Consider the following 70,475-nt stretch of genomic DNA (forward strand, 5'->3'; position numbering starts at 1 on the left):
TATATATATATGAATTATTCATTTAACATGCTCTATTGAATTATTAAATTCAACCTACTCTAGTAATCAGTTCATGTTTAATGCTAAATATCATGTCATGTTATACTGAATACCAGTGCTAAATTATTAGTGCATTTTGGGATTGGTTTAACCCTTAACAGTGAAAACAGGGTGGATGTTTAGTGTGTGTATGCATCGTATGTGGATGTGTGGTGTGTGCATGGTCTGTGTGTGTGCATGGTGTGTGTGGTGTGTGTGTGTGAGTGTCGGCATCGAGTAATTGTCTCTGGCTCCCTCCTAGTTAAGGGGAGTGATGAGCTCTACAGCAGTCTCTCAACTCAATCGCTGGTTGAAAAACTGTTTTCTGCCCCTCCCAAAAGATAGAATTTGTAGATATTTGGCCCTCTTTCTGGGACTCACCCACAAACAGGACCAAGCCTGACCTGCTGAGGAGTGACGGACTCCATCCTAGCTGGAGGGGTGCTCTCATCTTATCTACCAACATAGACAGGGCTCTAACTCCTCTAGCTCCACAATGAAATAGGGTTCAGGCCAGGCAGCAGGCTGTTAGCCAGCCTGCCAGCTTAGTGGAGTCTGCCACAAGCACAGTCAGTGTAGTCAGCTATCCCCATTGAGACCGTGTCTGTGCCTCGACCTGGGTTGGGCAAAACTAAACATGTTCACCTCAGCAATCTCACATTTTTTCATTTTCTCCTTTCTTTCTTTCTTTCTTTCTTTCTTTCTCTCGGAGGACCTGAGCGTGTGGTGTGCGGGTGTGTGGGTGTGTAGTGTGTGGTGTGTGGGTGTGTGGTGTGTGGGTGTGTAGTGTGTGGTGTGTGGGTGTGTAGTGTGTGGGTGGTGTGTGGATGTGTGGGTGTGTAGTGTGTGGATGTGTGGATGTGTGGGTGTGTGGGTGTGTGGGTGTGGTGTGTGGGTGTGTGGGTGTGTAATGTGTGGGTGTGTGGGTGTGTAGTGTGTGGGTGGTGTGTGGGTGTGTAGGTGTGTGGGTGTGTGGATGTGTGGTTGTGTGTGGTGTGTGGGTGTGTGGTGTGTGGTGTGTGGTGTGTGGTGTGTGGTGTGTGGGTGTGTGGGTGTGTGGTTGTGTGTGGTGTGTGTGGTGTGTGGGTGTGTGGTGTGTGGGTGTGTGGTGTGTGGGTGTGTGGTGTGTGGGTGTGTACCTGAGGCTTTGCTCTGTTGTAGAGTGGTGATGACAGTCTGAACAGCCGAACTCAGGTTGGCAACAGTCTTTTCTATTGACGAGAACCTGCTGTCAGTATTCCTATCTACACACAAACACACACACACACACACAGGAGAGTATGGGTTAGACACAATAGTGTGAGTGTGCGAGTGTACATGTGTGTGTACTCACTGCTGACGGAGACAAAGATGATCAGAGCCAATAGGAAGAAAGCAGACAGAACAGGCCCCGCCCACATCCATCTCCCTCTGCCTGATTGGTGCGCTTGGCCTAACCCCGACTCCGGCTCTACACACAGACACAAACACACAGAGACACACACACACAAACACACAATCACACACACACACACGAACACACGAACACACTTCATATAGTAAGTTATACGTAGAGCCAGCACACTTCACACACTGTATGTGGCCTGTTGTTACACTATGCTCTAAGCACTGATCTAAAGCACTGAAACATCACACACACAACCACACCACATACACTACACAAACAACCACACACACACCCACACCATGCACACTACACACACACCACACACAACACACACAACCACCATACACACAACATACAACCACACACACACACAACCACACACAAACACCACACACACTACACACCATACACACTACACACCATACACACTACACACACACCTTTGGTCCAGAAGGCTCGGTTGTCGCTGGTGTCTGTATTTTGGAAGTCGTCATGATATTCTGTAGTCAGGACAACAGACCCCTGGACGGACCCAGGCTCCTTCATCACAACCTATTCTGTAGATATTCTAGTTCTATTCTATAGTGAGTGGATGGAAATCCAGAGTGTGTGTTCGCGACTAAGTCTCTTAGTGGTGTGTGTGTTTGGGACCCAAACTATCGGTCACTGCACCCCAACCTGCACTTTGAGCCACCTACTGAGTCTGTGTGAGTGTTGTGCTGTGTGTGTGTGTTTACCCTAACAGTAAAACTAACATTGGGACACGTGTCTCTCTCTCTCTGAGGTCAGTCAGGTCTCACGTTGTTGAAGAGCCCTTAATCAAATCAAATTGTCTTTGTCACATGTGTCGAATACAACAGGTCGAATACAACAGGTGTAGACCTTACAGTGAAATGCTGACTGACGAGCCCTTAATCAACAATGCAGTTTTAAGAAAAATACATGTTAAGTAAAACGTAGATAGGGAAAAAATAAGAAATAAAAGTAACAAATGTGAGGTTTATAGTTTTGGAACTCAGCCCTATCGAATACACAGTGGGATGTGGGATATGGGTCATGTTGCACTTCCTAAGGCTTCCACTAGATGTCAACCGTCTTTAGAACCTTGTTTCAGGCTTCGACTGTGAAGTGGGATGAGAGCTCTTTGAGTCAGTGGTCCAACAGAGAGCCAGGTCCTGGTTACGCGCATTTCACATGAGTGTGACCTGAACTGGACCTTAACGCGCTTTTGGATTTGAAAAAAGTTTTTTTTAAAAATCTGACACAGCGGTTGCATTAAGGAGAAGTGTATCTAAAGTTCCATGCATAACACTTGAATTTTCATCAACATTTATAATGAGTATTTCTGTGAATTCATGTGGCTCTCTGCACAATCACCGCATGTTTTAGAACTACTGAACCTAACGCGCCAATGTAAAATGAGATTTTTTTATATAAATATGCACTTTATCGAACAAAACATACATGTATTGTGTAACATGAAGTCCTATGAGTGTCATCTGATGAAGATCATCAAAGGATAGTGATTAATTTTATCTCTATTTCTGCTTTTTGTGACTCCTCTCTTTGGCTGTAAAAATGGCTGTGTTTTTCCGTGACTTGGTGGTGACCTAACATAATTGTTTGTGGAGCTTTCGCTGTAAAGTATTTTTGAATTCAGACACTGTGGATTAATGAGAATCTAATCTTTAAAATGCTGTAAAATACTTGTATGTTTGAGAAATTTGATTTGTGAGATTTCTGTTGATTTGTATTTGGTGCCCTGCAATTTCATTGGCTGTTGGCAAGGCGGAACCCCAGTCCTAGACAGGTTAAGTAGCCACGCCCCGAGTGAGGTCAGAAGAGCGTGTCGGTCTGATAGAACCGTCCTTTTCGACCAGAGTAATTAAAAGAACTGGCTAAGAATTAACATACTAGACCAGAACATTGCCAGGTTGCTACAGTGCGTGTAAAGTGGTCTGAATCCTGAATAATCAACATGAGGTGTAGGCTAGAAGTTCTCCTCCCAGACTGGTACGGCTGATTAGTCAGAAATGGAGGAAAGCGAAGAGGGGCCATCCCACTACGCTTCAGACCCTACTACGAGTCTTACATCACCATATTCTCCTACCATCATCACCAATGGGAATCGTCGACATGGCTGGCTGTCTTCCAGAGTGAACAACAGTAGAAGAGACAGGTCTGGACCCTTTCGGGTGCCGCTGAAAGGCTAACAAGGCTCCGACAGAGATAGATGGCGAGTAAGGGCACTCACAAGTAAATACATTCATGATTTCTTAATCCAAACGGGCGGCAGTTCGTGTGCAAAGTATATGATTAATGTGAGTTCTAGAATGTATCCACGATACCCTTTTTCTCTCTCTCTCCCTTTTACCCCTCTCCATCTCTGTGTAACAAATCATCATATTGTCAGTCCGCTAGGGACTTTCTTCTCATGTATTAAGTGTACATGTTATCCTGTTTACTCATTTTAGTAGCTAGTAAATAAATAATTAATTAAACCAATTGGTGTAGTACTGAATGAGTAAGGCTGGGTTTTTTGCAGATGCATAAGGTTACAACTGTTCAGAATGATGATATGGTAAGAGGTAATGATTAATCAGATGACTTTATTGATGTAATAGATACATACCTTATAGAGATAATTTCAGGAGATGGTAACTTTTGGGCTAGGGGGCAGTATTCGGATTTCTGATGATAGACGTGCCCAAAGTAAACTGCCTGCTACTCAGGCCCAGAAGCTAGGATATGCATATGCAGTGCCTTGCGAAAGTATTCAGCCCCCTTGAACTTTGCGACCTTTTGCCACATTTCAGGCTTCAAACATAAAGATATAAAACTGTATTTTTTTGTGAAGAATCAACAACAAGTGGGACACAATCATGAAGTGGAACGACATTTATTGGATATTTCAAACTTTTTTAACAAATCAAAAACTGAAAAATTGGGCGTGCAAAATTATTCAGCCCCCTTAAGTTAATACTTTGTAGCGCCACCTTTTGCTGCGATTACAGCTGTAAGTCGCTTGGGGTATGTCTCTATCAGTTTTGCACATTGAGAGACTGAAGTTTTTTCCCATTCCTCCTTGCAAAACAGCTCGAGCTCAGTGAGGTTGGATGGAAAGCATTTGTGAACAGCAGTTTTCAGTTCTTTCCACAGATTCTCGATTGGATTCAAGTCTAGACTTTGACTTGGCCATTGCAGTTCCTATGGCTTCCACTAGATGTCAACAGTCTTTAGACATGGTTTGAGGCTTGTTTTCTTAAATGTGCGTGCTCTTCGTTCTTTTTCCTTTCTATTGAATACCCTATCGTCCGGTTGAAGTATTATCGATTATTTAGATAATTGACAACCTGATGATTAATTATAAAGATCATTTGACATGTTTCGACGAACTTTACCGGTACTATTAGGATGTATTCGTCTGCATGTTTTGACCGCCTTTGAGCCAATGGATTACTGAACAAAACGCGACAACAAAACTTTTTTTTGTTTTGGGGATATAAAGAGGGACTTTTTCGAACAAAACAACCATTTATTGTGTAGCTGGGACCCTTTGGAATGCCAACAGAGGAAGATCTTCAAAGGTTTGTGATTTATTGTAGCGCTATTTCTGACTGGAAAATGTTTGTATGCTTTTGTAAGCAGGGCGTCCTCAGATAATTGCATGGTATGCTTCGCCATAAAGCCTTTTTGAAATCTGACAAAGCAGCTGGATTAACAAGAAGTTCATCTTTTAACTGTATAACACTTGTATTTTCATGAATGTTTATTATTACTATTTTTGTCATTTGAATTTGGTGCTCTGCAATTTCAACGGGTGTTGTCAAGGTGGGATGGGATTGGGCCTCCCAATGAGCTGAAATAACCTAACTTCTTATGGTAAATGACTTATGGTTATTAGGGAAAAAAACAGGGAAAATGCAGAGCGGCAAATTCAAATAATGATATTAAATCAAACATTCATTAAATCAAAATGTAAGATACTCAATTAAAGCCTGTTGTGAATCCAGCCAACATGTCAGATACTCAATTTAAGCCCGTTGTGAATCCAGCCAACATGTAAGATACTCAATTAAAGCCCGTTGTGAATCCAGCCAACATGTAAGATACTCAATTAAAGCCCGTTGTGAATCCAGCCAACATGTCAGATTTTAAAAAGCTTTTCGGCGAAAGCATTAAGAAGCTATTATCTGACGATAGCACAATGTCAATAAAGAGGGTAGCATATTTCAAACCTGCAGGCGCTAACACAAAACGCTGAAATAAAATATAAAACATGCATTACCTTTGACGAGCTTCTTTTGTTGGCACTCCAATATGTCCTATAAAACATCACAATTGGTCCTTTTTTTCCGATTAATTCCGTCCATATATACCCAAAATGTCCATTTATAAAGTGCGTTTGATCCAGAAAAAAACAGCTTACAAAAACAGAACGTCACTACAAAACATTTCAAAAGTTGCCTATAAACTTTGCCAAAATATTTCAAACTACTTTTGTAATACAACTTTAAACATTAATCATCGATTAAATTGAAGACGGGGCCATCTGTATTCAATACAGCAAGTAAACAAACCATGCTCCTTTTAACCTTGTTCCAGGATGTGCTTCTTCTTCTTTGCACAAATGAATAACATCAACCAAATTCTAAAGACTGGTGACATCCAGTGGAAGTGGTATTACATGTAAAATGGTCCCTATCAAATATCCCTTGGCAAAGACAACAGAGGGTGCAGTCAGAGGCAAAAAAGAAAAAAACATCTGAACAGTTAGTCCTCTGGGTTTTGCCTGCTACATAAGTTATGTTATAGTCACAGACATGATTGAAACAGTTTTATAAACTTCAGGGTGTTTTCTATCCACATCTACTAATCATATGCATATCATATATTCCTGGCATGAGTAGCAGGAAGTTGAAATTCGGCACGCTATTTATCCAAAAGTGAAAATGCAGCCCCCTATACCTTAAGAGGTTTTAAACAAACTCTTCCGTTGTACCCCGAATCCTAATTCGTTTATTGTTACATGATTAATTGAATTGGGTAATAATTTAACATAGTTAGCGGATTAAATAAATAACTATCATCAGATTAATGAAAGTCAAGTCAAGACATTGGCTATGATGCTACAAGCTTAGCATTATTATTTTTCCCCTTCTCTGTTGATTCTCTCAAACTCTAGCAGGTTGGATGAGGAGCCTCGCTGAACAGCTATTTTCAGGTCTCTCCAGAGATGTTAGATCGGGTTCAAGTCTGGCCTGTAGCTGGGCCACTCAAGGACATTCAGTGACTTGTCTCACTGATGCGCTGTCTTGGCTGTCTGTTTAGGGTTGTTCTCCTGTTGGAAGGTGAACCTTCATCCCAGTCTGAAGTCCTGAGCTCTCTGGTGAAAGTTTTCAACAGGGATCTCTCTGTACTTTGCTCCATTCATCTTTCCCTCGAACCTGACAAGTCTCCCAGTCCCTGCCGCCTAAAAATATCCCCACAGCATGATGCTGCCACCACCATGCTTCACCGTAGGGATGGTGCCAGATTTCTTCCAGACGTGACGTTTGGCATTCAGACCAAAGAGTTAAATCTTGGTTTCATCAGAACAGAGAATCTTGTTTCTCATGGTCTGAGAGTCCTTTAGGTGCCTTTTGGCAAACTCCAAGCTGGCTGTCATGTGCCTTTTACTGAGGAGTGGCTTCCGTCTGGCCACTCTACCATAATCACCTGATTGGTGGATTGCTGCAGAGATGGTTGTCCTTCTAGAAGGTTCTCCCATCTCCACAGAGGAGCTATGTCACAGTGACCATCAGGTTCTTGGTCACCTCCCTGACCAAGGCCCTTCACCCCCGATTTCTCAGTTTGGCCGGGCGGTGAACTCTAGGAAGAGTCTCGGTGGATCTCCTTCCATTTAATAATTGTCTCGTCTTTGGCATCATTAAACAGCACCAACCACTGGTAACTGCTTCTTACAGTTTTTTCCAACTGCACGTTTTCAAAACTGTCTCCTTTTTTTTCTCAAAACTCTACACACAATTCCCAAAACTACACTACAACTGAACACACAAAATGCAAAATGCCTCATCTCCTTCAAAATGTAACACTGCATTCAAAATGCCATAAACACACATCAGAATGAAGCATTTGCATCAAATGGCAAACACTGCTTTCATAATAGTACATTTTTGGATATTCCATGTAAACACTGTTGTTCTAAATCTAAAGCTCTTTGGTATTTCATAGGCTTATATCTACATTTCAATACAATGTTCTACAGTGAAAGTAATCGGCTGAGAGGGGTAACAAGTACACTGTAAACACCAATGCAATGTAGAAACAGAAAATATTTATTAGACCAAACATTACTGTTGTATACAGTAGCATACAACAAACCCATAAACATAGGTAAACCAAAAGTATATTCTTTAGAATACAGTAAGAACACAATTGTGTGTGGGGGGTCCTGGGGGGACAGTCCAGGAATTGGTAGGGGGGGGGGAGTCACCAGTGCTAAGCTACGCTTCATCTCTTCTCAGGCCTGGGTCTGGCCACAATACTTCGTCCACATCACAAGACACGTTTTCTCTTGCCAAACATGGAGGGAAGTATCTCCTAGCATGGTGTATCACACCTTGGACAGAGGCAACCTCTATGTCCCCACATGGAGGGAAGTATCTCCTAGCATGGTGTATCCAACCTTGGACAGAGGCAACCTCTATGTCCCCACATGGAGGGAAGTATCTCCTAGCATGGTGTATCCAACCTTGGACAGAGGCAACCTCTATGTCCCCACATGGAGGGAAGTATCTCCTAGCATGGTGTATCCAACCTTGGACAGAGGCAACCTCTATGTCCCCACATGGAGGAAGTATCTCCTAGCATGGTGTATCCAACCTTGGACAGAGGCAACCTCTATGTCCCCACATGGAGGAAGTATCTCCTAGCATGGTGTATCCAACCTTGGACAGAGGCAACCTCTATGTCCCCACATGGAGGGAAGTATCTCCTAGCATGGTGTATCCAACCTTGGACAGAGGCAACCTCTATGTCCCCACATGGAGGGAAGTATCTCCTAGCATGGTGTATCCAACCTTGGACAGAGGCAACCTCTATGTCCCCACATGGAGGGAAGTATCTCCTAGCATGGTGTATCCAACCTTGGACAGAGGCAACCTCTATGTCCCCACATGGAGGGAAGTATCTCCTAGCATGGTGTATCCAACCTTGGACAGAGGCAACCTCTATGTCCCCACATGCGTCCTCCATTGCCTGGAAAAGCGGCATGCGGGCATAGGGTTGGCGATCATACACTTTCCAGCGCCGGGCTGAGAAGAATTCCTCTATGGGATTTAGAAAAGGTGAATATGGGGGTAGGTACAAAACTACAAATTGTGGATGGGTGGCAAACCGGTTTTGGACCAGAACAGCCCGGTGAAAACTAACATGGTCCCATAAAACCACAAATCTAGCAGACTCCTGATCTGGATCAGGGACAAGCATTGTGTAAATTGCATCCAGAAAAGTGAGCATATGGCCGGTGTTGTACGGACCCAGTGTGGCATTGTGATGGAGGAACCCGTTTTGAGTGATGGCAGCACACATAGTTATATTACCCCCACGCTGTCCAGGGACAACACACAGTTATATTACCCCCACGCTGTCCAGGGACATACCCCCATGCTGTCCATAGTTATATTACCCCCAAGCTGTCCATAGTTATATTACCCCCATGCTGTCCAGGGACAACACATACCCCCATGCTGTCCATAGTTATATTACCCCCACGCTGTCCAGGGACAACACATAGTTATATTACCCCCACGCTGTCCAGGGACAACACATAGTTATATTACCCCCACGCTGTCCAGGGACAACACATAGTTATATTACCCCCATGCTGTCCATAGTTATATTACCCCATGCTGTCCAGGGACAACACATAGTTATATTACCCCCACGCTGTCCACAGGGACAACACATAGTTATATTACCCCATGCTGTCCATAGTTATATTACCCCCATGCTGTCCAGGGACAACACATAGTTATATTACCCCACGCTGTCCAGGGACAACACATAGTTATATTACCCCCATGCTGTCCGTTATATTACCCCCATGCTGTCCAGGGACAACACATAGTTATATTACCCCCACGCTGTCCATAGTTATATTACGCTGTCCATAGTTATATTACCCACATGCTGTCCATAGTTATATTACCCCCACGCTGTCCAGGGACAACACATAGTTATATTACCCCCACGCTGTCCAGGGACAACACATAGTTATATTACCCCCATGCTGTCCATAGTTATATTACCCCCACTCTGTCCAGGGACAACACATAGTTATATTACCCCCATGCTGTCCATAGTTATATTACCCCCACGCTGTCCATAGTTATATTACCCCCATGCTGTCCATAGTTATATTACCCCCATGCTGTCCATAGTTATATTACCCCCATGCTGTCCAGGGACAACACATAGTTATATTACCCCCATGCTGTCCATAGTTATATTACCCCATGCTGTCCATAGTTATATTACCCCCACGCTGTCCAGGGACAACACATAGTTATATTACCCCCACGCTGTCCAGGGACAACACATAGTTATATTACCCCATGCTGTCCATAGTTATATTACCCCATGCTGTCCATAGTTATATTACCCCCATGCTGTCCATAGTTATATTACCCCATGCTGTCCAGGGACAACACATAGTTATATTACCCCCACGCTGTCCAGGGACAACACATAGTTATATTACCCCACTCTGTCCAGGGACAACACATAGTTATATTACCCCCATGCTGTCCATAGTTATATTACCCCCATGCTGTCCATAGTTATATTACCCCCAAGCTGTCCAGGGACAACACATAGTTATATTACCCCATGCTGTCCATAGTTATATTACCCCCATGCTGTCCAGGGACAACACATAGTTATATTACCCCCACGCTGTCCATAGTTATATTACCCCCATGCTGTCCATAGTTATATTACCCCCATGCTGTCCATAGTTATATTACCCCCACGCTGTCCATAGTTATATTACCCCCATGCTGTCCATAGTTATATTACCCCATGCTGTCCATAGTTATATTACCCCCATGCTGTCCATAGTTATATTACCCCCATGCTGACCATAGTTATATTACCCCATGCTGTCCATAGTTATATTACCCCCATGCTGTCCATAGTTATATTACCCCCACGCTGTCCATAGTTATATTACCCCCACGCTGTCCAGGGACAACACATAGTTATATTACCCCCATGCTGTCCAGGGACAACACATAGTTATATTACCCCCATGCTGTCCATAGTTATATTACCCCCATGCTGTCCATAGTTATATTACCCCCATGCTGTCCATAGTTATATTACCCCCACGCTGTCCATAGTTATATTACCCCCATGCTGTCCATAGTTATATTACCCCCATGCTGTCCAGGGACAACACATAGTTATATTACCCCACGCTGTCCATAGTTATATTACCCCCATGCTGTCCATAGTTATATTACCCCCACGCTGTCCATAGTTATATTACCCCCACCCTGTCCAGGGACAACACATAGTTATATTACCCCCATGCTGTCCAGGGACAACACATAGTTATATTACCCCCATGCTGTCCATAGTTATATTACCCCCATGCTGTCCATAGTTATATTACCCCCATGCTGTCCATAGTTATATTACCCCCACGCTGTCCATAGTTATATTACCACCATGCTGTCCATAGTTATATTACCCCCACGCTGTCCATAGTTATATTACCCCCACGCTGTCCAGGGACAACACATAGTTATATTACCCCCACGCTGTCCAGGGGCAACACATAGTTATATTACCCCCACGCTGTCCAGGGACAACACATAGTTATATTACCCCCATGCTGTCCATAGTTATATTACCCCCATGCTGTCCAGGGACAACACATAGTTATATTACCCCCATGCTGTCCAGGGACAACACATAGTTATATTACCCCCACGCTGTCCAGGGACAACACATAGTTATATTACCCCCATGCTGTCCAGGGACAACACATAGTTAGTTATATTACAACAACGCTGTCCAGGGACCACACATAGTTATATTACCCCCACGCTGTCCAGGGACAACACATAGTTATATTACCCCCATGCTGTCCATAGTTATATTACCCCCATGCTGTCCAGGTTATATTACCCCCATGCTGTCCATAGTTATATTACCCCCACGCTGTCCATAGTTATATTACCCCCACGCTGTCCAGGGACAACACATAGTCATATTACCCCCATGCTGTCCAGGGACAACACATAGTTATATTACAACCACGCTGTCCAGGGATAACACATAGTTATATTACCCCCATGCTGTCCATAGTCATATTACCCCCATGCTGTCCAGGGACAACACATAGTTATATTACAACCACGCTGTCCAGGGACAACACATAGTTATATTACCCCCACGCTGTCCATAGTTATATTACCCCCACGCTGTCCATAGTTATATTACCCCCACGCCGTCCAGGGACAACACATAGTTATATTACCCCCACGCTGTCCAGGGACAACACATAGTTATATTACAACCACGCTGTCCAGGGACAACACATAGTTATATTACCCCCACGCTGTCCATAGTTATATTACCCCCATGCTGTCCATAGTTATATTACCCCCACGCTGTCCAGGGACAACACATAGTTATATTACCCCCACGCTGTCCATAGTTATATTACCCCCATGCTGTCCATAGTTATATTACCCCCATGCTGTCCATAGTTATATTACCCCCACGCTGTCCAGGGACAACACATAGTTATATTACCCCACGCTGTCCAGGGACAACACATAGTTATATTACCCCCATGCTGTCCATAGTTATATTACCCCCACGCTGTCCAGGGACAACACATAGTTATATTACCCCATGCTGTCCATAGTTATATTACCCCCACGCTGTCCATAGTTATATTACCCCCATGCTGTCCATAGTTATATTACCCCCATGCTGTCCATAGTTATATTACCCCCATGCTGTCCATAGTTATATTACCCCCATGCTGTCCATAGTTATATTACCCCCATGCTGTCCATAGTTATATTACCCCCATGCTGTCCATAGTTATATTAACCCCATGCTGTCCATAGTTATATTACCCCCACGCTGTCCATAGTTATATTACCCCACGCTGTCCAGGGACAACACATAGTTATATTACCCCCATGCTGTCCATAGTTATATTACCCCCATGCTGTCCATAGTTATATTACCCCCATGCTGTCCATAGTTATATTACCCCCACGCTGTCCATAGTTATATTACCCCCACGCTGTCCAGGGACAACACATAGTTATATTACCCCCACGCTGTCCAGGGACAACACACAGTTATATTACCCCCACGCTGTCCATAGTTATATTACCCCCACGCTGTCCAGGGACAACACACAGTTATATTACCCCCATGCTGTCCATAGTTATATTACCCCCATGCTGTCCATAGTTATATTACCCCCACGCTGTCCATAGTTATATTACCCCCATGCTGTCCATAGTTATATTACCCCCATGCTGTCCATAGTTATATTACCCCCATGCTGTCCATAGTTATATTACCCCATGCTGTCCAGGGACAACACATAGTTATATTACCCCCACGCTGTCCAGGGACAACACATAGTTATATTACCCCATGCTGTCCAGGGACAACACATAGTTATATTACCCCCACGCTGTCCAGGGACAACACATAGTTATATTACCCCCACGCTGTCCATAGTTATATTACCCCCACGCTGTCCAGGGACAACACATAGTTATATTACCCCCACGCTGTCCAGGGACAACACATAGTTATATTACCCCACGCTGTCCAGGGACAACACATAGTTATATTACCCCACGCTGTCCAGGGACAACACACAGTTATATTACCCCACGCTGTCCAGGGACAACACATAGTTATATTACCCCAAGCTGTCCATAGTTATATTACCCCCATGCTGTCCAGGGACAACACATACCCCCATGCTGTCCATAGTTATATTACCCCCACGCTGTCCAGGGACAACACATAGTTATATTACCCCACGCTGTCCAGGGACAACACATAGTTATATTTCCCCACGCTGTCCAGGGACAACACATAGTTATATTACCCCATGCTGTCCATAGTTATATTACCCCACGCTGTCCAGGGACAACACATAGTTATATTACCCCCACGCTGTCCAGGGACAACACATAGTTATATTACCCCCATGCTGTCCATAGTTATATTACCCCCATGCTGTCCAGGGACAACACATAGTTATATTACCCCACGCTGTCCAGGGACAACACATAGTTATATTACCCCCATGCTGTCCATAGTTATATTACCCCCATGCTGTCCAGGGACAACACATAGTTATATTACCCCCACGCTGTCCAGGGACAACACATAGTTATATTACCCCCACGCTGTCCAGGGACCACACATAGTTATATTACCCCCACGCTGTCCATAGTTATATTACCCCCATGCTGTCCATAGTTATATTACCCCCACGCTGTCCAGGGACAACACATAGTTATATTACCCCCACGCTGTCCAGGGACAACACATAGTTATATTACCCCCATGCTGTCCATAGTTATATTACCCCCACTCTGTCCAGGGACAACACATAGTTATATTACCCCCATGCTGTCCATAGTTATATTACCCCCACGCTGTCCATAGTTATATTACCCCCATGCTGTCCATAGTTATATTACCCCCATGCTGTCCATAGTTATATTACCCCCATGCTGTCCAGGGACAACACATAGTTATATTACCCCCATGCTGTCCATAGTTATATTACCCCCATGCTGTCCATAGTTATATTACCCCCACGCTGTCCAGGGACAACACATAGTTATATTACCCCCACGCTGTCCAGGGACAACACATAGTTATATTACCCCCATGCTGTCCATAGTTATATTACCCCCATGCTGTCCATAGTTATATTACCCCCATGCTGTCCATAGTTATATTACCCCCATGCTGTCCAGGGACAACACATAGTTATATTACCCCCACGCTGTCCAGGGACAACACATAGTTATATTACCCCCACTCTGTCCAGGGACAACACATAGTTATATTACCCCCATGCTGTCCATAGTTATATTACCCCCATGCTGTCCATAGTTATATTACCCCCAAGCTGTCCAGGGACAACACATAGTTATATTACCCCCATGCTGTCCATAGTTATATTACCCCCAAGCTGTCCAGGGACAACACATAGTTATATTACCCCCACGCTGTCCATAGTTATATTACCCCATGCTGTCCATAGTTATATTACCCCCATGCTGTCCATAGTTATATTACCCCCACGCTGTCCATAGTTATATTACCCCCATGCTGTCCATAGATATATTACCCCCACGCTGTCCATAGTTATATTACCCCCATGCTGTCCATAGTTATATTACCCCCATGCTGACCATAGTTATATTACCCCCATGCTGTCCATAGTTATATTACCCCCATGCTGTCCATAGTTATATTACCCCACGCTGTCCATAGTTATATTACCCCACGCTGTCCAGGGACAACACATAGTTATATTACCCCCATGCTGTCCAGGGACAACACATAGTTATATTACCCCCATGCTGTCCATAGTTATATTACCCCCATGCTGTCCATAGTTATATTACCCCCATGCTGTCCATAGTTATATTACCCCCACGCTGTCCATAGTTATATTACCCCCATGCTGTCCATAGTTATATTACCCCCATGCTGTCCAGGGACAACACATAGTTATATTACCCCCACGCTGTCCATAGTTATATTACCCCCATGCTGTCCATAGTTATATTACCCCACGCTGTCCATAGTTATATTACCCCCACCCTGTCCAGGGACAACACATAGTTATATTACCCCCATGCTGTCCAGGGACAACACATAGTTATATTACCCCCATGCTGTCCATAGTTATATTACCCCCATGCTGTCCATAGTTATATTACCCCATGCTGTCCATAGTTATATTACCCCCATGCTGTCCATAGTTATATTACCCCCATGCTGTCCAGGGACAACACATAGTTATATTACCCCCACGCTGTCCAGGGACAACACATAGTTATATTACCCCCACTCTGTCCAGGGACAACACATAGTTATATTACCCCCATGCTGTCCATAGTTATATTACCCCCATGCTGTCCATAGTTATATTACCCCCAAGCTGTCCAGGGACAACACATAGTTATATTACCCCCATGCTGTCCATAGTTATATTACCCCCAAGCTGTCCAGGGACAACACATAGTTATATTACCCCCACGCTGTCCATAGTTATATTACCCCCATGCTGTCCATAGTTATATTACCCCCATGCTGTCCATAGTTATATTACCCCCACGCTGTCCATAGTTATATTACCCCCATGCTGTCCATAGTTATATTACCCCCACGCTGTCCATAGTTATATTACCCCCATGCTGTCCATAGTTATATTACCCCCATGCTGACCATAGTTATATTACCCCCATGCTGTCCATAGTTATATTACCCCCATGCTGTCCATAGTTATATTACCCCCACGCTGTCCATAGTTATATTACCCCCACGCTGTCCAGGGACAACACATAGTTATATTACCCCATGCTGTCCAGGGACAACACATAGTTATATTACCCCCATGCTGTCCATAGTTATATTACCCCCATGCTGTCCATAGTTATATTACCCCCATGCTGTCCATAGTTATATTACCCCCACACTGTCCATAGTTATATTACCCCCATGCTGTCCATAGTTATATTACCCCCATGCTGTCCAGGGACAACACATAGTTATATTACCCCCACGCTGTCCATAGTTATATTACCCCCATGCTGTCCATAGTTATATTACCCCCACGCTGTCCATAGTTATATTACCCCCACCCTGTCCAGGGACAACACATAGTTATATTACCCCCATGCTGTCCAGGGACAACACATAGTTATATTACCCCCATGCTGTCCATAGTTATATTACCCCCATGCTGTCCATAGTTATATTACCCCCATGCTGTCCATAGTTATATTACCCCCACGCTGTCCATAGTTATATTACCCCCATGCTGTCCATAGTTATATTACCCCCACGCTGTCCATAGTTATATTACCCCCACGCTGTCCAGGGACAACACATAGTTATATTACCCCACGCTGTCCAGGGCAACACATAGTTATATTACCCCACGCTGTCCAGGGACAACACATAGTTATATTACCCCCATGCTGTCCATAGTTATATTACCCCCATGCTGTCCAGGGACAACACATAGTTATATTACCCCCATGCTGTCCAGGGACAACACATAGTTATATTACCCCCAAGCTGTCCAGGGACAACACATAGTTATATTACCCCCACGCTGTCCAGGGACAACACATAGTTATATTACCCCCATGCTGTCCAGGGACAACACATAGTTAGTTATATTACAACCACGCTGTCCAGGGACCACACATAGTTATATTACCCCCACGCTGTCCAGGGACAACACATAGTTATATTACCCCCACGCTGTCCATAGTTATATTACCCCCATGCTGTCCATAGTTATATTACCCCCATGCTGTCCATAGTTATATTACCCCCACGCTGTCCATAGTTATATTACCCCCACGCTGTCCAGGGACAACACATAGTCATATTACCCCCATGCTGTCCAGGGACAACACATAGTTATATTACAACCACGCTGTCCAGGGATAACACATAGTTATATTACCCCCATGCTGTCCATAGTCATATTACCCCCATGCTGTCCAGGGACAACACATAGTTATATTACAACCACGCTGTCCAGGGACAACACATAGTTATATTACCCCCACGCTGTCCAGGGACAACACATAGTTATATTACCCCCATGCTGTCCAGGGACAACACATAGTTATATTACCCCATGCTGTCCATAGTTATATTACCCCCATGCTGTCCATAGTTATATTACCCCCATGCTGTCCATAGTTATATTACCCCCACGCTGTCCATAGTTATATTACCCCCATGCTGTCCATAGTTATATTACCCCCATGCTGTCCAGGGACAACACATAGTTATATTACCCCCACGCTGTCCATAGTTATATTACCCCCATGCTGTCCATAGTTATATTACCCCCACGCTGTCCATAGTTATATTACCCCCACCCTGTCCAGGGACAACACATAGTTATATTACCCCCATGCTGTCCAGGGACAACACATAGTTATATTACCCCCATGCTGTCCATAGTTATATTACCCCATGCTGTCCATAGTTATATTACCCCCATGCTGTCCATAGTTATATTACCCCCACGCTGTCCATAGTTATATTACCCCCATGCTGTCCATAGTTATATTACCCCCACGCTGTCCATAGTTATATTACCCCCACGCTGTCCAGGGACAACACATAGTTATATTACCCCCACGCTGTCCAGGGGCAACACATAGTTATATTACCCCCACGCTGTCCAGGGACAACACATAGTTATATTACCCCCATGCTGTCCATAGTTATATTACCCCCATGCTGTCCAGGGACAACACATAGTTATATTACCCCCATGCTGTCCAGGGACAACACATAGTTATATTACCCCAAGCTGTCCAGGGACAACACATAGTTTTATTACCCCACGCTGTCCAGGGACAACACATAGTTATATTACCCCCACGCTGTCCATAGTTATATTACCCCCATGCTGTCCATAGTTATATTACCCCCATGCTGTCCATAGTTATATTACCCCCACGCTGTCCATAGTTATATTACCCCCACGCTGTCCAGGGACAACACATAGTTATATTACAACCACGCTGTCCAGGGATAACACATAGTTATATTACCCCCATGCTGTCCATAGTCATATTACCCCCATGCTGTCCAGGGACAACACATAGTTAGTTATATTACAACCACGCTGTCCAGGGACCACACATAGTTATATTACCCCCACGCTGTCCAGGGACAACACATAGTTATATTACCCCCACGCTGTCCATAGTTATATTACCCCCATGCTGTCCATAGTTATATTACCCCCATGCTGTCCATAGTTATATTACCCCCACGCTGTCCATAGTTATATTACCCCCACGCTGTCCAGGGACAACACATAGTCATATTACCCCCATGCTGTCCAGGGACAACACATAGTTATATTACAACCACGCTGTCCAGGGATAACACATAGTTATATTACCCCCATGCTGTCCATAGTCATATTACCCCATGCTGTCCAGGGACAACACATAGTTATATTACAACCACGCTGTCCAGGGACAACACATAGTTATATTACCCCCACGCTGTCCAGGGACAACACATAGTTATATTACCCCATGCTGTCCAGGGACAACACATAGTTATATTACCCCCATGCTGTCCATAGTTATATTACCCCCCATGCTGTCCATAGTTATATTACCCCCATGCTGTCCATAGTTATATTACCCCCACGCTGTCCATAGTTATATTACCCCATGCTGTCCATAGTTATATTACCCCATGCTGTCCAGGGACAACACATAGTTATATTACCCCCGCTGTCCATAGTTATATTACCCCCATGCTGTCCATAGTTATATTACCCCCACGCTGTCCATAGTTATATTACCCCACCCTGTCCAGGGACAACACATAGTTATATTACCCCATGCTGTCCAGGGACAACACATAGTTATATTACCCCCATGCTGTCCATAGTTATATTACCCCATGCTGTCCATAGTTATATTACCCCCATGCTGTCCATAGTTATATTACCCCCACGCTGTCCATAGTTATATTACCCCCATGCTGTCCATAGTTATATTACCCCCACGCTGTCCATAGTTATATTACCCCCACGCTGTCCAGGGACAACACATAGTTATATTACCCCCACGCTGTCCAGGGGCAACACATAGTTATATTACCCCCACGCTGTCCAGGGACAACACATAGTTATATTACCCCATGCTGTCCATAGTTATATTACCCCCATGCTGTCCAGGGACAACACATAGTTATATTACCCCCATGCTGTCCAGGGACAACACATAGTTATATTACCCCCAAGCTGTCCAGGGACAACACATAGTTTTATTACCCCACGCTGTCCAGGGACAACACATAGTTATATTACCCCCACGCTGTCCATAGTTATATTACCCCATGCTGTCCATAGTTATATTACCCCATGCTGTCCATAGTTATATTACCCCCACGCTGTCCATAGTTATATTACCCCCACGCTGTCCAGGGACAACACATAGTTATATTACAACCACGCTGTCCAGGGATAACACATAGTTATATTACCCCCATGCTGTCCATAGTCATATTACCCCCATGCTGTCCAGGGACAACACATAGTTATATTACAACCACGCTGTCCAGGGACAACACATAGTTATATTACCCCCCACGCTGTCCATAGTTATATTACCCCCACGCTGTCCATAGTTATATTACCCCCACGCCGTCCAGGGACAACACATAGTTATATTACCCCCACGCTGTCCAGGGACAACACATAGTTATATTACAACCACGCTGTCCAGGGACAACACATAGTTATATTACCCCCACGCTGTCCATAGTTATATTACCCCCATGCTGTCCATAGTTATATTACCCCCACGCTGTCCAGGGACAACACATAGTTATATTACCCCCACGCTGTCCATAGTTATATTACCCCCATGCTGTCCATAGTTATATTACCCCCATGCTGTCCATAGTTATATTACCCCCACGCTGTCCAGGGACAACACATAGTTATATTACCCCCACGCTGTCCAGGGACAACACATAGTTATATTACCCCATGCTGTCCATAGTTATATTACCCCCACGCTGTCCAGGGACAACACATAGTTATATTACCCCACGCTGTCCATAGTTATATTACCCCCCACGCTGTCCATAGTTATATTACCCCCATGCTGTCCATAGTTATATTACCCCCATGCTGTCCATAGTTATATTACCCCCATGCTGTCCATAGTTATATTACCCCCATGCTGTCCATAGTTATATTACCCCCATGCTGTCCATAGTTATATTACCCCCATGCTGTCCATAGTTATATTAACCCCATGCTGTCCATAGTTATATTACCCCCACGCTGTCCATAGTTATATTACCCCCACGCTGTCCAGGGACAACACATAGTTATATTACCCCCATGCTGTCCATAGTTATATTACCCCCATGCTGTCCATAGTTATATTACCCCATGCTGTCCATAGTTATATTACCCCACGCTGTCCATAGTTATATTACCCCACGCTGTCCAGGGACAACACATAGTTATATTACCCCCACGCTGTCCAGGGACAACACACAGTTATATTACCCCCACGCTGTCCATAGTTATATTACCCCCACGCTGTCCAGGGACAACACACAGTTATATTACCCCCATGCTGTCCATAGTTATATTACCCCATGCTGTCCATAGTTATATTACCCCCACGCTGTCCATAGTTATATTACCCCCATGCTGTCCATAGTTATATTACCCCCATGCTGTCCATAGTTATATTACCCCCATGCTGTCCATAGTTATATTACCCCCATGCTGTCCAGGGACAACACATAGTTATATTACCCCCATGCTGTCCAGGGACAACACATAGTTATATTACCCCCACGCTGTCCAGGGACAACACATAGTTATATTACCCCCATGCTGTCCAGGGACAACACATAGTTATATTACCCCCACGCTGTCCAGGGACAACACATAGTTATATTACCCCCACGCTGTCCATAGTTATATTACCCCCACGCTGTCCAGGGACAACACATAGTTATATTACCCCCACGCTGTCCAGGGACAACACATAGTTATATTACCCCCACGCTGTCCAGGGACAACACATAGTTATATTACCCCCACGCTGTCCATAGTTATATTACCCCCACGCTGTCCATAGTTATATTACCCCCATGCTGTCCATAGTTATATTACCCCCATGCTGTCCATAGTTATATTACCCCCATGCTGTCCAGGGACAACACATAGTTATATTACCCCCACGCTGTCCAGGGACAACACATAGTTATATTACCCCCATGCTGTCCATAGTTATATTACCCCCATGCTGTCCAGGGACAACACATAGTTATATTACCCCCATGCTGTCCAGGGACAACACATAGTTATATTACCCCCATGCTGTCCATAGTTATATTACCCCCATGCTGTCCATAGTTATATTACCCCCATGCTGTCCATAGTTATATTACCCCACGCTGTCCATAGTTATATTACCCCCATGCTGTCCATAGTTATATTACCCCCATGCTGTCCAGGGACAACACATAGTTATATTACCCCACGCTGTCCATAGTTATATTACCCCCATGCTGTCCATAGTTATATTACCCCCACGCTGTCCATAGTTATATTACCCCCACCCTGTCCAGGGACAACACATAGTTATATTACCCCCATGCTGTCCAGGGACAACACATAGTTATATTACCCCCATGCTGTCCATAGTTATATTACCCCCATGCTGTCCATAGTTATATTACCCCCATGCTGTCCATAGTTATATTACCCCCACGCTGTCCATAGTTATATTACCCCATGCTGTCCATAGTTATATTACCCCCACGCTGTCCATAGTTATATTACCCCCACGCTGTCCAGGGACAACACATAGTTATATTACCCCCACGCTGTCCAGGGGCAACACATAGTTATATTACCCCCACGCTGTCCAGGGACAACACATAGTTATATTACCCCCATGCTGTCCATAGTTATATTACCCCCATGCTGTCCAGGGACAACACATAGTTATATTACCCCCATGCTGTCCAGGGACAACACATAGTTTTATTACCCCCACGCTGTCCAGGGACAACACATAGTTATATTACCCCCACGCTGTCCATAGTTATATTACCCCCATGCTGTCCATAGTTATATTACCCCCATGCTGTCCATAGTTATATTACCCCCACGCTGTCCATAGTTATATTACCCCCACGCTGTCCAGGGACAACACATAGTTATATTACAACCACGCTGTCCAGGGATAACACATAGTTATATTACCCCCATGCTGTCCATAGTCATATTACCCCCATGCTGTCCAGGGACAACACATAGTTATATTACAACCACGCTGTCCAGGGACAACACATAGTTATATTACCCCCACGCTGTCCATAGTTATATTACCCCCACGCTGTCCATAGTTATATTACCCCCACGCCGTCCAGGGACAACACATAGTTATATTACCCCCACGCTGTCCAGGGACAACACATAGTTATATTACAACCACGCTGTCCAGGGACAACACATAGTTATATTACCCCCACGCTGTCCATAGTTATATTACCCCCATGCTGTCCATAGTTATATTACCCCCCACGCTGTCCAGGGACAACACATAGTTATATTACCCCACGCTGTCCATAGTTATATTACCCCCATGCTGTCCATAGTTATATTACCCCCATGCTGTCCATAGTTATATTACCCCCACGCTGTCCAGGGACAACACATAGTTATATTACCCCCACGCTGTCCAGGGACAACACATAGTTATATTACCCCCATGCTGTCCATAGTTATATTACCCCCACGCTGTCCAGGGACAACACATAGTTATATTACCCCCACGCTGTCCATAGTTATATTACCCCCACGCTGTCCATAGTTATATTACCCCCATGCTGTCCATAGTTATATTACCCCCATGCTGTCCATAGTTATATTACCCCCATGCTGTCCATAGTTATATTACCCCCATGCTGTCCATAGTTATATTACCCCCATGCTGTCCATAGTTATATTACCCCCATGCTGTCCATAGTTATATTAACCCCATGCTGTCCATAGTTATATTACCCCCACGCTGTCCATAGTTATATTACCCCCACGCTGTCCAGGGACAACACATAGTTATATTACCCCCATGCTGTCCATAGTTATATTACCCCCATGCTGTCCATAGTTATATTACCCCCATGCTGTCCATAGTTATATTACCCCACGCTGTCCATAGTTATATTACCCCCCACGCTGTCCAGGGACAACACATAGTTATATTACCCCACGCTGTCCAGGGACAACACACAGTTATATTACCCCCACGCTGTCCATAGTTATATTACCCCCACGCTGTCCAGGGACAACACACAGTTATATTACCCCCATGCTGTCCATAGTTATATTACCCCCATGCTGTCCATAGTTATATTACCCCCACGCTGTCCATAGTTATATTACCCCCATGCTGTCCATAGTTATATTACCCCCATGCTGTCCATAGTTATATTACCCCCATGCTGTCCATAGTTATATTACCCCCATGCTGTCCAGGGACAACACATAGTTATATTACCCCCATGCTGTCCAGGGACAACACATAGTTATATTACCCCACGCTGTCCAGGGACAACACATAGTTATATTACCCCCATGCTGTCCAGGGACAACACATAGTTATATTACCCCACGCTGTCCAGGGACAACTCAGTTATATTACCCCCACGCTGTCCATAGTTATATTACCCCCACGCTGTCCAGGGACAACACATAGTTATATTACCCCCACGCTGTCCAGGGACAACACATAGTTATATTACCCCCACGCTGTCCAGGGACAACACATAGTTATATTACCCCCACGCTGTCCATAGTTATATTACCCCCACGCTGTCCATAGTTATATTACCCCCATGCTGTCCATAGTTATATTACCCCCATGCTGTCCATAGTTATATTACCCCCATGCTGTCCAGGGACAACACATAGTTATATTACCCCCACGCTGTCCAGGGACAACACATAGTTATATTACCCCATGCTGTCCATAGTTATATTACCCCCCATGCTGTCCAGGGACAACACATAGTTATATTACCCCCATGCTGTCCAGGGACAACACATAGTTATATTACCCCCACGCTGTCCAGGGACAACACATAGTTATATTACCCCCATGCTGTCCAGGGACAACACATAGTTATATTACCCCCACGCTGTCCAGGGACAACACATAGTTATATTACCCCCACGCTGTCCATAGTTATATTACCCCCCACGCTGTCCAGGGACAACACATAGTTATATTACCCCCACGCTGTCCAGGGACAACACATAGTTATATTACCCCCACGCTGTCCAGGGACAACACATAGTTATATTACCCCCACGCTGTCCATAGTTATATTACCCCCCACGCTGTCCATAGTTATATTACCCCCATGCTGTCCATAGTTATATTACCCCCATGCTGTCCATAGTTATATTACCCCCACGCTGTCCAGGGACAACACATAGTTATATTACCCCCACGCTGTCCAGGGACAACACATAGTTATATTACCCCCATGCTGTCCATAGTTATATTACCCCACGCTGTCCATAGTTATATTACCCCACGCTGTCCATAGTTATATTACCCCATGCTGTCCATAGTCATATTACCCCCATGCTGTCCATAGTTATATTACCCCCATGCTGTCCATAGTTATATTACCCCCATGCCGTCCATAGTTATATTACCCCATGCTGTCCATAGTTATATTACCCCCATGCTGTCCATAGTTATTTTACCCCCATGCTGTCCATAGTTATATTACCCCCCACGCTGTCCAGGGACAACACACATAGTTATATTACCCCACGCTGTCCAGGGCAACACATAGTTATATTACCCCCACGCTGTCCAGGGACAACACATAGTTATATTACCCCCACGCTGTCCAGGGACAACACATAGTTATATTACCCCCATGCTGTCCAGGGACAACACATAGTTATATTACCCCCATGCTGTCCAGGGACAACACATAGTTATATTACCCCCATGCTGTCCAGGGACAACACATAGTTATATTACCCCACGCTGTCCAGGGACAACACATAGTTATATTACCCCCATGCTGTCCATAGTTATATTACCCCCCACGCTGTCCAGGGACAACACATAGTTATATTACCCCACGCTGTCCAGGGACAACACATAGTTATATTACCCCCACGCTGTCCATAGTTATATTACCCCACGCTGTCCAGGGACAACACATAGTTATATTACCCCATGCTGTCCATAGTTATATTACCCCCATGCTGTCCATAGTTATATTACCCCCATGCTGTCCATAGTTATATTACCCCCACGCTGTCCATAGTTATATTACCCCCATGCTGTCCATAGTTATATTACCCCCATGCTGTCCATAGTTATATTACCCCCATGCTGTCCATAGTTATATTACCCCCATGCTGTCCATAGTTATATTACCCCCACGCTGTCCAGGGACAACACATAGTTATATTACCCCCATGCTGTCCAGGGACAACACATAGTTATATTACCCCCATGCTGTCCAGGGACAACACATAGTTATATTACCCCCATGCTGTCCAGGGACCACACATAGTTATATTACCCCCACGCTGTCCATAGTTATATTACCCCCATGCTGTCCACAGTTATATTACCCCCATGCTGTCCATAGTTATATTACCCCCATGCTGTCCATAGTTATATTACCCCCATGCTGTCCATAGTTATATTACCCCCATGCTGTCCATAGTTATATTACCCCCATGCTGTCCATAGTTATATTACCCCCACGCTGTCCATACTTATATTACCCCCACGCTGTCCAGGGACAACACATAGTTATATTACCTCCATGCTGTCCATAGTTATATTACCCCCACGCTGTCCATAGTTATATTACCCCCATGCTGTCCATAGTTATATTACCCCCATGCTGTCCATAGTTATATTACCCCCATGCTGTCCATAGTTATATTACCCCCATGCTGTCCAGGGACAACACATAGTTATATTACCCCCATGCTGACCATAGTTATATTACCCCCATGCTGTCCATAGTTATATTACCCCCACGCTGTCCAGGGACAACACATAGTTATATTACCCCCACGCTGTCCAGGGACAACACATAGTTATATTACCCCCATGCTGTCCAGGGACAACACATAGTTATATTACCCCCATGCTGTCCAGGGACAACACATAGTTATATTACCCCCACGCTGTCCAGGGACAACACATAGTTATATTACCCCCATGCTGTCCATAGTTATATTACCCCCATGCTGTCCATAGTTATATTACCCCCATGCTGTCCAGGGACAACACATAGTTATATTACCCCCATGCTGTCCATAGTTATATTACCCCCATGCTGTCCATAGTTATATTACCCCCACGCTGTCCATAGTTATATTACCCCCATGCTGTCCATAGTTATATTACCCCCATGCTGTCCATAGTTATATTACCCCCATGCTGTCCATAGTTATATTACCCCCACGCTGTCCAGGGACAACACATAGTTATATTACCCCCATGCTGTCCAGGGACAACACATAGTTATATTACCCCCACGCTGTCCAGGGACAACACATAGTTATATTACCCCATGCTGTCCATAGTTATATTACCCCCCACGCTGTCCAGGGACAACACATAGTTATATTACCCCATGCTGTCCAGGGACAACACATAGTTATATTACCCCCACGCTGTCCAGGGACAACACATAGTTATATTACCCCCATGCTGTCCATAGTTATATTACCCCCATGCTGTCCATAGTTATATTACCACCACGCTGTCCATAGTTATATTACCCCCACGCTGTCCAGGGACAACACATAGTTATATTACCCCCATGCTGTCCATAGTTATATTACCCCCACGCTGTCCAGGGACAACACATAGTTATATTACCCCCATGCTGTCCATAGTTATATTACCCCCATGCTGTCCAGGGACAACACATAGTTATATTACCCCCATGCTGTCCATAGTTATATTACCCCCATGCTGTCCATAGTTATATTACCCCCATACTGTCCATAGTTATATTACCCCCATGCTGTCCATAGTTATATTACCCCCATGCTGTCCATAGTTATATTACCCCCACGCTGTCCATAGTTATATTACCCCCACGCTGTCCAGGGACAACACATAGTTTTATTACCCCCACGCTGTCCAGGGACAACACATAGTTATATTACCCCCATGCTGTCCATAGTTATATTACCCCCATGCTGTCCATAGTTATATTACCCTCACGCTGTCCAGGGACAACACATAGTTATATTACCCCCATGCTGTCCATAGTTATATTACCCCCATGCTGTCCATAGTTATATTACCCCCATGCTGTCCATAGTTATATTACCCCCATGCTGTCCAGGGACAACACATAGTTATATTACCCCCACGCTGTCCAGGGACAACACATAGTTATATTACCCCCACGCTGTCCAGGGACAACACATAGTTATATTACCCCCACGCTGTCCAGGGACAACACATAGTTATATTACCCCCACGCTGTCCAGGGACAACACATAGTTATATTACCCCCATGCTGTCCAGGGACAACACATAGTTATATTACCCCCATGCTGTCCAGGGACAACACATAGTTATATTACCCCCATGCTGTCCAGGGACAACACATAGTTATATTACCCCCACGCTGTCCATAGTTATATTACCCCCATGCTGTCCAGGGACAACACATAGTTATATTACCCCCACGCTGTCCAGGGACAACACATAGTTATATTACCCCCATGCTGTCCATAGTTATATTACCCCCACTCTGTCCAGGGACAACACATAGTTATATTACCCCCACGCTGTCCAGGGACAACACATAGTTATATTACCCCCACTCTGTCCAGGGACAACACATAGTTATATTACCCCCACGCTGTCCAGGGACATTGGTAAAGGCCCTCTGTCCTATTACATTTCTTCCGCGGTGCCTGGTTTTGGTGAGGTTGAAGCCAACCTCATCCACATAAATAAATTCATGGTGAATTACATGGGCATCCAGCTCCAATATTCTCTGTAACAGACAAAAGGATATACAGATGAGTAAATATGGTCTGAAGTACTGGAAGTAGTGTTGCATACATACCTCTACAAAGTCATGTTGCATATTCTTGACTCTGTCAGAGTTTCTCTCAAATGGCACCTTGTAAAGTTGTTTCTTCGCCACTCGGTGTCGTTGGAGGATGTGTTGTATGGTCGACAGTAAAGTTGTTTCATCGTCACTCGGTGTCGTTGGAGGATGTGTTGTATGGTCGACAGTAAAGTTGTTTCATCGTCACTCGGTGCCGTTGGAGGATGCGTTGTGTGGTCGACAGTAAAGTTGTTTCATCGTCACTCGGTGCCGTTGGAGGCTGCGTTGTGTGGTCGACAGTAAAGTTGTTTCATCGTCACTCGGTGCCGTTGGAGGATGCGTTGTGTGGTCGACAGTAAAGTTGTTTCATCGTCACTCGGTGCCATTGGAGGCTGCGTTGTGTGGTCGACAGTAAAGTTGTTTCATCGCCACTCGGTGTCGTTGGAGGATGTGTTGTATGGTCGACAGTAAAGTTGTTTCATCGTCACTCGGGGCCGTTGGAGGCTGCGTTGTGTGGTCGACAGTAAAGTTGTTTCATCGTTACTCGGTGCCGTTGGAGGCTGCGTTGTGTGGTCGACAGGCTTACAGCATTGATGTTGTTAAATATGGTGTCATTATTCAAGATATGCTCTCTTATCTCTCCAATCCTAATTGCATTGTTGGCCAAAACCATATTTATATAATTGCAGTCTCTTGTACATCTGTAAACAAGCGTCCTCGTCCTCCATGATGTCTTTGCCTTTCCACTCTGTACAGAATTCAAACATGTGTTCAGCATAGGAACTGAAAACAATATACAAAAAATGTAGTACAGCCTGATAACCAACCTCATTCATTCAATGCAGTGCAGTAAATGGATGGCTTAGAGTTACCAACCTCATTCATTCAATGCAGTGCAGTAAATGGATGGCTTAGAGTTACCAACCTCATTCATTCAAAGCAGTGCAGTAAATGGATGGCTTAGAGTTACCAACCTCATTCATTCAAAGCAGTGCAGTAAATGGATGGCTTAGAGTTACCAACCTCATTCATTCAAAGCAGTGCAGTAAATGGATGGCTTAGAGTTACCAACCTCATTCATTCAAAGCAGTGCAGTAAATGGATGGCTTAGAGTTACCAACCTCATTCATTCAAAGCAGTGCAGTAAATGGATGGCTTAGAGTTACCAACCTCATTCATTCAATGCAGTGCAGTAAATGGATGGCTTAGAGTTACCAACCTCATTCATTCAAAGCAGTGCAGTAAATGGATGGCTTAGAGTTACCAACCTCATTCATTCAATGCAGTGCAGTAAATGGATGGCTCAGAGTTACCAACCTCATTCATTCAAAGCAGTGCAGTAAATGGATGGCTTAGAGTTACCAACCTCATTCATTCAAAGCAGTGCAGTAAATGGATGGCTTAGAGTTACCAACCTCATTCATTCAAAGCAGTGCAGTAAATGGATGGCTTAGAGTTACAAATGTTTATGTAATACTATGAAGTCATACGTATTTTACAGTACATTACTGTAATACTATGAAGTCATACATATTTTACAGTACATTACTGTAATACTATGAAGTCATACGTATTTTACAGTACATTACTGTAATATTATGAAGTCATACGTATTTTACAGTACATTACTGTAATGCTAAAATAGTCATTAGATAATTGCATACCTGTTCTCATTTCTGAAGGGTCGAATTATGGACGCCACTGTAAATCAACTTAAGTTGACTAGTTAGCTCCAAAAAGGGGTTATAGAATTGACTTCATGCTGATTCAGTATAAATTTGACCAGGTTCCCGTGAACAAATTGTAATGACAACATACCCAAGAGTGTAGTCCGTATTAATGTTCACTGTGTATTAGAAACACAGGTTGAGATCATTGTGAGGGGATTTGGCCAGTGGGTTGAATAGGGAATCGGGCTTCCCGGGAAAAATGTTGTCCGAGGTTGTAACAATAACCAAAGGGAGTTGGGGCTTATTTTTATTTATTTTACCAGGCAAGTCAGTTAAGAACAAATTCTTATTTTCAATGACAGCCTAGTTAATCGACTTAAGTTGGGCTGGACTCTCAGTCCAGCCTCTCTCATGGTCAAACCGTGGTTGATCACATGATCAACAAGTGTTGCCCTAATCTCATCGGAGATGGCTCTCCTTCCTTCTCTTCTTTGCCCTTGTCCTCTTCTTCCTCTTCCTCTCACTCCTCTTGCTCTCTGTCCATTGTTGGCATCCATTGTTCAAAACAGGTAATCTGACCTTTGACATATTTATAGGCCTATACTACAGTAAAGCAGTGATTGGTTAGTGATCAGTTAAGCTATTAGTGTTTGCACATGTGATGAGTATGTGTGTGTGACCTGGTGAATAAGTGTAGCATTTTGATTGGTTGTGTTTGGAAAAGGAAAGCAAGTCACTTCCTGTTAGATTTTTGTGTTTTAAGGTAGAGAATTGTGTGTAGTGTCTTGAAAAAGTGTTTTATGCAATTGACAACTGAGTCAAAGGCTGGGAAATAGCTTATGGTTTTGGATATTTGGTGTGTAGTTTTGCACTTTGAGTGAGAGGTTTCAAAAATCATGTGACATTAAAAGATTTTGTGTGTAAGCAGTTGGAAAAAACTGTATTATTATTCTGTCTGAAGTAACTATAGCAGGAGTCAAATAAATGCTGTCCTCCCGACCTCTCCTCTGATTGGTTGATGCTTTCCACCTCTCCTCTACTTTGATAGGTTGATGTGGTTCCATTCAAGGAGGAGGGTGGTGACATGATAGGAGGGTCCACAAGGCAAGCTGTTCTGTTATTTCATCAAGTTTGTTTGCAGAGTTTAACTCCATTAGGAAGGTGAACTAGAGACCAGCAACAACTGAATAACAGAACTTCCACAGCGCTGCCCGAGCCCTTCAGTTTCAGAACTTTTAGTTGCATCAAATTAGGAACTTTCACTCAAAACAGCAACGCGTTTCCTCATACACACACACACACAGAAAGACAGAGACAGACAGAGAAGGGGACCAGACAGACTAACCTTGTAGCCGGTAAGACGCAGGAGATGAAGATCCAGTTCGCTCCGCTAAACATCCCACTGCGGAGGAGACTCAGACAGCTGCTGTGCTGCAGTGGGTTTTCTCTTTCCTGGCGCTAGGTAAGCCTCTCTCTCGCTCTCTGTGTGTGTGTGTTAGAGAGTGACTCAGTGTGTGTGTGTGTGTGTGTGTGTGTGTGTTAGAGAGTGACTCAGTGTGTGTGTGTGTGTGTCTGTATGTGTGTGTGTGTGTGTGTGTGTGTGTGTCTGTGTGTGTGTGTGTGTGTGTGTGTGTGTGTGTGTGTGTGTGTGTGTGTCTGTGTGTGTGTGTGTGTGTGTGTGTGTGTGTGTGTGTGTGTGTGTGTGTGTCTGTCTGTGTGTGTGTGTGTGTGTGTGTGTGTGTGTGTGTGTGTGTGTGTCTGTGTGTCTGTGTGTGTGTGTGTGTGTGTGTGTGTGTGTGTGTGTGTGTGTGTGTCTGTGTGTGTGTGTGTGTGTGTGTGTGTGTGTGTGTGTGTGTGTGTGTGTGTGTGAGAGAGAGGGGTTCATTACGCTGACGTTAGTGTGATGGTGCTGCTGTAATGTTTCGCTACACTCACATTAACATCTGCTAAACATGTGTATGTGACAAATAACATTTTGATTTGATTTGATTTGAAGGGAAAATCAATCCGTTTGTTGCTAAATAGAGTAAATAGTAACTCTGATTAGACTAGAGACTATTTCTCAGCAAAAGTAGGTAACACAAAGGCTTGCACAAATTAATCAATATCTTTATTGATTGTCTGGTCTAATGTCAGTTTAGTGTCTGTCCCCATGACGATTAGACTGGTCCTAGGTTAGTGTCTAATGGTTCAGGTTTGGGTAGTGTGATCTGGTCCTAGATCAGTGGTTAGGGTTGTATAGTATAACGGAGTGATATGGTTCTGGATCATCTAGGAACACCTGCTCCACAGTTTGACATGGCACTAATAGCGCCATGGAAGAGGTTCCTTTTTGGTGACGCTGCTGGTTAGTACGTTGTCAAGCGGGTGGTCACGTGTGTTTGTGAGCACAGGACTGCTGGTGTAAACGGGACAGTGGAAAAGCCAAGCAGTTAGCAGCATTCTTCTATCCATTGTAACAGCTGGAGGGAGTTCAGATTCTATAGAGAGGATTCTAGACTTTCTGTGTTTTCTGATTGGCTCTCTCTGGACTCCATGACCTCACAATGATCTGATCCATCTAACCCTTACCGTCTAACCCTTACCCTGACTCTGTCTCTGCTACGTCTCAACTGTGCAGCTGGGGTCACCTTGGTAGGAGTAAGGGACAGGCGTACTGTGTGTGTAGAGGGTAGTGGGTGAGAGTGCATGGCTGGCGTTCGCCCACTTGGCTCTGCTCACACACACACACACACGCTGCGCACGCAGACATTTACTCTATGTTCTCCTTTACCAACCATGTGAAATTATTCTCCTCCTGCCAACTCCCCTCCCCCAGAGAGTAACTGACCAGTGACATGTCTTCCCCCCTCCCCAGAGAGTAACTGACCAGTGACATGTCTCCCCCTCCCCCAGAGAGTAACTGACCAGTGACATGTCTTCCCCCTCCCCCAGAGAGTAACTGACCAGTGACATGTCTTCCCCCTCCCCCAGAGTAACTGACCAGTGACATGTCTTCCCCCTCCCCCAGAGAGTAACTGACCAGTGACATGTCTTCCCTCTCTCCCACCCAGAGTAACTGACCAGTGACATGTCTTCCCCCTCCCCAGAGAGTAACTGACCAGTGACATGTCTCCCCCCTCCCCAGAGAGTAACTGACCAGTGACATGTCCCCCTCCCCCAGAGAGTAACTGACCAGTGACATGCCCCCCCCTCCCCAGAGAGTAACTGACCAGTGACATGTCTTCCCCCTCCCCCAGAGAGTAACTGACCAGTGACATGTCTTCCCCCCTCCCCAGAGAGTAACTGACCAGTGACATGTCTTCCCCCCCTCCCCAGAGAGTAACTGACCAGTGACATGTCTTCCCCCCTCCCCCAGCCCAGTGCTGTCTAGCAGGCTATGTGTTGCTATGCGTCTCTGACTGGTGGGTTCTGGCTGCGCTGTATGCTGGTTGGCTGTATCTGGACAGGGACACACCCACCAGTGGGGGTCGGAGGTCAGAGTGGCTTCGGAACTGGAGCGTCTGGAAACACTTCAGAGACTACTTCCCTCTCAATGTAAGACTCTAAACTAACACTAACAGGTTTCCTACATGGGCCGTAACTCTTCAGAGACTACTTCCCTCTCAATGTAAGACTCTAAACTAACACTAACAGGTTTCCTACAAGGGCCGTAACTCTTCAGAGACTACTTCCCTCTCAATGTAAGACTCTAAACTAACACTAACAGGTTTCCTACATGGGCCGTAACTCTTCAGAGACTACTTCCCTCTCAATGTAAGACTCTAAACTAACACTAACAGGTTTCCTACATGGGCCGTAACTCTTTCATTGTGTACGATGCTCCCATTAATATCAATGAAACCTACTGGTCTACTGCACACACCAATTTAAACACACACCAATACACACAAATCAAATCAAATGTATTCATATTAAAGCCCTTCTTACATCAGCTGATGTCTCAAAGTGCTGTACAGAAACCCAGCCTAAAACCCCAAACAGCAAGCAATGCAGGTATAGAAGCACGGTGGCTAGGAAAATCTCCCTAGATAGGCCGAAACCTAGGAAGAAACCTAGAGAGGAACCAGGCTATGAGGGGTGGCCAGTCCTCTTCTGGCTGTGCCGGGTGGAGATTATAACAGAACATGGCCAATATGTTGAAATGTTCATAAATGACCAGCAGGGTCAAATGATAATAATCACAGTAGTTGTCGAGGGTGCAACAAGTCAGCACCTCAGGACTAAATGTCAGTTGACTTTTCATAGCTGATCATTGAGAGTATCTCTACCACTCCTGCTGTCTCTAGAGAGTTGAAAACAGCAGGTCTGGGACAGGTAGCACGTCCGGTGAACAGGTCAGGGTTCCATAGCCGCAGGCAGAACAGTTGAAACTGGAGCAGCAGCACGGCCAGGTGAACTGGCAAGGTGTCGTCAGGCCAGGTAGTCCTGAGGCATGGTTCCAGGGCTCAGGTCCTCCGAGAGAGAGAAAGAAAGAGAGAATTAGAGAGAGCATACTTAAATTCACACAGGACACCGGATAAGACAGAAGTACTCCAGATATAACAAACTGACACTAGCCCCACGACACAAACTACTGCAGCATAAATACTGGAGGTTGATACAGGAGGGTCAGGAGGCACTGTGGCCCCCGTCCGGACGATACCCCGGACAGGGCCAAACAGGCAGGATATAACCCCACCCACTTTGCCAAAGCACTCTCTATCTATCCCTCTCTCTAGCTACCTATCTATCGCTCAATATTAAATTAATTAAATTCAATGGGCTTTATTGGCATGGGAAACATATGTTAACATTGCCAAAGCAAGTGAAGGAGATAAACAAAAGTGAAATAAACAATTAAAATGGACAGTAAACATTACACTCACAAAGTTCCAAAATAATAAAGACATTACAAATGTATATATATTTATATAACTTCCGACTTCAACTGAACTGTATATGGTGAGTGAGCCTTCAACCCTGGTTCTTACCTGTTCCCCCTCCCCAGCTCATAAAGATGTTGGATCTGGACCCTGGTTCTAACTACAGTACCTGTTCCCCCCTCCCCAGCTCATAAAGATGGTGGATCTGGACCCTGGTTCTAACTACAGTACCTGTTCCCCCAGCTCATAAAGATGGTGGATCTGGACCCTGGTTCTAACTACAGTACCTGTTCCCCCCTCCCCAGCTCATAAAGATGGTGGATCTGGACCCTGGTTCTAACTACATCTTTGGGTTCCACCCCCATGGTGTTCTAGTGGCGGGGGGTTTGGGAACTTCTGCACGGAGCGTCAGGGTTCTCTCGCTGTTCCCGGGCTGACCCCCTACCTCCTGATGCTGCCATTCTGGTTCAGAGTACCCTTCTTCAGGGACTACATCATGTGTGGAGGTTAGTACCCTTCAGGGACTACATCATGTGTGGAGGTTAGTACCTAACCTCTAACCCCTGACCCTAGTACCCTTCTTTAGGTACTAGATCATGTTTGGAGGTTAGTAACTCTGACCTCTAACCCATAACCTCTGATGACTGATCCTGATCTTCAGGGACTACATCATGTGTGTAGGTTAGTAACCCTGAACTCTAACCCCTAACCTCTGACCCTGATATCCCACTTCAGGGACGACATCATGTGTGGAGAAAAGGCTGAGTGGTTAGTGTGTGTGTGTGTGTGTGTGTGTGTGTGTAGTGTGTGTGTGTTGTGTGTGTATTTTCTCAGTCACAGGGTTGTCCAGTTGAGAAAGTTTCTGTTGAAATATCTGACAATGCTGACCAAGCAGGTAACACTGACACACACACACCCTCTCCTCCCTCCTGTCAGACAGACTTACCCAACTCTATTTCACAACAGGCAAGTGGCTGACTGTGTGTGAGCTCGCAAGTACTGATTATCCATCCATTCAACATCCTGAATACATGTCTCTCTGTGTCTACAGGGAAACATCCTGAATACATGTCTCTCTCTCTGTGTCTACAGGGGAACATCCTGAATACATGTCTCTCTGTGTCTACAGGGAAACATCCTGAATACATGTCTCTCTCTCTGTGTCTACAGGGAAACATCCTGAATACATGTCTCTCTCTCTCTCTGTGTCTACAGGGGAACATCCTGAATACATGTCTCTCTCTCTGTGTCTACAGGGAAACATCCTGAATACATGTCTCTCTCTCTGTGTCTACAGGGAAACATCCTGAATTACATGTCTCTCTCTCTGTGTCTACAGGGAAACATCCTGAATACATGTCTCTCTCTCTGTGTCTACAGGGAAACATCCTGAATACATGTCTCTCTCTCTGTGTCTACAGGGAAACATCCTGAATACATGTCTCTCTCTGTGTCTACAGGGAAACATCCTGAATACATGTATCTCTCTCTCTGTGTCTACAGGGCAACATCCTGAATACATGTCTCTCTGTGTCTAGAGGGAAACATCCTGAATACATGTCTCTCTCTCTCTCTGTGTCTGCAGGGAAACATCCTGAATACATGTCTCTCTCTCTGTGTCTGCAGGGGAACATCCTGAATACATGTCTCTCTCTGTGTCTACAGGGGAACATCCTGAATACATGTCTCTCTCTCTCTGTGTCTACAGGGAAACATCCTGAATACATGTCTCTCTCTGTGTCTACAGGGAACATCCTGAATACATGTCTCTCTCTCTCTCTGTGTCTACAGGGAAACATCCTGAATACATGTGTCTCTCTCTCTGTGTCTACAGGGAAACATCCTGAATACATGTCTCTCTCTCTGTGTGTACAGGGAAACATCCTGAATACATGTCTCTCTCTCTGTGTCTACAGGGAAACATCCTGAATACATGTCTCTCTCTGTGTCTACAGGGAAACATCCTGAATACATGTTTCTCTCTCTCTGTGTCTACAGGGGAACATCCTGAATACATGTCTCTCTCTGTGTCTACAGGGAAACATCCTGAATACATGTCTCTCTCTCTCTGTGTCTACAGGGAAACATCCTGAATACATGTCTCTCTCTCTGTGTCTACAGGGAAACATCCTGAATACATGTCTCTCTCTCTGTGTCTACAGGGAAACATCCTGAATACATGTCTCTCTCTGTGTCTACAGGGAAACATCCTGAATACATGTCTCTCTCTCTCTCTGTGTCTACAGGGAAACATCTTGAATACATGTCTCTCTCTCTCTCTCTGTGTCTACAGGGAAACATCCTGAATACATGTCTCTCTCTCTCTCTCTGTGTCTACAGGGAAACATCCTGAATACATCTCTCTCTCTCTCTCTGTGTCTACAGGGAAACATCCTGAATACATGTCTCTCTCTCTGTGTCTACAGGGAAACATCCTGAATACATGTCTCCCTCTCTGTGTCTACAGGGAAACATCCTGAATACATGTCTCTCTCTGTGTCTACAGGGAAACATCCTGAATACATGTCTCTCTCTGTGTCTACAGGGAAACATCCTGAATACATGTCTCTCTCTCTCTCTGTGTCTACAGGGAAACATCCTGAATACATGTCTCTCTCTCTCTGTGTCTACAGGGAAACATCCTGAATACATGTCTCTCTCTGTGTCTACAGGGAAACATCCTGAATACATGTCTCTCTCTGTGTCTACAGGGAAACATCCTGAATACATGTCTCTCTCTCTGTGTCTACAGGGGAACATCCTGAATACATCTCTCTCTCTCTCTCTCTGTGTCTACAGGGAAACATCCTGAATACATGTCTCTCTCTCTCTCTCTCTGTGTCTACAGGGAAACATCCTGAATACATGTCTCTCTCTCTCTCTCTCTCTCTCTCTGTGTCTACAGGGAAACATCCTGAATACATGTCTCTCTCTCTGTGTCTGCAGGGAAACATCCTGAATACATGTCTCTCTCTCTCTGTGTGTCTACAGGGAAACATCCTGAATACATGTCTCTCTCTCTGTGTCTGCAGGGAAACATCCTGAATACATGTCTCTCTCTCTCTGTGTCTACAGGGAAACATCCTGAATACATGTCTCTCTCTCTATGTGTCTACAGGGGAACATCCTGAATACATGTCTCTCTCTCTCTCTCTCTCTCTCTGTGTCTACAGGGGAACATCCTGATTACATGTCTCTCTGTGTCTACAGGGAAACATCCTGAATACATGTCTCTCTCTCTCTGTGTCTACAGGGGAACATCCTGAATACATGTCTCTCTCTCTGTGTCTACAGGGGGAACATCCTGAATACATGTCTCTCTGTGTCTACAGGGAACATCCTGAATACATGTCTCTCTCTCTCTGTGTCTACAGGGGAACATCCTGAATACATGTCTCTCTCTCTCTCTCTGTGTCTACAGGGGAACATCCTGAATACATGTCTCTCTGTGTCTACAGGGAAACATCCTGAATACATGTCTCTCTCTCTCTCTGTATCTACAGGGAAACATCCTGAATACGTCTCTCTCTCTCTGTGTCTACAGGGAAACATCCTGAATTACATGTCTCTCTCTGTGTCTACAGTGTCACCTTCAAATCAAATCAAACTTTATTCGTCACATGCGCCGAATACAACAGAATACTGTGAAATGCTTACTTACAAGCCCTTAACTTGTTATGGCCGCAATCCCGATATCGGGATAAGTGTCATCAACAACCGCTGAATAGCATAGCGCTACATTGAATAAATATTACTACAAATATTTATATTCATGAAATCACAAGTACAATATGGAAAACACAGTTTAGCCTCTTGTTAATCTACCTGTCGTGTCAGATTTTGAAATTATGCTTTTCAGCGACGGCAATCCAAGCGTTTGTGTAAGTTTATCGATCGCATGACAAAACATTAAGTACACTTAGCATCAGGAAGCTTGGTCACGAAAATCAGAAAAGCAATCAAATTAATTGTTTACCTTTGATGATCTTCGCATGTTTTCACTCACGAAGTCTCCCAGTTACACAACAAATGTTCCGTTTGTTCCATAAAGTTTATTTTTATATCCAAAATACCTCCGTTTGTTTGTCGCGTTATGTTCAGAAATCCACAGGAAAGAGCGGTCACGACAACGAGATGAAAATTCCAAATAGTCTCCATAATGTCCACAGAAACATGACAAACGTTTTTATAATAAATCCTCAGGTTGTTTTTAAAATGTATAATCGATAATATATCAACCGCAAATGTCTTTCACAGTAGGAGAGGGGAAAAACAATGGCTGTCCAAATTCTGTTGCGCGAGCAAAACTCATGTGACCACTTGACGCGATGTTATTGTTCTGGCTCATTTTTCAAAATAAAAGCCTGAAACTATGTCTGAAGACTACACCTTGAGGAAGCGATAGGAAAAGGAATCTGGTTCATATCCCTTTAAATGGAGCAAAGGGAGGCTATGGAACATGGAGTTTTCAAAATAGAAGCCCTGATTTTCAACAGGGTTTCGCCTGCAATATCAGTTTTTGTTATACTCACAGACAATATTTTGACAGTTTTGGAAACTTTAGAGTTTTCTATCCGATACTAATAATAATATGCATATATTAGCAACTGAGACTGAGGAGCTGGCCATTTACAATGGGCACATTTTCATCAAGCTACTCAATACTGACCCTGCAGCCATAAAAAGTTAACTAACAATGCAGTTCAAGAAAGAGTTAAAAAAACATTTACCAAATAAACTATAGCAAAAAAAGAATAAAAAGTAACACAATACAATAACGAGGCTATATACAGGGGTATTACGGTACAGAGTCAATGTGAGGCTATATACAGGGTATTACGGTACAGAGTCAATGTGGAGGCTATATACAGGGTGATACGGTACAGAGTCATGGGAGGCTATATACAGGGTATTACGGTACAGAGTCAATGTGAGGCTATATACAGGGTATTACGGTACAGAGTCAATGTGAGGCTATATACAGGGTATTACGGTACAGAGTCAATGTGGAGGCTATATACAGGCTGTTACAGTACAGTGTCAATGTGGAGGCTATATACAGGCTGTTACAGCACAGTGTCAATGTGGAGGCTATATACAGGGTATTACGGTACAGAGTCAATGTGAGGCTATATACAGGTATTACGGTACAGAGTCAATGTGGAGGCTATATACAGGGTATTACGGTACAGAGTCAATGTGGAGGCTATACAGGGTGTACCGGCACAGAGTCAATGTGGAGGCTATATACAGGGGGCACCGGTACAGAGTCAATGTGGAGGCTATATACAGGCTGTTACAGTACAGTGTCAATGTGGGAGGCTATATACAGGATGTTACGGTACAGAGTCAATGTGGAGGCTATATACAGTGGTGTTACGGCACAGAGTCAATGTGGAGGCTATATACAGGGTGTTACAGTACAGTGTCAATGTGGAGCTATATACAGGGTGTTACGGTACAGAGTCAATGTGGAGGCTATATACAGGTGTTACAGTATAGTGTCAATGTGGAGGCTATATACAGGGTATTGCGATTTGTACAGAGTCAATGTGGAGGCTATATACAGGGTATTACGGTACAGAGTCAATGTGGAGGCTATATACAGGGTATTACGGTACAGAGTCAATGTGGAGGCTATATACAGGGTATTACGGTACAGAGTCAATGTGGAGCCTATATACAGGGTGTTACAGTACAGTGTCAATGTGGAGGCTATATACAGCTGGTCAGGATGCTCTCAAGGTGCAGCTGTAGAACCTTTTGAGGATCTGGGGACCCTTCAAAACATCCTGGATACGTGTGTGTGTGTGTGTATTTAAGGTTAGGGTGTGTGTGTGTGTGTGTGTGTATTTGGGGTTAAGGTGTGTGTGTGTAATTAGGTTTACGGTGTGTGTGTGTGTGTGTGTATTTGAGGTTAAGGTGTGTGTGTGTGTGTATTTGGGGTTAAGGTGTGTGTGTGTGTCGTGTGTGTGTGTGTGTATTTGGGGTTAAGGTGTGTGTATGTATGTGTGTGTGTGTGTGTGTGTATTTGGGGTTAAGGTGTGTGTGTGTGTGATGTGTGTGTGTGTGTATTTAAGGTTAGGGTGTGTGATTAGGGTGTGTGTGTGTGTGTATTTGGGGTTAAGGTGTGTGTGTGTTTGGGGTTAAGGTGTGTGTGTATGTGTGTATTTGGGGTTAAGGTGTGTGTGTGTGTGTGTGTGTGTGTGTGTGTGTGTGTATTTGGGGTTACGGTGTGTTATGTGTGTATTATGTGTATAATGTGTGTATTATGTGTTCATTCAGGTCTGGTATCCAGTGAGAAAGCCAGCCTGTCCTACCTGCTCTCAGCTCCTAGAGGAGGTAATGTGGCGGTGGTGGCTATAGGGGGCGCTCCAGAGGCTCTAGACGCCCGACCAGGAGCTCTCACCCTTCAGATTCTACACCGCAAGGGATTCATCAAACTGGCACTAAAACATGGGTAGGCCTGAAGTACAGGTGGATCTGAAACACTGGTAGGCATGAAAAACAGTTACGTTTGAACAGGGTTGGGGTCAAATCCATTTAAATTCCAGCGAGCAGTATGGTATGTAGTGGGCAGCCAGACGGGTCATTTTAGAGATTAGCCAAGGGACTTAATTCGGGGAGAAAACAGTTTAGAAGGGAATACGCTTGTGTCCATACAAACCACCCTGAACATGCCAGTTCAGGGTCAGGCCTGGTTCGTTTTGGGAAGGGAGACTGTCTGGGAAGACCAAATAAAAGTAACCTGAATATCAATTGGTATTTCTGCTTCCTGAATTGACTGGAATTGAAATGTAGTTGACCCCAATCCTGGGTCTGAACGCGGGTAGGTGGGAAGCACGTCTGAACGCGGGTAGGTGGGAAAAACAGGTAGATGTCAAACACGGGTAGGTTTGAAACATCTGAAACACGTGTATTGAATATTGTAATTCAATATTAGGTGTGGTGTGTTTAATTTTTAAATTTTTATTCTTTCTTTTTATTTCACCTTTATTTAACCAGGTAGGCTAGTTGAGAACAAGTTCTCATTTGCAACAGCGACCTGGCCAAGATAAAGCATATCAGTGTGAACAGACAACACAGAGTTACACATGGAGTAAACAATTAACAAGTCAATAACACAGTAGAAAAAAAGGGGAGTCTATATACAATGTGTGCAAAAGGCATGAGGAGGTAGGCGAATAATTACAATTTTGCAGATTAACACTGGAGTGATAAATGATCAGATGGTCATGTACAGGTAGAGATATTGGTGTGCAAAAGAGCAGAAAAGTAAATAAATAAAAACAGTATGGGGATGAGGTAGGTAAAAATGGGTGGGCTATTTACCAATAGACTATGTACAGCTGCAGCGATCGGTTAGCTGCTCAGATAGCAGATGTTTGAAGTTTGAGGAAGATAAAAGTCTCCAACTTCAGCGATTTTTGCAATTCGTTCCAGTCACAGGCAGCAGAGAACTGGAACGAAAGGTGGCCAAATGAGGTGTTGGCTTTAGGGATGATCAGTGAGATACACCTGCTGGAGCGCGTGCTACGGATGGGTGTTGCCATCGTGACCAGTGAACTGAGATAAGGCGGAGCTTTACCTAGCATGGACTTGTAGATGACCTGGAGCCAGTGGGTCTGGCGACGAATATGTAGCGAGGGCCAGCCGACTAGAGCATACAAGTCGCAGTGGTGGGTGGTATAAGGTGCTTTAGTGACAAAACGGATGGCACTGTGATAAACTGCATCCAGTTTGCTGAGTAGAGTGTTGGAGGCAATTTTGTAGATGACATCGCCAAAGTCGAGGATCGGTAGGAAAGTCAGTTTTACTAGGGTAAGTTTGGCGGCGTGAGTGAAGGAGGCTTTGTTGCGGAATAGAAAGCGACTCTAGATTTGATTTTCAATTGGAGATGTTTGATATGAGTCTGGAAGGAGAGTTTACAGTCTAGCCAGACACCTAGGTACTTATAGATGTCCACATATTCAAGTGTTAATGTTAATGTACTGTATGCTTGTGGTGTTCATTAAGGCCCAGCTGGTCCCAGTGTAATGTTAATGCCCGGCTGGTCCCAGTGAAATGTTAAAGCCCGGCTGGTCCCAGTGTAATGTTAATACCCAGCTGGTCCCTTAATGCCCAGCTGGTCCCAGTGTAATGTTAATACCCAGCTGGTCCCTTAATGCCCAGCTGGTCCCAGTGTAATGTTAATACCCAGCTGGTCCCTTAATGCCCAGCTGGTCCCAGTGTAATGTTAATACCCAGCTGGTCCCAGTGTAATGTTAATAGCCAGCTGGTCCCAGTGTAATGTTAATATCCAGCTGGTCCCAGTGTAATGTTAATACCCAGCTGGTCCCAGTGTATATGTTAATACCCACCTGGTCCCAGTGTAATGTTAATACCCAGCTGGTCCCAGTGTAATGTCAATACCCAGCTGGTCCCAGTGTAATGTTAATGCCCAGCTGGTCCCTTAATGCCCAGCTGGTCCCAGTGTAATGTTAATACCCAGCTGGTCCCAGTGTAATGTTAATACCCAGCTGGTCCCAGTGTAATGTTAATGCCCAGCTGGTCCCAGTGTAATGTTAATGCCCAGCTGGTCCCAGTGTAATGTTAATACCCTGCTGGTCCCAGTGTAATGTTAATATCCAGCTGGTCCCAGTGTAATGTTAATGCCCAGCTGGTCCCTTAATGCCCAGCTGGTCCCAGTGTAATGTTAATACCCTGCTGGTCCCAGTGTAATGTTAATACCCAGCTGGTCCCAGTGTAATGTTAATGCCCAGCTGGTCCCTTAATGCCCAGCTGGTCCCAGTGTAATGTTAATACCCAGCTGGTCCCAGTGTAATGTTAATGCCCAGCTGGTCCCTTAATGCCCAGCTGGTCCCTTAATACCCAGCTGGTCCCAGTGTAATGTTAATAGCCAGTTGGCCCCAGTGTAATGTTAATACCCAGCTGGTCCCAGTGTAATGTTAATACCCAGCTGGTCCCAGTGTAATGTTAATACCCAGCTGGTCCCAGTGTAATGTTAATATCCAGCTGGTCCCAGTGTAATGTTAATGCCCAGCTGGTCCCAGTGTAATGTTAATACCCAGCTGGTCACAGTTTAATGTTAATATCCACACGACCATGCAATCTCCATAGAAAAATCAGTGAAGCTGGAGACTCATATCTCCCTCACTAGCTTTAAGCACCAGCTGTCAGAGCAGCTCACAGCACCAGCTGTCAGAGCAGCTCAGAGATCACTGCACGTGTACATAGCCTTTCTGTAAATAGCCCATCCCAACTACCTCATCCCCATCCTGTATTTATTTATTGATTATATCTTGCTCCTTTGCACCCCAGTATCTCTATTTGCACATTCATTTTCTGCACATCTATCACTCCAGTGTTTAATTGGTATATTGTAATTACTTCGCCACCACCTATTTATTGCCTTACCTCTCTAATCTTACCTAATTTGAACACACTGTATATAGACTTTCTCTACTGTATTATTTATTGTATGTTTGTTTATTCCATCTGTAACTCTGTGTTGTTGTTTGTGTCGAACTGCTTTGCTTTATCTTGGCCAGGTCGCAGTTGTAAATGAGAACTGGTTGTCAAGTAGCCTACCTGGTTAAATAAATAAAGGTGAAATATATATAAATATTTTTATCTACCAAGAGTGTTTTAATCTATATTCTTTGTAGACATCTATTTACCACCGCAAACTGTTTCTGGCACTAAGACGTAAGCAAACAAGAAAAAACTAATTCAGAAGTGGGCGCTCCTAGGGATGCAAATTTAAATCAATTTTACCTTTCTACCAGCGTGTGCAACCAGTCAACAACAAAAAACTTCAAACCACCTTTACTTCACAAAGCTCTCCCTCGCCCTCCATTTGGCAAATCTGACCATAATTCTATCCTCCTGATTCCTGCTTACAAGCAAAAACTAAAGCAGGAAGTACCAGTGACTCGCTCAATACGGAAGGTCAGATGCTAAACTACAGGAATGCAATACAGTACCTGTCAAATGTCTGGACACAACTACTCATTCGAGGGTTTTTCTTTATTTTTACTATTTTCTACATTGTAGAATAATAGTGTAGACATCAAAAATATTAAATAACACATATGGAATCATGTAGTAACCAAAAAAGTGTTAAACAAATCAAAATATATAATATATTTGAGATTCTTCAATGTAGCCACCTTATTAATGCGCTTGACCAATCAGTTGTGTAAACAGAAGATATCCCTATTTGCTTTAAAGACCAAGTCCATATTATGGCAAAAAAGCTCTAATAAGCAAAGAGAAATGACAGACCATTATGACATTGAGATATGAAGGTCAGTCAATGTGGAACATTTCTTTGAGTGCAGTCGTAAAAACCATCAAGCGCTATGATGAAACTGGCTCTCATGAGGACCGCCACAGAAAAGGAAGACCCAGAGTTACCTCTGCTGTAGGAAGACCCAGAGTTACCTCTGCTGCAGGAAGACCCAGAGTTACCTCTGCTGCAGGAAGACCCAGAAAGACCCAGAGTTACCTCTGCTGCAGAGGATAAATTCATTAGATTTAACTGATTTAACTGCACCTCAGATTGCAGCCCAACTAAATGCTTCACAGAGTTCATGTAACAGACACATCTCAACATCAACTCTTCATAGGAGACTGCGTGAATCAGGCCTTCATGGTCGAATTGCTGCAAATAAACCACTACTAAAGGAGTCCAAATTTGAGATGTTTGGTTCCAAACCGCCGCGTCTTTTTTGAGATGCAGAGTAGGTGAACGGATGATCTCCGCATGTGTAGTTCCCACCGTGAAGCATGGAGGAGGAGTTGTGAGGTTTGCTTGTGACACCGTTGGTGATTTATTTAGAATTCACAGCACAATTAACCAGCATGGCTCCCACAGCATTCTGCAGAGATACGCCATCCCATCTGGGTTGAGCTTTGTGGGACTATCATTTGTTTTTCAACAGGACAATGACCCAACACACCTCAAGGCTGTGTAAGGGCTAATTGACCAATAAGAAGAGTGATGGAGTGCTGCATCAGATGACCTTGCCTCCACAATCACCCGACCTCAACCCAGTTGAGATGGTTTGATGAGTTGGACCGCAGAGTGAAGGAAAAGCAGCCAACAAGAGCTCAGCATATGTGGGAACTCCTTCAAGGCTGTTTGAAAAGCATTCCTCATGAAGCTGGTTGAGAGAATGCCAAGAGTGTGAAAAGCTGTCATCAAGGCAGCTGTGTTATTGACTTGTTAATTGTTAATTGGCTGTAGCTGATGTAAACAAGACCGTTAAACAGTGCAACATTCACAAGGCCACGGGCCAGACGGATTACCAGGACGTGTAGTCAGAGCATGCGCAGACCAACTGGAAAATGTCTTTACTGACATTTTCAACCTGTCCCTGACCGAGTCTGTAATACCTACATGTTTCAAGCAGACCACCATAGTTCCTGTGCCCAATAAAGCAAAAGTAACCTGTCTAAATGACTACTGCCCCGTATCACTCACCTCTGTAGCAATGAAGTCACTTGAAACCGTGGTCAATCAACACCATCATTCCAAAAACCCTTGACCCACTCCAATTCGCATACTGCCCCAACAGATCCACAGGTGACACTACCCTTTCCCACCTGGACAAAAGGAACACATATGTGAGAATACTGTTCATTTGGGTGGCGCAGCGTCCAAAGGCACTGCCTCTCAGTGCTAGAGGCGTCACTACAGACCCTGGTTCAATTTCAGGCTGTATCACAACCGGTCACACACCTTCACCTGGATCTTGGACTTCTTGACGGGCCACACCCAGGTGGTAAGGGTAGGCAACAACACATCTGCCACGCTGATCCTCAACACCGGTGCCCTTCAAGGGTGTGTGCTTAGTCCCATCCTGTACTCCATGTTCACCCACAATTGCGTAGCCAAACACAAATCCAACACCCTCATCAAGTTTGTTGACGACACAACGGCGGTAGGCCTGATCACGACAACGATGAGACAGCCTATAGGGAGGAGGTCAGAGACCTGGCAGTGTGGTGCCAGGACAACAACCTTTCTCTCAACGTGAGCAAGACAAAGGAGCTGATCGTGGACTACAGGAAAAGGAGGGCCGAAAATGACCAACAAACCATCATGGTCCAAACACACCAAGACAGTCGTGAGGGCACGATAACGCCTATTCAGGAGACTGAAAAGATTTGTTATGGGTCCCCAGTTCCTCAAAGTTCTACAGCTGCACCATTGAGAGCATCCTGACCATTTGCATCACCGCCTGGTATGGCAACTGCTCGGCATCCGACCTTATAGCACTACAGAGAGTAGTGCGTACGTCCCAGTACATCACTGCCAAGATAATACATCCACCAAGCCTCCTGCCATCCAGGACCTCTATATTAGCCACTCAAGTCATAGACTATCTGCTATCGTGCGGTTCCAAAGCACCAAGTCTAGGTCCAAATAGCTTCTACCTCATAAGACTGCTGCTGAAGAATTAATCAAATGGCCACCTGGACTATTAACATAGAGTGCTGCTACTCGCTGCTTATTATCTATGCATGGTCACTTTACCCCTACCTACATGTACATATTACCTTAATAATTACGTCGACTAACCTGTATCCTGGCACATTGACTCAGCACCGGTACCCCCTGTATATAGCCTCGATATTGACTCAGCACCGGTACCCCCTGTATATAGCCTCGATATTGACTCAGCACCGGTACCCCCTGTATATAGCCTCCACATTGACTCAGCACGGTACCCCCTGTATATAGCCTCCACATTGACTCAGCACCGGTACCCCTGTATATAGCCTCCACATTGACTCAGCACCGGTACCCCCTGTATATAGCCTCCACATTGACTCAGCACCGGTACCCCCTGTATATAGCCTCCACATTGACTCAGCACCGGTACCCCCTGTATATAGCCTCCACATTGACTCAGCACCGGTACCCCCTGTATATAGCCTCCACATTGACTCAGCACCGGTACCCCTGTATATAGCCTCCACATTGACTCAGCACCGGTACCCCCTGTATATAGCCTCCACATTGACTCAGCACCGGTACCCCTGTATATAGCCTCCACATTGACTCAGCACCGGTACCCCTGTATATAGCCTCCACATTGACTCAGCACCGGTACCCCCTGTATATAGCCTCCACATTGACTCAGCACCGGTACCCCCTGTATATAGCCTCCACATTGACTCAGCACCGGTACCCCCTGTATATAGCCTCCACATTGACTCAGCACCGGTACCCCCTGTATATAGCCTCCACATTGACTCTGTACCAGTACCCCCTGTATATAGCCTCCACATTGACTCAGCACCGGTACCCCCTGTATATAGCCTCCACATTGACTCTGTACCAGTACCCCCTGTATATAGCCTCCACATTGACTCAGCACCGGTACCCCCTGTATATAGCCTCCACATTGACTCAGCACCGGTACCCCCTGTATATAGCCTCCACATTGACTCAGCACCGGTACCCCCTGTATATAGCCTCCACATTGACTCTGTACCAGTACCCCCTGTATATAGCCTCCACATTGACTCAGCACCAGTACCCCCCTGTATATAGCCTCCACATTGACTCAGCACCGGTACCCCCTGTATATAGCCTCCACATTGACTCTGTACCGGTACCCCCTGTATATAGCCTCCACATTGACTCTGTACCAGTACCCCCTGTATATAGCCTCCACATTGACTCAGCACCGGTACCCCCTGTATATAGCCTCCACATTGACTCAGCACCGGTACCCCCTGTATATAGCCTCCACATTGACTCAGCACGGTACCCCCTGTATATAGCCTCCACATTGACTCAGCACCGGTACCCCCTGTATATAGCCTCCACATTGACTCAGCACCGGTACCCCTGTATATAGCCTCCACATTGACTCTGTACCGGTACCCCCTGTATATAGCCTCCACATTGACTCTGTGCAGGTACCCCCTGTATATAGCCTCCACATTGACTCAGCACCGGTACCCCTGTATATAGCCTCCACATTGACTCAGCACCGGTACCCCCTGTATATAGCCTCCACATTGACTCAGCACCGGTACCCCCTGTATATAGCCTCCACATTGACTCAGCACCGGTACCCCCTGTATATAGCCTCCACATTGACTCAGCACCGGTACCCCCTGTATATAGCCTCCACATTGACTCAGCACCGGTACCCCTGTATATAGCCTCCACATTGACTCAGCACCGGTACCCCCTGTATATAGCCTCCACATTGACTCTGTACCGTAATACCCTGTATATAGCCTCCACATTGACTCAGCACCGGTACCCCCTGTATATAGCCTCCACATTGACTCAGCACGGTACCCCTGTATATAGCCTCCACATTGACTCAGCACCGGTACCCCCTGTATATAGCCTCCACATTGACTCAGCACCGGTACCCCCTGTATATAGCCTCCCCATTGACTCAGCACCGGTACCCCCTGTATATAGCCTCCACATTGACTCAGCACCGGTACCCCTGTATATAGCCTCCACATTGACTCTGTATTGGTACCCCCTGTATATAGCCTCCACATTGACTCAGCACCGGTACCCCCTGTATATAGCCTCCACATTGACTCAGCACGGTACCCCTGTATATAGCCTCCACATTGACTCAGCACCGGTACCCTCTGTATATAGCCTCCACATTGACTCAGCACCGGTACCCCCTGTATATAGCCTCCACATTGACTCAGCACCGGTACCCCCTGTATATAGCCTCCACATTGACTCAGCACCGGTACCCCCTGTATATAGCCTCCACATTGACTCAGCACCGGTACCCTCTGTATATAGCCTCCACATTGACTCAGCACCGGTACCCCCTGTATATAGCCTCCACATTGACTCAGCACCGGTACCCCCTGTATATAGCCTCCACATTGACTCAGCACCGGTACCCCCTGTATATAGCCTCCACATTGACTCAGCACCGGTACCCCCTGTATATAGCCTCCACATTGACTCAGCACCGGTACCCCCTGTATATAGCCTCCACATTGACTCTGTACCGTAATACCCTGTATATAGCCTCCACATTGACTCAGCACCGGTACCCCCTGTATATAGCCTCCACATTGACTCAGCACCGGTACCCCCTGTATATAGCCTCCACATTGACTCAGCACCGGTACCCCTGTATATAGCCTCCACATTGACTCAGCACCGGTACCCCCTGTATATAGCCTCCACATTGACTCAGCACCGGTACCCCCTGTATATAGCCTCCACATTGACTCTGTACCGTAATACCCTGTATATAGCCTCCACATTGACTCAGCACCGGTACCCCCTGTATATAGCCTCCACATTGACTCTGTACCGGTACCCCCTGTATATAGCCTCCACATTGACTCTGTACTGGTACCCCCTGTATATAGCCTCGATATTGTAATTTTTATTGTGATATTTTATTTATTTTTACTTTAGTTTATTTGGAAAATATTTTCTTAAACTCTTATTCTCTTAAAACGGCATGGTCGGTTAAGGGCTTGTATTTCACAGTAAGTTCTACACATGTTAAATTTGGCGCAAGTGACAAACATTTTATTTGATTTTAAAGGCTCTGCAATGGCTGCCTGTGAGTTTAAGATTATTCCATTGGTTTTTCACCCCCAGACATGCTTTAAGTTATGTACCCAGTAGGTCCCTCAGGTCCTCTGGCCTTTTAACTATCCCAAAGCCTAGAACCAAGAGGCATGGAGAGACAGCCTTTAGCTACTATGCCCCCATCCTCTGCAATAGCCTGCCAGAGAACCTGAGGGGCCCTAACTGGGGACATTTTTAAAAGAGATCCTGAGGGGCCCTAACTGGGGACATTTTTAAAAGAGAACCTGAGGGCCCTAACTGGGGACATTTTTAAAAGAGAACCTGAGGGGCCCTAACTGGGGACATTTTTAAAAGAGAACCTGAGGGGCCCTAACTGGGGACATTTTTAAAAGAGATCCTGAGGGGCCCTAACTGGGGACATTTTTAAAAAGAGATCCTGAGGGGGCCCTAACTGGGGACATTTTTAAAGAGATCCTGAGGGGCCCTAACTGGGGACATTTTTAAAAGAGATCCTGAGGGGCCCTAACTGGGGACATTTTTAAAAGAGAACCTGAGGGGCCCTAACTGGGGACATTTTTAAAAGAGATCCTGAGGGGCCCTAACTGGGGACATTTTTAAAAGAGATCCTGAGGGGCCCTAACTGGGGACATTTTTAAAAGAGATCCTGAGGGGCCCTAACTGGGGACATTTTTAAAAGAGATCCTGAGGGGCCCTAACTGGGGACATTTTTAAAAGAGATCCTGAGGGGCCCTAACTGGGGACATTTTTAAAAGAGATCCTTTCTAGCTTTGATTTTCCTCTTTTATTCATTCAGCTTTTATTGTTATTCTTTAGTTGTTTAACCTCATACGTTTGTTGTGTGTTATTATATAGTATATAATATATAGTATTAGTAGTATTAGTATATAATATATAGTATTAGTAGTATTAGTATATAATATATAGTATTAGTAGTATTAGTATATAATATATAGTATTAGTAGTATTAGTATATAATATATAGTATTAGTAGTATTAGTATATAATATATAGTATTAGTAGTATTAGTATATAATATATAGTATATAATATATAGTATTAGTAGTATTAGTATATAATATATAGTATTAGTAGTATTAGTATATAATATATAGTATTAGTAGTATTAGTATATAATATATAGTATTAGTAGTATTAGTATATAATATATAGTATTAGTAGTATTAGTATATAATATATAGTATTGCATGTTTTTTCATTAGTTTTTTCCTGTGAAGCGCATTGCGTTGAATCCATGCCTGAAATGTACTGTAGAAATAAAGCTAGATTTTATGTTAATGTACTGTATCTATAGGGCTCAGTTAGTACCTGTGTTCTCCTTTGGGGAGAATGAGCTCTTCGACCAGATGACCAACCCTACCGGATCGCCGCTCCGCTGGCTACAGGACCACCTGCAAAGGCTCATGGGAGTAGCACTGCCGCTGTTCACCGGGAGAGGAGTGTTCCAGTACAGCTTTGGTCTACTGCCCTACAGACAGCCCATACACACTGTTGGTATGAGACACACACACATTTTCTCCCCTATCTCGCCAGTTAGTATTTGTATTTATTATGGATCCCCGTTAGTTCCTGCCAAGGCAGCAGCTACTCTTCCTGGGGTTTATTATGGATCCCCATTAGTTCCTGCCAGGGCAGCAGCTACTCTTCCTGGGGTTTATTATGGATCCCCGTTAGTTCCTGCCAAGGCAGCAGCTACTCTTCCTGGGGTTTATTATGGATCCCCATTAGTTCCTGCCAGGGCAGCAGCTACTCTTCCTGGGGTTTATTATGGATCCCCATTAGTTCCTGCCAAGGCAGCAGCTACTCTTCCTGGGGTTTATTATGGATCCCCATTAGTTCCTGCCAAGGCAGCAGCTACTCTTCCTAGGGTTTATTATGGATCCCCATTAGTTCCTGCCAAGGCAGCAGCTACTCTTCCTGGGGTTTATTATGGATCCCCATTAGTTCCTGCCAAGGCAGCAGCTACTCTTCCTAGGGTTTATTATGGATCCCCATTAGTTCCTGCCAAGGCAGCAGCTACTCTTCCTGGGGTTTATTATGGATCCCCATTAGTTCATGTCAAGGCAGCAGCTACTCTTCCTGGGGTTTATTATGGACCCCCATTAGTTCCTGCCAAGGCAGCAGCTACTCTTCCTGGGGTTTATTATGGACCCCCATTAGTTCCTGACAAGGCAGCAGCTACTCTTCCTGGGGTTTATTATGGATCCCCATTAGTTCCTGCCAAGGCAGCAGATACTCTTCCTGGGGTTTATTATGGATCCCCATTAGTTCCTGCCAGGGCAGCAGCTACTCTTCCTGGGGTTTATTATGGATCCCCATTAGTTCCTGCCAGGGCAGCAGCTACTCTTCTTGGGGTCCAAAAATATTAAAGCACTTACATTACATATAAAACTAAATATAAAACTGTACATCATATAAAATTATTACACCACTACATATCTACAATACAAAATGTTTAATACCACCACACACCAATATCACAATGTATGCATGTGTCTGTGCCATTGTGATTCTCTTCACAGTCCCTGTTGTTCCATTATGTGTATTTTTACCAGTTTAAAAAAAATCTGATTATCCTGCTGCATCAGTTACCTCTCCAGTGGGTAGGCCTATTCCAGTGGTCCAGACCCCCTCTCATCTCTCTCTCTCTCTCCAGTGGGTAGGCCTATTCCAGTGATCCAGACCCCCTCTCATCTCTCTCTCTCTCTCCAGTGGGTAGGCCTATTCCAGTGGTCCAGACCCCCTCTCATCTCTCTCCAGTGGGTAGGCCTATTCCAGTGGTCCAGACCCCCTCTCATGTCTCTCTCTCTCTCTCTAGTGGGTAGGCCTATTCCAGTGGTCCAGACCCCCTCTCATCTCTCTCTCTCTCTCTAGTGGGTAGGCCTATTCCAGTGGTCCAGACCCCCTCTCATCTCTCTCTCTCTAGTGGGTAGGCCTATTCCAGTGGTCCAGACCCCCTCTCATCTCTCTCTCTCTCTAGTGGGTAGGCCTATTCCAGTGGTCCAGACCCCCTCTCATCTCTCTCTCTCTCTTTAGTGGGTAGGCCAATTCCAGTGGTCCAGACCCCCTCTCATGTCTCTCTCTCTCTCTTTAGTGGGTAGGCCTATTCCAGTGGTCCAGACCCCCTCTCATCTCTCTCTCTCTAGTGGGTAGGCCTATTCCAGTGGTCCAGACCCCCTCTCATCTCTCTCTCTCTCTCTTTAGTGGGTAGGCCTATTCCAGTGGTCCAGACCCCCTCTCATCTCTCTCTCTCTCTCTCTAGTGGGTAGGCCTATTCCAGTGGTCCAGACCCCCTCTCATCTCTCTCTCTCTCTCTCTAGTGGGTAGGCCTATTCCAGTGGTCCAGACCCCCTCTCATCTCTCTCTCTCTCTCCAGTGGGTAGGCCTATTCCAGTGGTCCAGACCCCCTCTCATCTCTCTCTCTCTCTCTTTAGTGGGTAGGCCTATTCCAGTGGTCCAGACCCCCTCTCATCTCTCTCTCTCCAGTGGGTAGGCCTATTCCAGTGGTCCAGACCCCCTCTCATCTCTCTCTCTTTAGTGGGTAGGCCTATTCCAGTGGTCCAGACCCCCTCTCATCTCTCTCTCTCTCTCTTTAGTGGGTAGGCCTATTCCAGTGGTCCAGACCCCCTCTCATCTCTCTCTAGTGGGTAGGCCTATTCCAGTGGTCCAGACCCCCTCTCATCTCTCTCTCTCTCTCCAGTGGGTAGGCCTATTCCAGTGGTCCAGACCCCCTCTCATCTCTCTCTCTCTCTCTCCAGTGGGTAGGCCTATTCCAGTGGTCCAGACCCCTCTCATCTCTCTCTCTCTCTCCAGTGGGTAGGCCTATTCCAGTGGTCCAGACCCCTCTCATCTCTCTCTCTCTCCAGTGGGTAGGCCTATTCCAGTGGTCCAGACCCCCTCTCATCTCTCTCTCTCTCTCCAGTGGGTAGGCCTATTCCAGTGGTCCAGACCCTCTCTCATCTCTCTCTCTCTCTCCAGTGGGTAGGCCTATTCCAGTGGTCCAGACCCCCTCTCATCTCTCTCTAGTGGGTAGGCCTATTCCAGTGGTCCAGACCCCCTCTCATCTCTCTCTAGTGGGTAGGCCTATTCCAGTGGTCCAGACCCCCTCTCATCTCTCTCTAGTGGGTAGGCCTATTCCAGTGGTCCAGACCCCCTCTCATCTCTCTCTCTCTCTCCAGTGGGTAGGCCTAATCCAGTGGTCCAGACCCCCTCTCATCTCTCTCTCTCTCTCCAGTGGGTAGGCCTATTCCAGTGGTCCAGACCCCCTCTCATCTCTCTCCAGTGGGTAGGCCTATTCCAGTGGTCCAGACCCCCTCTCATCTCTCTCTCTCTCTCCAGTGGGTAGGCCTATTCCAGTGGTCCAGACCCCCTCTCATCTCTCTCCAGTGGGTAGGCCTAATCCAGTGGTCCAGACCCCCTCTCATCTCTCTCTCTCATCTCTCTCTCTCTCTCCAGTGGGTAGGCCTATTCCAGTGGTCCAGACCCCCTCTCCCACTAAGGATGATATAGACGGTCTCCATTCTCTCTACCTGGAGGGCCTCACTACGGTGTTTGAAGACAACAAGGACAACTACGGCATTGCACCAGACAAACACCTCCACTTCATCTAGACACAGAGTTGTTCACACGTATAATCAGAAAAAAAAAAAGATTTACAGATTAACCCAAAGATGCTGCAACACCTTCTAGGTCAGAGTTCTAGCTTTTTTCTCTACTGTTATTGACTTGTTTATTGTTTACTCCATGTGTAACTCTGTGTTGTCTGTTCACACTGCTATGCTTTATCTTGGCCAGGTCGCAGTTGCAAATGAGAACTTGTTCTCAACTAGCCTACCTGGTTAAATAAAGGTGAAATAAAATGTAAAAAAAATAGCTGTAGAGTTTTATAAAACATCACAATACATTGCTGAGCGTTCGATTTGCCTGCTGTGGGGCAAGGAGACCCTCAGCTCTGCTAAAACCACTGACAACTGTGTGCCATTTTCAAGGAATTGTTAAATAAATGTTGTAATATCAGCATCTCTTGAAGAGCTTAGTCAGAACAACAAATGTCAGATTATTGCAAAACGATTGCACACATGTAGCTCTATCATCAGAGTTATACAGCAAGTAACTGAATGCTGTCATGATCAGTAAACATCACTGATCATGTAGTTTCAGATACGGGAGGGTAGCCCGTATGTCTCAATATTGGCACCCGTTTATTGGACATTTGAGTGATATGAAGTACACTGAACAAAAATATCATTGCAACATGTAAAGTGTTGGTTTCATGAGCTAAAATAAAAGATCCCAGAAATGTTCCATACAAAGAAAAATATTATTTCTCAAATGTTGTGGACACATTTGTTTACCTCCCTGCTAGTGAGTGTTTTTCATTTGCCACGATAATCCATCCACCTGTCAGGTGTGGCAAGAAACGGATTAAACGGCATGCCAATTACACAAGTAAAATGGCAGCGGGAAGAAATGGCAGCATTTTTACGGCGCCTAACCAATTGTGCTGTTATGTGGGGGTTTTTCACGTCATTTGTGACTTATTTTGTTAATAATGTTTCTGCCACCGTATTTTACGGCAAAAAAGAGCTTCTGGATATCAGGACGGCGATCACTCACCATGGATTAGACTAACATTTTTTCTTCAACAAGCAGGATGCACAGGATGTACTTCAGATACCCTGTTATTTGCAAGAGGAAGAGACGCAGGTACAGAGGACACAGAGCAGCGTCACTCGTAGGATCCGCAGACGGCGAGTGGGAAAGCTGCCGTTAGCGTCAATATTACTTGCCAATGTGCAATCATTGGACAATAAATTAGGCAGTACGATCACGAATATCCTACCAACGGGACATCAGAAACTGTAACATCTTATGTTTCACAGAATCATGACTGAATGATGACATGGATATTGAGCTAGCGGGATACACGCTGCACCGGCAGGATAGAACAGCACACTCCGGTAAGACGAGGAGGGGGGTCTGTGCATATATGTAAACAACAGCTGGTGCATGAAATCTAAGGAAGTCTATAGATTTTGCCCAGTAGAGTATCTTATGATAAGCTGTAGACCACACTATTTGCTTAGAGAATTTTCATCCATCATTTTTGTGGCTGTTTATTTACCACCACAGATGGATGCTGGCACTAAGACCGCACTCAGTCAGCTGTATAAGGAAATAAACAAACAGGAAACCGCTCACCCAGAGGCGGCGCTCCTAGTGGCCAGAGACTTTAATGCAGGGAAACTTAAATCAGACCAAATTTCTATCAAAATGTTAAATGGGCAACCAGAGGGGGAAAAAATCTAGAATTTTAACCAGGTAGGCAGTTTGAGAACAAGTTCTCATTTAAAACTGAGACCTGGCCAAGATAAAGCAAAGCAGTGTGACACAAACAATAACACAGAGTTACACATGGAATAAACAAATGTACAGTCAATTACACACTAGAAAATGTGCCTTGTTGAACGTTCATTTGTGGAATTTCTTTCCTTCTTATTGCATTTGAGGCAGTTGTGTTGTGACAAGGTAGGGGTGGTATACAGAAGATAGCCCTTTTTGGTAAACGACAAAGTCCATATTAAGGCAAGAACAGCTCAAATAAGCAAAGAGAAACGACAGTCCATCATTAATTTAAGACATGAAGGTCAGTCAAAGTGTAAAATTTCAAGAACTTTGAAAGTTTCTTCAAGTTCAGTCACAAAAACCATCATGCGCTATGATGAAACTGGCTCTCATGAGGACCGCCACAGGAAAGGAAGACCCAGAGGTCATTAGAGTTACCAGCCTCAGAAATTGACTGTGTGAATCAGGCCTTCGTGGTCAAATTGCTGCAAAAAATCCACCACTAAAGAACACCAATAAGAACACCAATAAGAACTGTCACGTCTACTCCTGCTCCTCCCCTCCTCCCCTTCGGCATTCAACGTCTCTGGTACACCACTGGTCCTGGGATCCATCATTACGCACACCTGGCATCAATCATTACACGCACCTGCACGTCATCATGAGGCACACCTGGACTCCATTACCTCACCTATTACCGCCCCTATTTCTGGCACTCCCTTAGGTTCTTTCCCCAGTCAGTATTGTTCCTGTGTTTATGCAAAGACGCTAATCTCGTTCCATGTTTGTTTGTTTTTGTTTTTCAACGTTTCACCTGCTTCTCAACATACAGCATCATCATTGGGCCAAGAAACAGAGTAATGTAAATTAGACCAGTGGAAATGTGTCCTTTGGTCTGAAGTCCAAATTGGAGATTTTCGGTTTCAACCTCCGTATCTTTGTGAGATGCGGTGTAGGTCAACAGATGGTCTCTGCATATGTATTTCCACCGTGAAGCATGGAGGAGGAGGTGTGATGGTGCTTTGCTGGTGACACTGTCTGTGATTTATCTAGAATTCAAGGCACAATTAACCAGCATGGCTACCACAGAATTCTGCAGCGACACGCCATCCCATCTGGTTTGGGCTCATATGTTTTTCCACAGGACAATGACCCAACACACCTCCAAGCTGTGTAAGGGCTGTTTTACTAAGGAGAGTGATGGAGTGCTGCATCAGATGACCTAGCCTCCACAATCACCCGACCTCAACCAAATCAAGATGGTTTGAGATGAGTCGGACCGCAGAATGAAGGAAAAGCAGCAAGTGGTCAGCATATGTGGGAACTCCCAAGACTTTTGGAAAAGCATTACATGTGAAGCTGGTTGAGTGCCAAGAGTGTGCAAAGCTTTCATTAAGGCAAAAATGTGGCTACTTTGAAGAATATAAAATATATTTGGGTTTCTTTAACACTTTTTTTTTTGTTGGTTACTACATGATTCCATATGTGTTCATTACTTTTGATGTCTTCACTATTATTCTACAATGTAGAAAATAGTACAATAAAGAAACCCTGGCATGAGTACGTGTGTCCATACTTTGAATGGTACTGTATCTACAATACAAAATGTATAATACCACCATACAACAGTGTGTGTGTTTGTACCTTTGAGTGTCTTCACACACAGGTACAGACAGTATTCTACTGCTTGCATCAGTTACCTGATGTGGGATAGCGTTCCATGTAGTCATGGGTCTATGTAGTACTGTGGAATAGAGTTCCATGTAGTCATGGGTCTATGTAGTACTGTGGAATAGAGTTCCATGTAGTCATGGGTCTATGTAGTACTGTGTACCTCCCATAATCTGTTCTGGACTTGAGGACTGTGAAGAGACCTCTGGTGGCTTGTCTTGTGGGGTAGGCATGGGTTTCTGAGATGTGTGCAAGTATTTTAAACGGACAGCTTGGTACATTCAGCTTGTCAACACCTCTTACAAAAACAAGTAGTGATGAAGTTGATCTCTCCTCCTCTTTGAGCCATGAGAGATTGACATGTCATTATAACGTTAGCTCTCGGTGTACATTTAAAGGCCAGCTGTGCTGCCCTGTTCTGAGACGACTGCAATTTTCCCAAGTCCATCTTTGTGGCACCTGACCACACAACTGAACAGTAGTCCAGGTGCAGAAACACTTTCTCATGTTAAATACTGTTGACGTAATATGGCTACAGGTTAATCTGCCTCACCTAAAGCCCATTCTGGTGGGAAGCTGCGATAGACCACCGAGTGTTAACAGTCAGTATCTGGATAATATGTGTGAAATGCTTGATAATGTATGTATTGTGGCAAACCTCTTCAAGGTTAGGAGCGTTTGTCACAAACTAAGTGGTAAACTGTCACCAAATCACCCAAGAATGAGAGTTCTTTCGAACAGGACAGTACCTGTGTGTTTGTCCTGGTCCACCCAGGCCGTAGGCGAGGTCAAGGATAGCAGGGTTCGGTACACGAATCGGGTTCTCGGTAGGTCCAGGTCCAAACGCCAACAGGTAAGTCCAAAACAATCCAGCTCATACACGGTAAATCCAGCCAATCTCTATAGTCTCTTTCTCTATTGTTCATAGCTCCTTCCAGCACTCTCTCTTCCTCTTCCTGGTTTTTCTTGACCCTTTATCTGTGAGTCGGCTCCACCTTCTGAGGGTTCCCCTTGCTTCTGGGACTTGTAGTTTTGGCGGTCGGCCATTTTGTGATCTGTAGTTCTGACAGGGGTGGCCATTTTAGTGATCGGGCAGAGCCCGTTTATTAGTTCTGCTCTCACATATCTGCCACTTATCACTCACCCCCTTCTTTGCCACATATCTCTCCCCTAGATCCGACCTAGGTCGGGCTACATAACAAAATATGCATGCATGCGGGATAACCCATCCGCGTTCCCATTTCCTTCCCTGCTCTGTGTTTCAAGTCAAAATGAAACGGTTGGAGACTCAAAAACCACCGCATCACCCGAGCGTTCTTCTCTTTAGCCCTATGCATCCAGGTGAGTGGGGCATGGTCACTGATGAGGGTGAAGTGGCGCCCCAGCAGGTAGTACTTCAGGCTTTCTAGAGCCCACTTTACTGCCAGCGCCTCTTTCTCAACGACTGAGTAGTTGGTTTCCCGTGGTTCCAGCTTCCTGCTTAAAAACAGGATGGGGTGTTCCACCCTTCTACCTCTTGGGATAGCACTGCTCCCAAGCCGACCTCTGAGGCATCCGTCTGAACCACAAACTCTTTCTCAAAGTCTGGTACCACCAGCACTGGATTACAGCAGAGAGCCTCCTGTAATGTCCTAAATGCTTTGGTGGCCCTTTCATCCCATTTGACCATGTTTGGCCCTCTGGCTCTAGTCATGTCGGTAAGTGGGGCGGCCACTGTGGCATAACTTGGGATGAACTTCCGGTAGTAACCGGTCAGCCCTAGGAAGGCTCGAACCTGCTTCTTATTTACTGGTTTGGCCATTCTCTAATTGCCTTCACCTTCTTATGTTGGGGTTTGATTAACCCTCTTCCCACAGTGTATCCCAGGTACTCTGTTTCCTCTAACCCACATAACACTTGGCAGGGTTTGCTGTGAGCCCTGCCTTTCTAAGGGCGTCTAACACTGCCTGTACCGGGGTAAGTGGGATTCCCAATCTGGGCTGTAGATCCCCGTCATCTAAATAAGCTGCGCGTATGCTTTGTGCGGTTTTTAGGACTTTGTCCATGAGCCGTTGAAAGGTGGCTGGGGCCCCGTGTAAGCCGAATGGCATGACGGTGTATTGAAACAAACCGTCAGGTGTTGCAAAGGCTGTCTTTCTTTGGCCCTGGGGGTCAGAGGAATTTGCCAGTACCCTTTTGTCAGATCAAGGGTCGTAATGTACCGAGCATGACCGATTTTCTCAGTAGTTCATCTACTCGGGGCATGGGGTAGGCATCAAACTTCGAGATTTCATTTACCTTCCGAAAGTCGTTACAGAACCGCAAAGACCCATCGGGCTTGGAGACCATCACAATTGGGCTAGACCACTCACTATGTGACTCTTCGACCACTCCAGCTGTCAACATTTTCTCAGTCTCTGCTCTAATCGCGGCCCGTCGAGCCTCGGGTACCCGATATGGCCTCATACTCACTTTTCTCCCTGGTAGGAAACGATATCATGAGCCGTAACCTCAGTTCGGCCAGGTACCTCTGAAAACACATCTCTGTTTTCTGGATCAGGGTCTTTACTTCCTGTACTTGCGCTGGGGACAGAGTGGGTGAAATATTTACTTCGGCTGTCTCCTGAATGTGTGTGGGGTATGTGACCATTAGTGTTTCTCTCTCTCTCCATGCTTTTAACAGGTTTATGTGATAAATCTGTTCCTGGGGCCGTCGACCTGGCTGTCGGATCCGATAATTGACCTCTCCTATTCTCTCCAGTACTTCATATGGTCCTTTCCATGTGGCTAGTAGTTTACACTCTACCGTGGGGATCAGCACTAACACCTTATCTCGGTTGAAATTCCCCCTCAGGGTAGCCTGCCGGTTATAAGTGTGCCGCTGGTGTTCCTGTGTTTGTCTCATGTGCTCTCTGACGATGGGCATGACTGTGGCTATCCTATCTTGCATTTCCGTGACGTGCTCTATGACACTAGTATACGGGGTGGATTGGTGCTCCCAGGTTTCCCGGGCGATGTCTAAGATTCCCCGGGGATGCCTCCCATATACCAGCTCAAAGGGAGAAAACCCCAGCGAGGCTTGAGGAACCTCTCTAATGGCAAACATCAGATACGGCAACATGCAATCCCAGTTTTCCCATCCTTATCGATTACCTTCCTGAGCATTGACTTCAGGGTTCGGTTGAATCTCTCAACCAGCCCGTCCGTCTGAGGATGGTAAACCGATGTCCTCAACTGTTTCACCTGCCACAGTTTACAAGGTCCGCCATAAGGCGGGACATAAAGGGGTCCCCTGGTCGGTAAGGATCTCCTTTGGAACCCCTACCCTGGTGAACAAGAGCACTAATTCCTTTGCGATATTTTTGGAAGTCATCGTCCGAAGGGGAATGGCTTCTGGGTAGCAGTGGCATAATCTAGAATGACCAGAATGTATTGGTGCCCTCTGGCGGATTTGGGTAGTGGGCCCACTAAATCCATCGCTATCCTCTCAAATGGCGTTTCGATTATGGGGAGTGGCACTAACGGGCTTCTAAAAGCTGGTCGGGGAGCTGTTAACTGGCACTCCGGGCACTCTCCACAATGCCGAGCCACTTCAGCTTGAATTCCTGGCCAGTAAAACCTCCTTACAATCCGGTCTCGGGTTTTATCGATACCAAGGTGTCCACCCAGAATGTGCCCATGAGCTAGATCCAGTACTGTCCTCCGGTACCGGTGGGAACCAACAACTGTTCCACCACATCAACCCCTATTTTCGAGACTCTGTACACCAAACCCTTTTTCATGATGAAGTGGGGAAAACTATTAGGCATCATCCCAACATTTATGGGAGTACCATCTACGACCTGCACATCTGCTCTGGCTTGCTGCAGCGTTGGATCTGGTTTTGGGCCGTCCCAAAATTAGTCAAGGACCCTGCCAGGTCTGCTGGTTCTAGATCGTCGTCCTCTGGATTCAGATCGACCCCAGCCCCACTAGTACTGGGCTGTTCGTTATCAGCGAGGTTTGCCACTTCATCCTCCTCCTCCCCTACTAGCACCTGTGATGTTGTCCCCTGGGAGACCTCTTTTCTTGGCTTTGGTTGAAGGCCCCATGCTTCTTCCTGCTTGGTCAGGGTTGTTGGCTTCTCAAATATGCCATTCTTGTGGCCTAACTCGCAAAGTTAGGAAAGTCTCGACCCAATATTACATCATATGGCATCTTTGGGACCACGCCGACCTCATAATCCAGCAGACCGTCCTCTGTTTGTATGCTCACTAAGGCCGTGGGGTACAGACGGGTATCCCCATGAATGCATGTAACACTGATATCCTGTCTTGTATCCAGTTTATGATTCGGCACTAGGCCTGCAACGACCAGGGTTAGCATACTGCCGGAATCCAGCAGTGCTTCAACCTCTTTCCCTTCAACCTTCACCCTGCACATATGTTTGTTTCTTGATCTTTCAAGTACAGTGGTTACAACAGGACATGCATACCGTATATCATCTTCATTTTCACCAAGGTTACATTGCATTGGCTCTTCTTTAATAGGGCAGTAGGCTGCAATATGTCCTGGTTGATTACAATTGTAACAGATAATAGGGGTTCGGGGGAGACCCCTCGACCCCAGTCCCGGTTAACGTTTTTTCCCTTAGTGTCTTGGCCTGATTCTGATTCTTTCCTCATGGCCCCACGCTGCTCTCTTCCCCCTCTAAATGTTGGGACAGCCTTACCCTGTCCACTGGTTCGCCCATGCCTGGGGAACGGGAATCTTTCCTCCTGTGCCTGCTCAGCTGTTCTTGCCGTACAATACCGTTCAACCAGGCCCACGAGATGGTCGGCGGAAAGTACCTCGTTCTGGCCAACCCATCGTCTCACTTCTTGGGGTAGACCTCGCTGAAACTGGTTGAGTACGATGGTCTCGACAATCTCGGCGGATGACCGGGTCTCTGGTCGCAACCATTTCCGTGCCAGGTGAATCAAGTCGAACATCTGTGTTCGTGGGGTTGTCCCGGTCGGTAGGACCACTGGTGGAAGCGGTGTGCCCTCACGGTATCAGTCACTCCCAGTCTAGTCAGGATCTCTCCCTTTAGTTTATCGTAATCCTGTGCATCTTTCAACTCCAGGTCGAAATACGCTTTTTGAGCGTCCCCTGCCAGGTATGGTGCCAGAAGCCCTGCCCATTCTTCTTTCGGCCACTTCTCCTCTCTGCCGTCCTTTCGAAGGTGGTAAGATATGCTTCCACATCATCCTGCGCTGTCATTTTTGAAGAAAATGATTGGCCCTCCTTTGGGTATTTGCAGCTGGTAATTGAGCCCCAATTTGGTCCGCTAGCCCCTTTAGGCCTTCTCTTAACTCCCGGGTGTTTCTCTCTTGCTCTTCTGTGAGCAGCTGGTTGGTGCGGTGCTGGATCTGTAACGTGTCCTGATACATTCGCATTGCATCCTGATGAACTATTTGTTGAGCTCTAGTTGCCTCTTGTTGGGCGGCCGCTTGTAACAGGGCCTGTATGGCTCCTCCATACTCATTTTCCTGAAAAACTGTCCTAACCAAACAAAGCCAAAACAAAAAAAAACCTGACTCCCCTTTGGAGTGCTAACTGAACATTTATTTTTTCTTTTTTTCTTCTACCTAACCAGTGGTATGTTAGTCCATACCCGCATCCTCCCCCACGTGTGGCAAACCTCTTCAAGGTTAGGAGCGTTTGTCACAAACTAAGTGGTAAACTGTCACCAAATCACCCAAGAATGAGAGTTCTTTCGAACAGGACAGTACCTGTGTGTTTGTCCTGGTCCACCCAGGCCGTAGGCGAGGTCAAGGATAGCAGGGTTCGGTACACGAATCGGGTTCTCGGTAGGTCCAGGTCCAAACGCCAACAGGTAAGTCCAAAACAATCCAGCTCATACACGGTAAATCCAGCCAATCTCTATAGTCTCTTTCTCTATTGTTCATAGCTCCTTCCAGCACTCTCTCTTCCTCTTCCTGGTTTTTCTTGACCCTTTATCTGTGAGTCGGCTCCACCTTCTGAGGGTTCCCCTTGCTTCTGGGACTTGTAGTTTTGGCGGTCGGCCATTTTGTGATCTGTAGTTCTGACAGGGGTGGCCATTTTAGTGATCGGGCAGAGCCCGTTTATTAGTTCTGCTCTCACATATCTGCCACTTATCACTCGACCCCCTTCTTTGCCACAGTATCAACAGAGAAGTATATTTTCTGGATGATTTAAATATTGACAAGCTGCCCACTCAAGAAAAAACTTCAAACAGTAACCAGTGCCTGCAACCTGGTTCAGGTTATCAGTCAACCTACCAGGGTAGTTACAAACAGCACAGGAATGAAATCATCAATATGTATTGATCACATCTTTACTAATGCTTCAGAAATGTGCTTTAAAGCAGTATCCAAATCCATTGGATGTAGTGATCACAATAAAATAGCCATATGTAGGAAAACCAAAGGTTCCAAAGGCTGGGCCTACTATAGTTTATAAGAGGTCAGGCTGGGCCTACTATAGTTTATAAGAGGTCAGGCTGGGCCTACTATAGTTTATAAGAGGTCAGGCTGGGCCTACTATAGTTTATAAGAGGTCAGGCTGGGCCTACTATAGTTTATAAGAGGTCAGGCTGGGCCTACTATAGTTTATAAGAGGTCAGGCTGGGCCTACTATAGTTTATAAGAGGTCAGGCTGGGCCTACTATAGTTTATAAGAGGTCAGGCTGGGCCTACTATAGTTTATAAGAGGTCAGGCTGGGCCTACTATAGTTTATAAGAGGTCAGGCTGGGCCTACTATAGTTTATAAGAGGTCATACAAGAGGTTCTGTAGTGATTCATATGTTGATGTAAATCATATTTGTTGGTCTTTGGTGTGTAATGAGGAGCAAACAGACGCTGCACTTGACATGGCTTATTCCAATAAGCACACACCCATTGTGTTTGACCAGATACACAGATATTACACAGTGAACAAACTGACGTTCAGCACGCTTATAGGGAAGGACACTCAACAAGCACAGCACTTACACAAATTACCCATGATTGGCAGAGAGAAATTGATAATAAAATGATTGTGGGGGCTGTCTTGTTAGACTTACAGTGCAGGTTTGTCATTATTGATCATAGTTTGCTGCTGGAAAACGTATGTGTTATGACTTTACACCCCCTGCTATAATGTGGATAAAGAGTTACCTGTCTAACAGAACACAGAGGGTGTTATGGCTTTACACCCCCTGCTATAATGTGGATAAAAAGTTACCTGTCTAACAGAACACAGAGGGTGTTATGGCTTTACACCCCCTGCTATATTGTGGATAAAGAGTTACCTGTCTAACAGAACACAGAGGGTGTTATGGCTTTACACCCCCTGCTATAATGTGGATAAAGAGTTACCTGTCTAACAGAACACAGAGGGTGTTATGGCTTTACACCCCCTGCTATAATGTGGATAAAGAGTTACCTGTCTAACAGAACACAGAGGGTGTTATGGCTTTACACCCCCTGCTATAATGTGGATAAAGAGTTACCTGTCTAACAGAACACAGAGGGTGTTCTTTAATAGAAGCCTCTCCAATATAATCCAGGTAGAATCAGGATCTAGCAGCCTTTCGGTTACTGGCCCAACGTTCTAACCACTTGGCTACATGCCACCCCACACCTACTCCTGTTACCTGCTGCACTGCTGCTTGGAATCCACCTGGTGATCTGTTCACCATCTGCCCTGGTCTGTCTTTACCTGTCTGGTACAGGTACCCCCACTACAGATGACAGATGATGTCTGTCTGAAATGTGCATGTACACCCTGGCCCATCTACTGTTGCTTGCCCCAATTCTGACTTCTGCTTCACTGATTTCTGCTCTCGTAAAAGCCTGACTTTTCTGCATGTTATAACACTAGAAGCTAAATACCTAAAGTGTATCAATTGAAAGTGTGGGTTCACAGCTCCAATCCAGGTGTGTTGGTCATTAATGAGACGTGGTTCAGGAAGAGTGTTTTGAACACTGATGATAACCTGTCTGGTTATAACCTTTTTCAGCAAGACAGATCTTCTAAAGGTGGGGGAATCTTTACCAAGGATCACCTTCAGTGCTCGGTTGTCTCCACCAAGTCTGTTCCAAACTATTTGATTGAACATAAAAGAGAGCCGCACACTCTAGGAGCTCAGATGCAGAAATGTCATTACCAACGTTTCGTCAGCCAAGCTGTCTTCATCAGGGTATTTTAAAGCTTTCTACTCCTCTAGCCAGCACCTCGCCTAAATAGGTGTGCGTTTCTTTTTTTTCTATACCAAACAATTTGATTGTCTGGTTTTAAGCATTAAACTTTCAAATAGCTCTTTGTTGACTGTTGCTGGGTGCTATCGTCCTCCATGAGCACCGGCCTGTACACTAACCTGCCCTATGCTCTCTCCTGGCCCCTTACAGTAAGTCTGAATTTGTCCTGCTAGCTGACCAAAACGGGGACATGCTTAAACCACCTAACCAAGTCCTAAAGCAATGGGACTCCCTAAATCAAATCAAAGTGTATTTGTCACGTGCGCTGAATACAACAGGTGTAGACCTTACAGTGAAATGCTGATTTACAGGCTCTAACCAATAGTGCCGACCAACCAGTGCACCAGGTATTAGGTGAACAATAGGTAGGTAAAGACATACAACAACAGTAAAAGACAGGCTATATACAGTAGCGAGGCTATAAAAGTAGCAAGGCTACATACAGACACCGGTTAGTCAGGCTGATTGAGGTAGTATGTACATGTAGATATGGTTAAAGCAATTGCCGTACCAAGCAGAGATGCAACCATTCAGGATGCTCTCGATGTTGCAGCTGTAGAACCTTTTGAGGATCTCAGGATCCATGCCAAATCTTTTTAGTTTCCTGAGGGGGAATAGGCTTTGTCGTGCCCTCTTGTGCGTTTGGACCAATCTAGTTTGTTGTTGATGTGGACACCAAGGAACTTGAAGCTCTCAACCTGCTCCACTACAGCCCCGTCGATGAGATTGGGGGCGTGCTCGGCCCGCCTTTTACTGTAGTTCACGATCAGCTCCTTTGTCTTGCTCACATTGAGGGAGAGGTTGTTGTCCTGGCACCACACTGCCAGTTCTCTGGCGTCATCCCTATAGGCCGTCTCATTATTGTCGGTGATCAGGCCTACCACTGTTGTGTCGTCAGCAAACTTAATGATGGTGTTGGAGTCGTGTTTGGCCACGCAGTCGTGGGTGAACAGGGAACAGGGAATACATGAGGGGACTAAGTACACACCCCTGAGGGGCCCCAGTCTTAAGGATCAGCATGGCAGACGTGTTGTTGCCTAAGCTTGCCACCTGGGGGCGGCACATCAGGAAGTCCAGGATCCAGTTGCAGAGAGAGGTGTTTAGTCCCAGAGTCCTTAGCTTAGTGATGAGCTTCGTGGGCACTATGGTGTTGAACGCTGAGCTGTAGTCGATGAACAGCATTCTCACATAAGTGTTCCTTTTGTCCAGGTGGGAAAGGGCAGTGTGGAATGCAATAGAGATTGCATCATCTGTGGATCTGTTGGGGCGGTATGCAAATTGGAGTGGGTCTATGGTGTCCGGGATGATGGTGTTGATGTGAGCCATGACCAGCCTTTCAAAGCACTTCATGGCTACCAACGAGAATGCCACGGGGCGGTAATCATTTAGGCAGGTTACCTTTGCTTCCTTGGGCACAGGGAAAATGGTGGTCTGCTTGAGACGTAGGTATTACAGACTCGGTCAGGGAGAGGTTGAAAATGTCTGTGAAGACACTTGACATTTGGTCCACGAATGCTTTGAGTACATGTCCTGGTAATCCGTCTGGCATTTGTGAATGTTGACCTGTTTAAAGGTTTTGTTCACATCGGCTACTGAGAGCGTTATCACACAGTCATCCAGAACAGCTGGTGCTCTCGTACATGCTTCATGGTTGCTTGCCTCGAAGCGAACATGAAAGCATTTAGCTCGTCTGGTAGGCCCGCGTCACTGGGCAGCTCGCGTCTGGGTTTCCCTTTGTAGTCCGTAGTAGTTTTCGAGCCACATCCGACGAGCATCAGAGCCAGTGTAGCATGATTCAATCTTAGTCCTGTATCGACGCTTTCCTTCTTTGATGGTTCATCTGAGGGCATTAGTATGGATTAGTCTCTCGCTCCTTGAAAGTGGCAGCTCTAGCCTTTAGCTTGATGCAGATGTTGCCTGTAATCCAGAAACCATATGGGATATGTACATACAGTCACTGTGGGGATGATGTCATTGATGCACTTACTGATGAATCCAATGACTGAGGTGGTGTATTCCTTAATGCCATTGGATGAATCCTGGAACATATTCCAGTCTGTGCTAGCAAAACAGTCCTGGAGCGTAGCATCTGTGTCATCTGACCACTTCCGTATTGAGTGAGTCACTGGTACTTCCTGCTTTAGTTTTTGCTTGTAAGCAGGAATCAGGAGGATGTAATTATGGCCAGATTTGCCAAATGGAGGACGGGGTAGAGCTTTGTATGCATCTCTGTGTGTGGAGTAAAGGTGGTCTAGGACTGATTTTTCCCTGGTTGCGCATGTGACATGCTGGTAAAAATGTGGTAAAACTGATTTAAGTATGCCTGCATTAAAGTCTCTGGCCGCTAGGAGCTCCACTTCTGGGTGAGCATTTTCTTCTTTGCTTATAACCTTATTGAGTTGGTTGAGAGCGGTCTTAGTGCCAGCTTCGTTCTGTGGTGGCAAATAGACGGCTACAAATAATACAGATGAGAACTCTCCTGTAGATAGTGTGGTCTACAGCTTATCATAAGGTACTCTACTTCAGGCGAGCAATATCTCAAGACTTTTTAAATATTTGACATTGCGCCCCAGCTGTTATTGACAAAAAGACACTCACCCCACGTCTTACCAGAAGTAGCGTCTCTGTTCTGCCAGTGCATGGAAAATCCCACTAGCTCTATATTGTCCGTATCGTCGTTCAGCCACGTCTCGGTGAAACATAAGATGTTACAGTTTTTAATGCCCCGTTGGTAGGATAATCTTAATCGTAGGTCATCAATTTCATTTTCCAATGATTGCACGTTAGCCAGTAGAATGGAAGGCAGTGGGAGTTTACTCGCTCGCCTCCGGATTCTCAGAAGGATGCCCTGCGGCCCCTTTTCTGGCGTCTTTCTTTACGCAAAAGGCGTGGATCTACTCAACTGACTGGCTTTCTTGATGTCTATAGTATTCTCTCGGGTATGCAATCTGGTTTCCACTCAGGTTATGGATGTGTCACTGCAACCTTAAAGGTCCTCAATGATGACACCATTGCCCTTGATTCTAAGCAATATTGTGCTGCTATGTGTGATGTATTGTTGTCTCTACCTTCTTGCCCTTTGTGCTGTTGTCTATGCCTAATAATGTTTTTACCATGTTTTGTGCTGCTACCATGTTGTTATGTTGTGTTGCTACCATGCTGTGTTGTCATGTGTTGCTGCCTGGCTATGTTGATGTCTTAGGTCTCTCTTTATGTAGTGTGGTGTTGTCTCTCTTGTCGTGATGTGTGTTTTGTACTATATTTTTATTTTATTTCTCATTTTTAATCCCAGCCCCCGTCCCCGCAGGGGGCCTTTTGTCACGATCCTCTTCCTGTAAATGACTGGACCAACGTGCAGCATTGTCATGATATTTTATTAAATCAAAACACTTGAACAAAAGAACAAAGAGGAAAACGAACAGTTCTGTAAGGAAACTAAGTACTACCTAAGTATGGTTCCCAATCAGAGACAATGATAGACAGCTGTCCTTGATTGAGAACCATACCCGGCCAAAACAAAGAAATACAAAAACATAGAAAAAGGAACATAGAATGCCCACCCAAATCACACCCTGACCAAAACAAAATAGAGACATAATAAGCTCTAAGGCACCTTTTGCCTTTTGATAGGCCATCATTGTAAATAAGAATGTGTTCTTAACTGACTAGTTAAATAAAGGTTAAATAAATAAATAAAATCTGCAAACCATGAC

The 70,475-nt window shown here is 45.3% G+C and overlaps 1 protein-coding gene and 1 pseudogene across 2 annotated transcripts in view; one reads left to right on the forward strand and one right to left on the reverse strand.

Moving 5' to 3' along the window:
• Nucleotides 1–2,102, reverse strand: part of asgr1a (asialoglycoprotein receptor 1a) — an 11,951-nt gene extending 9,849 nt beyond the window's left edge. Inside the window, exons 1-3 of one of the 2 annotated variants that reach the window (XM_065022037.1) lie at nt 1,867–2,100; nt 1,373–1,489; nt 1,179–1,283 (exon numbers count right to left, since the gene is read on the reverse strand). In XM_065022037.1, the coding sequence (XP_064878109.1) occupies nt 1,179–1,283; nt 1,373–1,489; nt 1,867–1,972 (328 nt within the window). In that variant the 5' untranslated portion in view covers nt 1,973–2,100. Of the gene's footprint in view, nt 1–1,178; nt 1,284–1,372; nt 1,490–1,866 lie in introns of both variants that reach the window. The other variant, XM_065022038.1, reaches the window with a different exon arrangement.
• Nucleotides 2,103–31,344: 29,242 nt separating this feature from the next.
• Nucleotides 31,345–55,268, forward strand: LOC135572992 (2-acylglycerol O-acyltransferase 1-like; annotated as a pseudogene).
• Nucleotides 55,269–70,475: the final 15,207 nt, after the last annotated feature.

Source organism: Oncorhynchus nerka, linkage group LG8 (genome assembly GCF_034236695.1).
Source record: "Oncorhynchus nerka isolate Pitt River linkage group LG8, Oner_Uvic_2.0, whole genome shotgun sequence".
Taxonomy (NCBI): domain Eukaryota; kingdom Metazoa; phylum Chordata; class Actinopteri; order Salmoniformes; family Salmonidae; genus Oncorhynchus; species Oncorhynchus nerka.